At 36.0% G+C, this 72,089-nt stretch overlaps 5 protein-coding genes across 6 annotated transcripts; 3 read left to right on the forward strand and 2 right to left on the reverse strand.

Moving 5' to 3' along the window:
• Window positions 1–6,703: 6,703 nt before the first annotated feature.
• LOC117909056 (probable UDP-arabinose 4-epimerase 2) lies at window positions 6,704–14,383 on the forward strand. 2 transcript variants are annotated; one of them, XM_034822963.1, is made up of 11 exons: window positions 6,704–6,809; window positions 8,122–8,246; window positions 8,508–8,632; window positions 9,487–9,600; window positions 9,708–9,815; window positions 9,918–10,009; window positions 10,873–11,014; window positions 11,718–11,812; window positions 12,297–12,426; window positions 12,510–12,654; window positions 13,789–14,383. In XM_034822963.1, the coding sequence occupies exons 2-11, from the start codon at window positions 8,186–8,188 to the stop codon at window positions 14,028–14,030; spliced, it is 1,254 nt and encodes a 417-aa protein (XP_034678854.1). In that variant the 5' UTR covers window positions 6,704–6,809; window positions 8,122–8,185; the 3' UTR covers window positions 14,031–14,383. The 2 variants fall into 2 exon arrangements, with proteins under 2 accessions (XP_034678854.1, XP_034678859.1); XM_034822968.1 differs by lacking the exon at window positions 6,704–6,809 and adding an exon at window positions 6,826–6,886.
• A 334-nt stretch (window positions 14,384–14,717) lies between these two features.
• LOC117909047 (protein PAT1 homolog 2-like) lies at window positions 14,718–31,289 on the reverse strand. The gene is made up of 5 exons (XM_034822954.1): window positions 31,083–31,289; window positions 29,465–29,610; window positions 27,399–27,455; window positions 26,716–26,791; window positions 14,718–17,454 (listed from the first exon to the last, which is right to left on the reverse strand). The coding sequence occupies exons 1-5, from the start codon at window positions 31,135–31,137 to the stop codon at window positions 15,350–15,352; spliced, it is 2,439 nt and encodes an 812-aa protein (XP_034678845.1). The 5' UTR covers window positions 31,138–31,289; the 3' UTR covers window positions 14,718–15,349.
• Window positions 31,290–45,974: 14,685 nt separating this feature from the next.
• LOC117911812 (lysine-specific histone demethylase 1 homolog 1) lies at window positions 45,975–48,369 on the forward strand. The gene has a single exon (XM_034826234.1). The coding sequence runs from the start codon at window positions 46,030–46,032 to the stop codon at window positions 48,061–48,063; it is 2,034 nt and encodes a 677-aa protein (XP_034682125.1). The 5' UTR covers window positions 45,975–46,029; the 3' UTR covers window positions 48,064–48,369.
• Window positions 48,370–58,753: 10,384 nt separating this feature from the next.
• LOC117911007 lies at window positions 58,754–60,768 on the forward strand. The gene is made up of 4 exons (XM_034825175.1): window positions 58,754–59,098; window positions 59,159–59,469; window positions 59,683–60,250; window positions 60,613–60,768. The coding sequence occupies exons 1-4, from the start codon at window positions 58,754–58,756 to the stop codon at window positions 60,766–60,768; spliced, it is 1,380 nt and encodes a 459-aa protein (XP_034681066.1).
• Window positions 60,769–65,745: 4,977 nt separating this feature from the next.
• On the reverse strand, window positions 65,746–71,544 carry LOC117911484 (metacaspase-3-like). The gene is made up of 5 exons (XM_034825882.1): window positions 71,137–71,544; window positions 69,891–70,221; window positions 69,513–69,627; window positions 67,549–67,761; window positions 65,746–65,972 (listed from the first exon to the last, which is right to left on the reverse strand). The coding sequence occupies exons 1-5, from the start codon at window positions 71,504–71,506 to the stop codon at window positions 65,916–65,918; spliced, it is 1,086 nt and encodes a 361-aa protein (XP_034681773.1). The 5' UTR covers window positions 71,507–71,544; the 3' UTR covers window positions 65,746–65,915.
• Between the last annotated feature and the right edge of the window lie 545 nt (window positions 71,545–72,089).

Here is a 72,089-nt window from a genome sequence, read left to right on the forward strand (position 1 = left end):
ACAATTTTTTATATACATCATTTGGAAATATTTTGAATTAAAATTCTTTTATGCATGGATCAAATATGTTTTGTATGAAAAGTATTTAGAACTTTATATTTTGTTTACAACAGAGAAATATGGAGATATTATGTTTTGCAAATTCGAATAATTGAAATAAGTGTTTGACTCTGGTTTATTTAACCCTTGTCAACGGGATATAATAGTTGACATTTACATTTCTTGGTGGGGAATGTAATTGATTTGGACCCCAGCCTCTAGGGGTTTGGTTAGAGGTTACTAGTACTAGAAGTGTTTGGTTTCGTCCACCTTAAAGGAACAATTTGAGGCTAGCCACCTATTTGAAAAGTCCTACCTAATTGGGCACCATTTGATATTTGATGACCAGAGTAAATAAATAATTTGAATGTTTAATCGAATTTGATATGAAAATGTTTGAATCAGAAATGAAAGTGTACAATTAAAAGTTTTGAATGTATTGGAAAAACTAACTCAAAGGTTTATGAAAATAATTAGTTATAATATCTCCTATTTTGCAAGTGAACTTGAAATATTTGATCCATGGACTGCATTAATGTTCCTTATTGGGCTTTGAGCTCATTCCTATTTATTGATTACTTTTCAGGCACCCTTAGTTCGGGCGAGGAGTGATGGCTAGGTCGGGGAATGGTCATCATTAGGATTTTGCTTATGATGTTATTTGGACATTGTTAGCTTATAAGTTTATGTTCATTTGGATTATTTGGTTTTTGGAAGCTATTTAGATAATGAGCTTTTAAATATTTTTTTTGATAAGTTGAAGTTGAGATTTGGAGATTATGAAAATTTGTTACCACTTGATTTATTTGAGTTTGCAATCTATTTGGATAATGGATTTTGGTTTATGGACGCTTAGTTTTAAAGTTAAGTTTGAAGATTTTAGAATTTTGTTCCGCTACTCGGAACAGGTTTTTGGTAATTGGTTACTTCTAGTTACAATGTGAGTGTTTGGGTCAGGTTACACTTTAAGCCTTCAGGTTTGAGGTGTGAAATGACTATCACACCCTTGGAGTGGGTCTTAGGGCGTGACAATCCCATAACTTGGATCTTTTGTGCCACTCCTAATGCACTCAAGTCATTTACAATACAAGAGATGCTAGGCAAGAATGCTAATAAAGTGAAACTAGAATGTCATTAAATTATAAATAATGAATTCCAAATTTGCTACGTCATGTCATTCTTTTAAGGGTTCTATCCTAACATTGATTAAATAATAGGAGGATTTGTAACTCAATGATTGGAGAGTTAATCTTAAGAGGTTGATAGCATTACATCATTATATTATAGACACTAGCTCATGAGGGGTCAACATGCAATGGATGGTAGCTTATGGAACCAAGCTTTGTTCATTGTAATATCATAAAATACTAGAGTGTAGTTGACTCTCTTTAATGAAGAGTTAAGTCAACTTCAAAATTAGACTTTGAATGGGCCGATATTTTCATATAGATCCTAGTGGCCCCTACTCAAGCTCATGATGGCATATTTATTTAAGGGATTTTAGGTTTGTAGTTCATAAGTGTGTATAAGGGTGTTTTGGTAAAAATACAAGGTTGCACTAGAACTTGTGAATGGACTTTCTAGATTAGGTTGATTAATTAATTGGAGCTCAGTATGACTAATTAATTAATTAAGACCTAAGCAGGTTAGATTAGGTGACCTAAGGCCAAGTTGGGCTCAAGTCACTTAAACCCATAGGGAAACCTATAAACACCCCCTTGGGATTAGAGCTTCAAATTTTTGCTATCGTCTTCTAGAGAGAAATAGAAATCCTAGCCACTTTCACAAGAGAGAGAGAAGCCCACCCTTCTCTTGTGCCAAATTTCGTGAAGTAAGAGATCAGGTGGAAGATTGTTGGGTAAATGAGATCTACGACAACTACTGCATATTCAACATCTTCTTTAGATTGGATTTTGATCTAAGAACGTCCAAATCGGAAGTATTATTTTATTGTTCTCTAGATATATATTCTAAAATGGTTTTAAATGTCATGTTTTCATTGTGCTTAAATCTATATAGCTTAGAAATAGTATGCATGTACCCTACATGATCCAAGGCCAAGGAATGGAGTAATCTTGGATTCCCAGCAAAGTTAGCCTTTTTACTTTAATTTTAAATGTTAGTGTGTTTCATATGATAAACCTTATAGAAGAGTGAAACAACATGCTAATAACCTAGGAGTGTATTAACACAAAATAAATCCTCATACTCTCTATAACATTAGTTAAAAAATTTAAGCTCAAATTCCCTAAAATTTATCAATTGATCTATAACAAAAAATTTCCAATGTTAACAAAAGTAACCTAGGAAGTGGTCAAAATTCATTTTAGCTAAAGAAAGTCAAACATCCAACTTTCCAAATAAAAGGCATGTTGGGAACCTTGGATTAATCCATTCCCATGTCTTGGATCTCGTAGGATGCATGCATCCATCCCTAGACATCTCTAAATCTATCCCAATGGAATAAAATGACTGCAATCTAGTACCCTATGTACTAAAGAGAATCAATTGTAGTCTAGTACCCTACGTAAATAACAACGAGATGAAGCTCGGTTATGACATACTATCCATTGCATGCAGACTCCTTATGAATTGGTGTCTATAATTTAATAAGGTAGTGTTATCACTTATCAAGATAACTTATCAAATCCTTGAGTTACAGATCCTACTTATTATGTGATCAACTAACATACTTTAGTTCCAAGGAGCATATGTCAAATTCCACTAAAGGAATTGTTGTGGCCACAAATTTCATGATCACATATTCTTTGGATCACCCAATGGGACACACTGTCTCAATCCCATGAGATATCATAGTGCCTCGATTGAGAATACATGTTGCCATTGACTTCCATCAATAGTGATCTAATCCATAGGGTATATGGCCATTTTAAGGTCTCACCTATAGGTCAAAGTCTCCTATTGTTTTTGGCATAGACTCAATATTCTCGCAAGGTTGAGAGTCCATATAGTATAGTAGCTTGGTGAATCATAACAATTGATAGTTTTACGTTATGATTCACTGTAAGTTCTGTCCAATGTGTCTCACATTTTACTAGTGCACTCACCATGAGAAACTCATCCTAATGACTAAGACAATATATCCCTCCGATTAATAGGTAGTGCACTACAATCTCTACTAAATTTCACAAATTCATGAATCGATTGTGGATAACATATCTACTAACAAAGTGTTGGCATATCGGAGGGTCAGTCGTGTCCATCAACTTCTCTTGTGTTCACAGTGGGCGCTTGGGTGAATGCACTATAAGGCTAGGGTATGTGTCTTTCCTAATAGCAATCACTTTTAGGAGAGTTAGTAGTGTCTAAGGTCTTACAAGTGGTATCAGAGCCAAGGTCATAGGTTCGAACCCCAAGGGTGTCGCTAGGGGGGAGATTGTTAGCAGATCGAAGGGTTGGTCGCGTCCATCAACTCCCCTTATGTTCTTCATGGGTGTTTGGGTGAATGCACTATAAGGCTCGGGTATGCACATTTCCTAATATCAATTGCTTTTAAGAGAGTTGGTAGCGCCTGAGGTCCTACACAAAGAACCTATGACTTGTATTTTTTGTGCAACTCCTAATGCACTCAAGTCATGTACAATGTAAGAGGCATGGGTTGAATGTCCAAATCAATGTCAATACACCAAAAGGATAGCAAATGGATAGTTAAGTCTAACTTTGTTGCACCATGTCTTACTTTTAGGGGCTCAATCCCAACAAGGTATTGTAAAACTTTGATTTTGACCTAAGCTTCAAAGGATTTTGCCCAGAGTTCTTTTAGACACACTTGTGTTGTAGGGTTTTGTAGCAAAACATAGAGTAGAAGTACTCAAGCTACAACAATTTCCTCAATGAAGACACCAAAAATGTTTGTAACTTGGTGTTATATTAGTGTTATTGTTAAGTTCCAAGTGCAAAGACTTTCAAATTGTAGTACCCAATAAGTATTTTAGTGTTGATTCCAAGGAAGTGACTGAAAATGAGTTCAAGAAAGAGATAGAAACGATTCTTTTTGTGTATTTTCAATGTTAATTTCAAGGGGATAAAGCTAAAAAATTGATAATTTAGAAAATAACAAAAGCTTTGGATTAGCTCAAGTTGTCTTCCACTCAAGCTATCCTTGGAATATCATTGTAATCATGGATTGAAATTTCAATTTTTATTAGCGATATTTCGTCGATATATTGGATATCGGATGGCCTCGAAACGATTTTGAGCACCGATTATTGAATGGGAGGAATATCGAAAAAAATACCAGGAAAATCACTGAAATATTGATGATATATCGATCTGGAATCGATAAATCGGTGATAAAATCGTGAATGGAGCAACGCGTAGAGCAGCTGAGGAGAACCGAAAAAAAAAGTCAAAAAATCAGCAATTTTTTAGGTTTTTTTTTAATTTTTAAAATTTCCAACTTTGAATTTTTGACGATCCGATGGCCCAAATTTCACCCGTGTTTTTATATTGTCATTTTATTTAATATTATCCTTTTATTTTTAACACTTTTCATATTTATCTCATTAATTCTATTTTTAAAAATTATTATCATTTCACTCTTAATTTTTTTTATATTTATCCTCTCAATTTTATTTAAATTTTAAATGTTTTTATTTTAAAATATTAAAAATATAATTTTACCCAAAAAATTTGCTATAATATAAAAAATTAAGAAAGTTCTAATATTTTATAAATTAAAATTAATTTGATAAGATAAATTATTATAATTTTAATTATTTAAATAAATTAATGTTAATAGAAAAAGTTGTTACATTTTTAATAAAATTTTAGAAATTAAATCTCAAATAAAATATTTTATATAAATTAATTTAATTTTTCATTTAAAATGTAATAAAACATGTTTTAATAAAAATATTTTAAAAAATTTAAAATAAATATTGTCTTCAACAACATGAGCTCCCTTCATCTAACAATAAGATGGAACCACATCGATCTTCATTTTAATATTAAAGACTATTGCAATGTCATATGTATTATATTTATGTATAGATTGTTTTTATTTAATAAAATCAAATATTTCTTAACTCAATTCTAACTTTATACACTTCCAAAATTCATATTTATTATTCTTAAAATCTAAGTATCGAATCTACCAATATATCTTTGCCTACCGATGTCTTTCTTCTTGATCATATCTACGTCAATTACACCTATAAAATAACTTTAAAATGTGTATTCTTGCTTATTTTACTATTTTTTGGAGTTTTTCCAAGCATTCTTATGAATTTTGAATAATTTTCGCTCCATCGATATTTCTGATATATCTATAAAATTAAAATACTAATATATCCGTAATTACCGATATTTTTATCATTGATTGTAATACATAGTCAATTTACGATATTTTCATCATTGATTGTAATACATAGTCAATCATCTCGGCAATGTAGCATCATCTAATGCATTCTTTTATAAAATAAAAAATAAAAAATAAAAAACAAAAAGAAAGAAAAATAAGAATCCAAAAATAAAAATTACTTTAATAAATCACAAAATAAGAGACTTGTTGTGGATTTTTATTAATTGGATTGGATGTGTCAATCTTTATTTAAGGATTTGGTAACATTGAAGTTTTTTTTTACCAAATTAAAAACTTTTAAAAGTATTTGAGGAAAGATAATAAGGGAGCTCTTCCAATAAAATCCTTTTATGTGGTCTGTTTTTATTGAAATGCTCTATATTAGATAGAGTTATAGGATTCATTTAATTATGCATCAAGGAAAAAAAATCAAATAAGATTTCTTGTGATTTAATAAAATTTTTATTTGAAAAAAAAATGAAAAAGTTAGCAAATTTAGGAAGATTTCAAGTGATTTAATTTTTTTTTTCTAGGTAAACATTAAAAAAGAAAAAAATCACCTCCCTTCCCAAAATTTTTACTCATTTAATATTATTTAAAATAATAAAACTTACAGTAAAAAAGGCAAATTATAAAACCTGTGTAAAAATATTGCTCAAAATGCTATAAAAAATTTATCACTCTGTTACAAAATATATGTACTTATTAAAAAGAAACTTATTTTACAAGAACATAATTTTAGAATTATTTTATATTTTTTCATTAAAAAATTAAAAGTTTCAAAATATTTAAAAATATCATAATAAAAAAAAGAATAAATAAAATAAAATTAATATATAATTTAAATTTTATATAAATTTACAATCAAAATTGGGTTAAGCTCAAGTTGCCTCAACCCCAAACCCAAATGCAATGAAAATTTAATTCAAATTGGCATTAATTTAATTTAACATGGGATTATATTCTAATTGGGTTGATTCAAGGTAGAAATTACAACCTTACAAAAATTGTGACTTTATCATACAATTATAACTTATAAGAATTTAAAATTATAACTTTTTTGTTGTTGTTAAAACATTTTATTTTTGTACGATTACATAAATTTTGAAATTAATTTACATTTTATCATTAAAAATATAAAAGTTAAATTCTGAAATTAAACAAATTTAAAAAAAAAAAAAAAAAAAACAGAACAGATAGTTTTTTAGGAAAAAGCCTGACCTTTCCCTCTCAATACAAAAGCTCCCAGAAGACTTGGACTTGGTCCATCTCTCTCCCATTGGTTGTTTATCTCAGATGTTTCTGCCTTGTAAATGCCTCATATTCAATTCTTATATTTAAAACTTTCTGTCTTCTCAGTCTTTTAACATTCAAGTTTCTTCTGTGGACTTTTCTTCGTTCGTTTACTCATTCAATTATCTCTCTCTCTCCACCTCTCTCTGTCATGGTTCGTTTCTCTCTTCCCTTAATTCCTATATTTCTCTTCACTTTTGATCATATCCTTTCTGGGTTTTGCTTTTGCATGTGAGTCTCTCCGGAAAATTTCATGAAGGTTTCTTTTTGTATCTGTTGATATGAGACTTGGCCTCTTTTTGTTATCGAGGTGTTTCTTAGTTTGTGGCAATATGAACTTGGGGACTTTGGATTATTGGGTTTTTTTTGTATGTTGATTGTTAATTTTATATTTGTTGTGAGAATTATGATTTGTTCTCTCTTAATTTGTGGATTTCATCATTGTTTTCATACTCATGTGGGCCAATATTCTCTGATTGCAATGCAGAAAACTTTAAATTTTAGCATTCATTTCTTCTTTAAATTGGGTTATAAATTGGGTTCTCTTTGTTTCTCTGTTCCTTCTATTAATGGTGCCTTAGAACTTTGAACGCTGATGTTGCTTCAGGTCCCCTCCATCAATTCAAGCCTGCAAATTTAATTCTCTGTTTCGGGTTCTTTAAATCCCGAAAAAAGTCTGTTTTCTTCCCTGTTCATAACCCTTTCTAACTCTTGTGAAGTTTCAAGTTTGTGATTTTTGTTGGTGGTTCCTCTATTTCTCGTTAGGTACTTAAAATTTGTTTTTTTTATCTGATCAAGGTTCTGCTCCTGTTTACCAATTCAAGCCAGCAAAATTAAGCCTGCTTGGGTTCTTTAAATATTGAAAAGCCTGTTGACTTTTTGGTTTCTAACTCTCTCCAACTCTTATGAAGTGTTAAGGTTGAAATTTTTGTTGGTTGTTCCTCTAAATTTCTAATTAAGTATATTTATCATCGGGCACAATCTTATAATAAAATTTGTGATTTTGTAGAATGAGGCTTTTCTCCAATGTTGAAATTTGAATTTTCTTAAGCTGTCATCTGGATTCTGAAAAACTTGAAAATTTCCGGATTATTGTTGCCTTTCTTGTTTAATATCAGTCTTGTATAATGGGTCTCTTCCTCTAATGGAAATTGAAATTTCTGGCCTGTGAGCTGTGTAATGCCAAAAATTCTATATTCCATAGAGACCAATTATGAACTTTTTTTATTACGTTCATCTTTTTCACCCATTTTGATCTTCTCCTTGATATGTGTTTGAATTGAGAGAAATGGGAAACATGTGAGGAGGGAAACTTTTGAGTTGAAAAAGGAAAATTGTCTAAATATTTCTGTACCAATCACTTCTTTACTTCCTCTCTGGACTAAAGAATAGAACAGGGGGATTCGACTTTAATGGCTTTTAGATATTTATCTGCAGCTGATCTTTGGTTTGTTTTGTCAATGCAGGTTTTACCTATTGCACAAAGGATAGGGGGGTTTTATTTATTTTATGGTGTAGGAGACATTTCACATGCTAAATTACAGTAGGAACCGAGCTCATTCAAAACCAAACCGATCTTTCTCACTTGAAGGTGGGCCTTCTTTTCATGGAGCTTATGATTTAACACAGAAATTTTGTAGTTTCAAGGTGGATTCATAGGAAGAAACACATTCACTTTGATGTAGGAAGAATGGAACTCTTCTCTCTTTTCTTATGCTTTCCTTTGAACCAAAACAAGTATGGTTTAATTACCATTAATTAATAGATTATATATTGTCTTGTACACAAAAAACTTAGATTTTTTAACATCTCTTTATGAAGTTTGTTATGGTATTTGTCTCTAAACTCGCAGCCATGGATCTTGCTGACTCAAGACGTAAGAGCAATGTTACGGGAAAAGTTCTTATGGCTATTTCCCTCATTACTCTCTGTATTATCATTCTCAAGCGGTCACCAAACTTTAGCAGCCCCAGCCCGGTATTTTTCTGATTCATTATGTAAACTAGTTTGACATCATCAATGCCTAGTTATTCAGCATGATCTGTACTAATTAAACATGTCATGTGTTACTATAGTGCTATATTCGGTTATAAATTCATCTACTAGCATATATTCTTTTTTATAATTCAAGAAGAGGTTCATAAAAATGTTTTAAGCTCTTGAATTCTTGAGGATCCTGCACTCTTAAGCCAAAAGAATAATCTAGATCTTTATCTTTTTCTTCCAATCAGGTTACAACTTTGTTAAATTTTCTTAATTTTGGAAAACCATGTATAACATATTGCAAAGAAAAATTACATTCTTTTTGGTGAAACATTTCGGGAAGGACTAGATTTCAACACATAACTTGATAGCATATATGTTCTCTCAGCTTTCCATTATTTCTTATTCAAGTTTTCTGTTCCCCTTGCAGCATAATTAGGACTTTGCATTAAAAATGGAATAATTCCATTTTCTTTTCCAATAAATTTTCAATGATCCCGAATCTTTTCGTAGAATTTGAAATGAGTCTGTTCACCATGCTGAAATAGTTTCTTTCAAATTTTTATAATGTTTTCTGCCAATACAGCCTCCTTTACTCTGCAACAATTATTTTCATTCTTTTTCATCAATCAATTCTAAATGCCCTGTTTCTGCATTCTACATTCATTTTTATCGGTTGTCAACAATCAAAATTCCATCTAAATTAATCAGGAAACTACAACATATTCTTGTTTCGGCCAGATCCGTCTCATTCTAGTGCTGCCTGCAAATCACAACATTGATATTTTTGCAGTATAGGTTTAATGGCATCATTTTTAAGCTAATATTTCACTTTCTTTTATTCCCAGTTCTCCCACCGTCAGCCCGGCGTAACACACGTCTTAGTAACTGGAGGTGCTGGCTACATAGGTTCTCATGCTGCCCTTCGGCTTTTGAAGGATTCACACCGTGTAACTATAGTGGTATATATCTCCCATTTTAGAAAATTTTGGAAGTTTTTCTTCTGTTCTTTAGTCCAATCTCAAAATTGATCATTAGTCTCAAATAATTTTCTCAACATTCGTGGCAGGACAATCTTTCTCGAGGAAACCTAGGTGCTGTAAAGGTTCTCCAACAGCTATTTCCGGACCCTGCACAACTACAGTTCATTTATGCTGACCTTGGGGATGCAAAAGCTGTATCCTAATCACATCAACCATAACATACACACATACACATACACATACACATATAATAAGACTCGTACATGTTAAAATTATTTCCTTAATTTGTACTTCAGGTTAACAAAATATTTTCTGAAAACGAGTTTGATGCTGTGATGCATTTTGCAGCTGTTGCTTATGTTGGTGAGAGTACAATGGATCCTCTTAGGTATTCTTTCTTCATAAACTAGCTTCAAGTTGTTAATTTATAGCCATATGGAAATGGGAAGGTCTTGTTTTCTTTGTTTATCAAACTCGATGTCATAACCTTAAAAGGGAAAATTATTAAGGAAAGCAAAACAAAATCACATAATTTTGGAAGATTGGTAGCTAGATTTGAAAACAATTTGTGTTTTCCATCCGAGCTGCATCTTCCAACTGAAATTTATATTTTCATGAACTTATTGTTGTAATGCTTAGTATATTATTTTGTGGTACCACCTAAGAAAATGTAATTTTAACATATGTTTCATTAGTTTAATGTCAGTCTTAAACTCTGTTTGGAGAGGGACTCGTCTAAGCCATGCTGTATTAATAAATTCCTGGCATCCACTGCACTATGTATGCAGTTATAGCATAGGTTTAAAGGCACAAGGCACATGCTTCAATGAAATGAAAGTCAACTCAGGGTGCATATCACTTTATAATATACGATCTAAAATTTAATCAAGAAAAAAAAAATTCAATATTGCAAGCATTTAAAAGAATCATCTGACAAAAATATCAAGAATAGAAGTTTTAAAGAAGAAAAAGAGAAAAGAAGAGGCATGCCTCCTGAACAAGGCATGGGCATTAGCAACTGAGGTGCTATAGTTAAGGAGTAGTTGCACCTTGGGCTTTGGTGCACCATAAGCATGCCTTTAATAACTATGGGTTACAGGCTATGGATTCAACATTATCTGCGCATATCAAATCATGTAAATTTTTCCCAAAGTTTTCTTTTTAGATTTATGAATTTTAGAGTATATCCTCAATTATATCTTTTGTAGTGTTGTGGTTTTGCATTAATATTAAATATTTTTCATGTTGAAGGTACTATCATAACATTACTTCCAATACATTGATGGTATTAAAGGCAATGGCAGAACATGGTGTAAAGACATTGATCTATTCCAGTACTTGTGCAACATACGGTGAGCCCAAAAGGATGCCGATTACTGAAGCAACCCCTCAAGTGAGAGTTGAAAATACTATATTTTGTTGTTTATTCACAAATAGATAACTGAAGGAAAATCAAGGAATTCTCGTACCATTGGTTTGAACTTAACATCTTTGATACATGTTGATATTACATAAACATGAGTTCCATAATGTGCAAAATAATGTTTTAGGAATGATTTTTATTTTTATTTTTTATTTTTTGGGTGGGGGTCGGGGGGCAGGGGGCAGGGGGGAATTACATGAACAGTTCAAAGACATAAACACATGCTTTATTCTCAAAGGAAGGAGACACATTAGCTAACAGTTCTCCTGGTGCGACATCATAGACACATTGGGAGTGTAGTGCCGATCCTTGGGCTTTATTCATAAAGTCTCTCTTCCTTGATGATTGAAGCCCAAAGATCTATAAACTAGACCATGCTTGACTAGCCAAGCTGATAAAAAACCCTGCATCTTTTTAATCGCTCTCAATTTTTTATTTGATAAGTATTTCACATTTATGATAAAATTTATGTTCTGCTTGCTATTGTATACTAATGGATCTTTGCCTAATTCACAAATTAAGGGACAATACTCAACTTCTGTACTTGAAACATGTTTTAAGAATGATCTCTGAAGTATCTGGCTTATGATAGAGCAAGTTTTTATCATAATTCCCGAGCTCAATAACATACATTTTAATTTATCTTTTTCTTTTCTACTATGTATAAATGTAGGTCCCAATCAACCCGTATGGAAAAGCTAAGAAGATGGCAGAAGATATGATCATCGACTTCTCAAAGAATTCCGACATGGCTGTTATGGTCTTGAGGTTGGTGCTTAGAAAATGTGTTTGACGAACTTTTAATAAAAAATAGTTTATTGATTTTTATTTTTTTTTGGTTGAAAAATAGATTTTTTTTTTTGAACAAATTTGAAATGTTTGCTATTATCTTTTATTGAGCGATCTGAGCAACAATTAAAACACGGAGAATGCTTTGAAAACAATTTGACATTTTGTGAAAAAGAGACCAATGTTCTTTAGCACCACACTTTTGTGAAAGAAAAGCCCTTCATGACAATTTGACATTTCTATTTGATTTCTTTCTCAAAACTGGATCCTCATAACCCCTCATCGATCATTAGGTAGTGAGTCTTGTTAGGTATCTTCAATTTCATTTATCCCAGTTGAGATTTTTGATGGAAAGAGTGGTTTTTTCGTCAAAAACTGAGGAACTTCATTCCCAAATTCCAGCTTCCCTGAAACATGAGGCTTATAAATGTTACAGAGTTGTGTTGTGGATCTAAAATTTCAGATATTTCAATGTGATTGGATCGGATCCAGAGGGCAGACTAGGAGAAGCTCCACGGCCTGAACTGCGTGAGCATGGCCGTATATCTGGTGCTTGTTTTGATGCAGCTCTTGGGATTATTCCTGGGCTAAAGGTACTCTTTTGATTTGTTTCTTTCCATTTGTTTTCCCTGGTGATGAAGCTTAGCTTTCCTATTTGTGTGTTGTTGTTTTGTAGGTTAAAGGAACAGACTACAAAACAGCAGATGGCACTTGTGTCCGGGACTATATCGATGTCACTGACTTGGTTGATGCTCATGTAAAAGCTCTTGCCCATGCAAAACCTAAGAAAGTTGGCATCTACAATGTTGGAACAGGAAAAGGTGATGAATACTGCTGTTTTCTTAATTTGAAAGTTACTAATCTGTTCAAGAAAACTATTCAAACTTTTGATGGAAACAAATTATTTTTCAGAACAAATGTAGGTTATACTAAGTTCCCAAAGAATACTAAGAAAAGAAGAAAAAAATGTTATGGATATGTTTGATTCCTATAAAATGTTAGGAAAAGAAAAAAAATGTTAAAAAAAATTAAGGTATATTTGGTAACTATTTTCGAAATAGTTCTGAAAAACAATTTTTGAGAGCAGTTTTTTAAAACTGTTTTCTAATGTTTTATAAAACAAAAGTTTATTTGGAAACCTAAAATAATTTTAACCTGTTTTTAATAGTTTTAAATATGTTTTAAAAATAATTCTTATGTCTAATGTTTTATTTTTTAATCATTTTATATGATTATATAATTGTTTTTTAAAACAACCATGAAGATAAAGTGAAAAAAAGTAGAAAACAACTAAAAGATATTTAAAAACATCATATTTTCTATTCTTAAGAATAAAAAACATAAAACAGTTTTTGGTTATCAAACATGTTTTTGTGGTTTTTTTTTTTTTTTTTGTTATGAACAATAGAAAACTATTCTCGAAAACAATTGTCAAATCGATTCTTTCTCTTGTTTGACTTCACTATGAAAAAAATAAAGAAAATCAAATATAATTAAAATTAGTTACAAATTTATGTATTTTAAAATTATTTAATTTTTACATAGAAGATAAAAAACAAATTAAAAGAGTTTGAAATAATATTTAAAAATAATTTATGAAATTTAAATATATTTTTTTTTCTCATGTTCTTATGCTTTTCCTCTTTCCTATGCACTTTCCCTCAATTGTTTTGAAAACCAAACATAATCTTAATGTATTTTCAATTGTTTTTTCTTTAACATCTCGAGCAATAATTGAAAATATAGAGATTTCTTTAGAAATTTTTGTATTATAATGAAGTTTACTGTACCACCATGGAGAAGAAGTGATGAAACTATGTTTCGTATTTAAGTTTTCAAACATAATTTTGTTCCCGAAACCGATTAAGAACTATTGTCAAAGACTGCATTTTGAAAACATGACCGTGCAAGTCCTTTTGGTTTTTTCCTCAAAATTGTTTGGTTCTTAATGACAGGTAGATCAGTGAAGGAGTTCGTCGAAGCATGCAAGAAGGCAACAGGGGTGGACATAAAGGTCGAATACCTTGACCGGCGACCCGGTGACTATGCAGAAGTGTACAGTGATCCTTCCAAGATTCTCCGGGAGCTCAACTGGACAGCCCAATACACTGATCTCCAAAGGAGCTTGCAGACTGCGTGGAGGTGGCAAAAATCTCACAGAAATGGCTATGGTACCCGAATGTCTCTGCATTCTTGATGATATAGAGCCTGATGTAGCAGACACCGGGCCGGGCGTGCATACTTTTCCGGCTTGGAAGAGGGTTCTGAAAGTCTGCTAGTTCTTGTAGGGAATGAATCCAGTTGCAACATTTTGTTAGGTATGCAAAAACAGAGAAAAGTTCCATGTCTGTTTGGGTGTAACATTTCAGTTCTACCCCTTTGTTGTATCTTCAACGTTTAGCTTCCTTAAGATTGACTTACTTTGAGCTGTGGCTTGTTTGGCTTCTGGGAAAGTTGACCTGCCATCCCGGACTTGGACTTTTTCTAAGCATTTGTGCTTGCATGAGATGAAGCTATTCCAAACATATATGCCATGGTTACTTCATTCAACAGGGTACAAATATCTAAATTTAAACATTCTAATCGGATTAATATCAACAATGGATCGTTTTTCAGTCATTCATCGAATGATAAATCACTACAAGTGACGGAGATACATGATTTAAATATCGACTCAAATATGAAAAACAGTTTTCTCCGCCTAGTCTCCATAAATGTGTTGTTATGGACTAATTCACAATCCGAAAATTCTAGACCTTGACCTATTCACTCTGTCTCCAATTATTTCTTAAAGCACCAGACCAAAAAACACCTGAAAACACCTCATACTTCATGCAAATTTAGATCAAAACTAGAATAAAAATACTTAACCTTACAAGCAACATTGGTATCGAAAAACCTAAGAAAGTTGAATCATGCATAACATCAAATCCAGAACTTTGTCAAATATAACTACAACAACTTCAATTATTACAAGATTTTCTCATCAAAGTAATACAAGAAGGGAAATTAAAAACCCTAGACTACTACTATATCATGCTAACAAAATACATAATTGATACTTCCCCCATCTTGAGACGACCACAAACTTCTTTCTAGGTCCATAAGGAGGAAGAACGGGGTTCGAAGGTTTTGGTAGGACCACCCTCTGTACATTCTCTTTCCCTATACTTCCCAGTTTTGGCCGGAGTTTCAACACAGAGCACCAAAATTAAGCTCCCCAGAAGAAAAAACACTTCCAGTCACAAACTCCCCTTGACGATAGTACACATTAATGCATATATGACTAAGTTTAACAAGATGAACATCACATAACGTAACCAACACTTTTAAAAAAGGAAAAAAAAAGACAGGAAAACAAATGAGGCTGAAGCCAGTGTGGCCACATTTCATTCCTAAGCATATATATGTGTGTATATATTGCCTTTGTGAAGGGATGGCACACAACTAATCCACTACAGCATATGGATGTTTCTGAGATGCCTTTCACATCATATTTCTTTATTTCCTCTTCTATTAACCCCTCACTGATTCAGAAGTTACCTGGCCACTGCTCCCTCGGGTATTGAATCCTGTGATGGGCATGGATCGCTGAGCAAAATCTAGTAAAAGCTTCCGCTGGTGCTCATCAGTGTGAGGAAGACTTGCGCGTAGAAGCTCCACAGGCATTTCCCGGCTTATTGCTCTTGTGGACTCTGAACTAATTATTTCTGTGCCAGGCTGGGTTTGTGAAAATATTGACTGTATGATAGTCTCATATTTACTCAGGCAATACTTGGTAAGAAGACTAAAGAATTCATCAAAAGAAGCCTGCCAAAGAGCACGGTTGGGCATGCTACATTTGCCAGCAACATGAGGATCAGTTAGGAGTTCGGTTGCCCTTTCAAGAACAGATTTTAAGATAATAGAGGCCCCATCTCCAGCAGGGCTTCCAAGAGGGCGGAGGGGTGGCTGCTCTGAAGAACAAACAACTGCAACCAGACAAGCACTCAAAGCACGAAGATCCATGCCATTAACACAAGTGGAAACTGTCTTTGCAAGATCTATTGTTGTCTCTGCCGCCCCCTTATCAGAGGGAAGGCCGCCAAATAAAAACCTCAAATGACGGAAAATAGCCATGCAGACAATTCTGGCAAGCTCGCCACCTGGGAAAAGTAGCTGAATGTACCTGAAAAGGAGCTTTCGGCCCTTGGGAAGAGAGACCAAACGCAGGAAAACAAGGTCATCATTGGGAGCCAACCCAACTGCATGGCCACTTTTCCCAAGCGGGTCAACAAGCTGAAGTGAAGCTGCTAACCCTTCCAACAGCATCTGCCGCTTCCGCCTCAGCTGAATCCCTCCATCTTGGGGGGGACTAAATTGTAAAACCCGATCAATATCATCTACGTCAAGGAGAAGACAAAGGCCATCCTCAATAGCTATCCTAGCTGCAAGCATTGGTTCCTGTTCCAGTGGCTTTACAGTGACATTCTGTTCAGTGCTGCCATCATTAGAGCCAGAGGAAGGAGAGTCTACTTCAAGGAGGGGGCGAGGCCTACGGATGGAAGAGAAGGCAATCCTCCCAAGAGCATCTACAGGGAGATGAGAATGCTGTTCTGTATTATTGCGTCCTCGAGTAGGAAGATCCTTAAGGTGAGACGGGTAGAAATGGTGTTTCAACCTTGATTCAGCAGATTTTTTAGCAAGACGTGCTTGGTGGTAATAATCATCTATGTAGGGGTCATTGCTATGTGTGGCAGCATGCTGCATTCTAAGAATACTCTCTATCTCATCAGCTGTCATATACTTGGACCTGAATTGCACCAGACCATTATCACTTTTCTGGCTGCTAGAATCAGAGGCTTGGTGAGAAAAGCGCATGTTTTGTTTACTCCTTTGTGTTGACTTGGGTCTTTGATCTCTCATATCAGACAATCCAGGCATTCCTTTATGTTGAGGTGAAGGATGGGTATTATACAGTTGGGATCGCAGTGCTGAAAAATGGGCCATGGATGGTTGAACTGAATGATGCAACCTCTGCTGTTGAAGCTGCTGTTGTGACATTAACTGTTGGGGCATTATCCCATTTTGATGAGGTAATTGTTGTTGCAGAATATTGTTCAAGAGGCTAGGGTGATCTCCATGAATTAAGCCAGCATGATTGACCCAGTGGTTCAGTGGCCTATTATTAACAGATAGACCAGGAGGGTTGAACTGAGGTATATTTCCACCGTAATGCAACCCATGTGGTAAGCCAGACAAATGGATATTAGAGTTAGATAAAGGAGATAGATTTGGCGCAGATAAGTGCAACTGAGGTCCGACAGTAAGAGATGAAATATTCAGGTGATGTGAATGGTGGTGGCGTGGTGAAGCCTGTTGAGAACTGCCACCCGGAGGGAAAGATGTGAAAGATGATTTGGGCACTAAAATTGGTTCACTCAAGAAGTGATGTGGCTGCTGTGGCTGCTCAGGATATGACGATGTTCTGTACAAAGGCCTTGATTCACCTAGATGAGCAGAAGAAGCATGTGGCTGTGATGACCACCTCTTGCCTTCCTGAGAACATTCTGCATCAAACATATGCTGATCCAACCAGTTCGGAAAATCTGTGTCTTGTGCCCAATCAGCTGCAGACGAACCTAAAAAGAACTTGGCATCAATTGAGGCACAGAAATTAAGAAACTAGAACCCATTAATAAGCACTTGCAGATGATGAAGTTCCACTAATTTTATAACACCTCACACAAGTTGGGGAAACAATGATCAAAATTAGCACAACATGGAAGGGGCAAAAAAGCACTGGAGTGCACAGACATTTTATAGACCGAAAATGGAAATCTCTGCATGACTTTTTTATTCAATGTTATTGTACTTCCTTGACTATCAAAGAATGAAAGGAAAGTGTACTCTACTAGAATAATTACAATCACTAGTCGAGTCAATCTGCTTCTTCCTAAATGATAAAACAACAAAATGGGATGTGCAAAATCTCTAACACTGCATAACTATGAAATTAAACCATTCTTCATTTTCCATTGTCAAGTTCTGCCTAAAAAGTACTCAGAATTATATCATAGGTATAAAAATAAATGGGGTAACAGTACTAGTTCAGTTATCCAAAAAGTTTTTATTTGAGTGAGAAACCAGAAAACTGTAGTTAAAGAACATATGCCAGAAGTACAAAACAATTGCTAAATATAGTTGATGACCACATAATATGTTCCGCCGTTTTTGTCATCCATTTTTGCAAGAACAAGAGAAAGAGAGAGAGAGAGATTACTAGGTTTAGCACATTGTCTTGCTACCCAAGAGGCGTAATTGCAAATTACGCACCACAAAGTGGGGGGAAAAAGAATGAGAGAGTAAGATCTTGGTCATACAACCCCATTATAAAGCCAACCCAAAAAATAAAAAGTGTTGGAGAGCATGACATACATTATGAACCTAAATCCAACAAGCTTAAAACTTTTAGGGAAAGTGGTAGTTCAACATGGTATCAAAATCTCATTTGGATGGACGTCATGCGTTCAAACCTCACCACCATAAATTTATTTTCCCAATTTATTAAGTCCACGTGTAAGCCCAAAAAATAGGCTACACGTGAGGGAGGATGCTAGAGAGCATGATATACATTATGAACCCAAACCCTGCAAGCTCAAGTTTTGAGGATAATTGGTAGTTCAATAGAAAGACTTGGGAGGAGAAGTTTTTAATTACAAAGCATATAGGATGAAAGGCAAAATATAGAAATATTAAGAAACACCAACATATAATTTTGGGAAAAAAATAATAATAATCTATCTTTGATAAATAGGTTAATGATTGCATATAAATGCTAAGAATCTAAGTTCTCATATTAGGAAATATATATTGCCATATTTAAAAAATAAACTTCCAAAAAAAAAAAAAAACCAACCAATTGTTCTAGTGAAACCAACAAAACCGCAATCCCAAACAATCTCCTAACTTCAGTTAAACCTGAAATTCGACTTCATTTGTGCAAATGTAGAATATTTGAACTTACTTCATGCAAATATATATAGATCTATGACTATTTTGCATATAGGGATTGGTTGCTTTTGCCTATGATTCTATTGAATAATTTTTCATAAAGCACCACATAAGAATTGCTGCTTTTAACTGACAACTATTTTAGAGATGAAATAAAATGGGAAAGAACCTTAACAAACAAGTACTTCATGATTTTTAGATTTTCAACTGAACATGTAGGTTTCTTCGTCATCCTCAATAGATATGGGACATTCAAATCAACACTCAACTTTTCGTAAGTGGCATCACCATCATCATCACAATATTAACAGGTTCAGTATGGCATGCTTCCTTAATTTTCTTCTTTTCTATTTTTTCCAAAATAAGGAACAGGGGTTTATTTGACAAAAAGAGAAATAATGATGAGATATCTTTCATAAAAAGGAAGAAAAATACAACAAAAAGATAAAAACAAAATTCAAAACAGCCACTGTCACAAAGCAGTCAAGGACAGATGTTCCTAACAAAAATTTCTTGATATGTAGCACTCTCTTGGGCCAAATTATCAGCCACCTAGCCTGCAGATCTAGGTTTCAAAGCAAAAAGGGAAACCATCTCTCTTTTTTTCCAATAAGTAATATTTACTATTGTTACTTTTATTGATCATGATATTTTATTAAAAGGAAAAATGAAGTAAAGCAGCATGGCCTATCCTTCAAGACAAACAAAAAGGAAGAAACAATCAAAAAATTTACTCAAAAAAGGCAACCCAAAAACTCCAGCTAACAGACTAGCACGGAGGTGCCAAACCCTATGAAGAAAAAAATTCCCTTTAGAAGGATATGCTGATAAACCTCCCCATTTTGTCAGACAATCTACTGCCTTCTTATTTGAGTTAGACCTCCAGAAAAAGGAGCATCCTATAAGCCTCAAGAAATTAATAATCCTATGGACTTGAGCAATGAAGCAACTGGTTTCCAGAGCCCCCTCTTCCCTTAAAATATTGAAAGGAGAGAACCGACTGAATCCCCTTTCACTGCAATTTTCTGCAGCTCCAAGCAAATACCTCAATCAAGCTTCCATAAAAGGTAGTTCAGCCTAAATAACTGATCCAAAACCAGCTGAATAGAAGAATGCGCCAACCACATGGCCATAACACATTCTTATGGCACTCTGAATGCCCATAGAACCAGGGTCCATCAAAATTAAGTTTCAAAGAACCTACAGGAATGGAATCCACAACTCTCAACCTAGAGTCTCTCCTAATTCACACAGCTCCCCAACTTAGTAGAATCATGCCCAACAGAACACTCAGGAACACCCCAGTAACGGCCCCCCCCATAAGGAAGCATAGAAACAAACAATATTCCACAGTGCTCAACAGGCCTGCATTTACCCTAACATCTTAGCGTTTCTCTCAAACCAAATAACGCAGATATACAAGCAAAGCCCGCTGCCAAAGCACTCTCCGCCTACAGATGCTCAAAAAAACCCCCAAAAGGCAATAATCGGCATCCACCCTATTTTTAAAAAGGCACAAGGTGCAAGGCATGGCCCAAGACTTGTGTTTGTTCAAGTCAGGAGCACTGTAAGGGGCATATGCAATTTTATAAAATATTGCAAATTTAGACATGCATTTAAAAAATTTACTCACTGATCACCAAGGATACTCATAAATCAATTCTCAATTCTCATTAAATTCAGAAATCAGTCTAAAAATCATCTTTAACATAGATCAGTTAAAAAAAAAAAAAAAATTAGATTCAAAAATCGGCTACCTTCACTTTTAAAAATCAGGTTTAAATTAGTTCTAGAAATCAGCTGTTCTCTTCTTTGAAATTAGTTTTCTCTATCTTTTTAAAATAAAATAAAATAAAATATGAAAAGAAAAGGTTATGCTCTTCTTCCTCTTTAAAACAGTTAAAAAAACATCTGTTTGAAAGAAAAGGTTTCCCTAAAAAAAATGAAATTATTTTTAAAAAACAAAAATCAATACCTTAAAAACCACTGAAGACTGGATGAATGGCAGTGTGGAACAATGAAAGCTGTGTAGCCATGGAGTCAGGTATCCGACATTTGCCCTATATGGTTTTTGAGTTTTGCCCTCACCTGTTGGGTTGAAAGAAAAAACTACTTTTGAAGTTGGGTTACTTTTTATGAAGCATGTGCAAAACGATGTCTATTTCTCATGATTTTGGAAAAAAAAAAAGAGCATGGCTCAAAATTACATTGTTTTTCCCAGGGCAAAGACAAAAAAAGAACAAGGCAAGCCTTAGCACCTTGGCTGGTGGCACTGCACCTGCTCCGGGTGAGGTGAGCTGGCAACACCTCCACATCACTTTGCACCTAGGCACACCATTGATAACATAGTGCCCAACACTTCATAGAGGCCCAAGAAACATTGCCCAATTGGAATAATCTCTACCATAATCCTGAAGCTACAGAACAATTAACAAGTGGTTTGTGGTTTCTCTGTTATCTAGACAAAGAGTGTAATGTCTTTATAAGATCTCATCTGTAGCACATTGGGCATCAATCTTCCAATTAGCCAACGCTCAAGTGAAAACCTTGATTTTAAGCAAAACTTCAGACTTCCAAAGAAAATTGGCCTGCAGAGGACTACTCGAAGACAAGGTGCAAAGGAACAATTTTGCACAAAATCGGTCTGAAAAAGTCAAAAGTCCAAGACCTGTCATCCGTGCAAGGAGAGTAAATACACATGTTGCAAAGAGAGCAAGAGGTGAAGCTATCCATGATTTCTCACATCACAGAGACATGGAAATTCCAAAGATGAAGTGAATAAGATTGACTAAAACAAGTGCACAAGGAAGATTTTACCCCTCAAGATGAGATAGAAACTAAACTAAAAACAAATGCGTAAATGGTTGATTGCCCACCAGACATCCTCCCAAAAAAGGATTAATGGACAGCCTCCAACTGAGCACAATGTTAAGAGTTTTTTCTGTTTCAGAGCAAACTACATATACTTTTAACAATATTGCGTGACAATGGATCAAACCCCCGAGAAAACAGAAAATACACTTACCATTGGAGCTCTATTCTTCAAATAGGCCGCCCAATGCCCAAACCCCATTCACATTTGGGCTTGCAGACTTGACTCCAACCTAAAGATGCTCTTTGTTACCCTTATAACACCTTCCCAATGGAACTTACATTAGGATTTTTTCAATCACAGCAATACCAACTAGTTTTCTGCAATAAAAAGGTTCTACATGAGAATATGGGCAAGAAAGCCTTCTTCCACCTATCACACTTCCTACAGATTCATTCTCAAATTAAATACCTAAAACTAGTAGCCCTAGGATTCACACCCAAAAGGAAGACCCAGACAAGATATGGGCCAACAGCTAGTGCTATAACCCACAAGGGAACCAAGCCTACACAGCATCACCTGATTAATGTTAATACAACATAAAATTGTCAAATTTCAACTTAAGCTAGTCCCTATATTTTGAGGATAGGGAAACTTGTGTTTTAGTGCAGTGATTTGAAAACAATCAAAAAATAGAAACTCACTTGTATAAAATTAAAGTTATCTTCACAAATTCTGAAATATTTAGAAATTTATGTACTCTCTCACTTTACTTTCCAATATATTTCCCGAAATATACTTCTTCTATTGGTGACGATAACTTCCAAAGAAACTCCACCCTCCTTTTACTCTACCCAGGATTATTTCCTATGTATAAAACAATATCATCTTATATCTTCTTACAAGGTGATGACGCGTTACAAATTCCCATTGACCGTTTTTCTAAAACACGACACATCAAATTTTTTCCTAGATTAACTATATTGCATTTAATTATTTCTTATTTAGAAAAAAATTTTGAATTTTGAAAAATAAAACCATTATGAATTTTATTTACTTACATTTTTTATTTTCATAATATATACTTATTCAATTGATAAAATAATATTTATAACAAAATACTAATGGAATTCTAAATAATAAAAAATTAATGCTATATATACAAATTGAATGACATTTTTCCCAATTCTAAATTTAAGAATTTGTCATGTTTCATGACCTAACAAAAAAAAATAATAGAAAATCTTCAATCCCCAAAGAAGATCCCAACTCCTCTCACTCGCCTTCGTTCTCTATCTCATAGTTGGACCCATTGTTTTAAGAAGGCCTCCTTCCTTTCCTAATTTTATTCTGTAAAACCGGTGTTGAATTCTCTCATTTCAAAACAATAAATTGGTAAGTGAGAGATTTTCTAGACAAGGCTTTTTTATGTTGAGAGAATGGGATAGAGAGGGAGAGTCCCCTGAACAGTTGCTGCCACCCAACTGAAAAGAGCATTTTGGGAAACATATTGCAAATCAATATTAGAGTGCATAAATTTCTACATATTTTCAAATATACAAAAATAACTGATTTTAAATAAGTTACTATTTTCTATTTATTTTCAAATCATGGTACCAAAACAAACTTTCCCCCTGAGGATAAGTTTGACATTCCTCTCCAACAACTCTAGATAAGAAAATAATAGCATCAGCAAACTAGAAACGATATAGCTTAATACAAAACCTTCAGTGCCATTATTAGAAGTACCCTACTAAATCTGGAAATATCGTAAAACTAGAGAAAGTTAAAATAACCATATGTCATCAATCTACTATGTGTAAAAAAATCTATAGAAGTAACAATGACACCAACAACCATACAAAAATCATTTGCACTAGCCTTTATATAATACTACAATATAATGACTTCGCATTTGATCATCAGTAATAAAAAATGAAATGGTGTAGATAGCCTAGTGATGGAGATAAAGATGTTCAATTAAGTACTTATGTTAGGCATAAATATAGGAAGTGATAATATTTCATTTTGTTACATCTCTATTGTCATACAACACCTAACTGAAAGTTTAATGAACAACAGAGGCATACAGAATGTTTAAGACCAGGTGACAAAGCAAACTCAAAAGCTCACTAGAAATACTTAGTTGATAATAATAAATAAATACAATTTTCAAATTCTACATGTTCTATGACATTGGCACAAAAATCCAACTGTTATGAAGTAAAAGTACATACAAGCACATGGCAGAAGCTAAGAAACTAGTCATTTTAAGAGCTTAACCCTTTTAAGTAATTGATTAATGTTGCTCTTTTAGTCTCCATAACAGAAGCCTTTTTTCCCTTTTTGACATCTGTTGGGATGCACCTTGTAAACATCCTGCACATGTGTGTGTGTGCGCACGCGCAGATAGAACAAACTAAATGAGAAACAGTAAATTTTGGATGAAGATTTGTTGAATCTGCCCCTTGAAACGTTTAGCATAAAGCAGCCATTATTTGTTATTTCAAAAATCTAATAATTTCATCTTCAAAATTACTGGAGACAGCTAGCTCAAGGGGGATGGGGTTGGGGTGGGGATGTGGGAGATCTCAGGTTTGAGCCTCAATAAAGACAATAAAAAAATATGCTATCTGCCACAAAACAAAAACAAAACCAATAACCAAAAAAATGCTGAAGAAAAAACATTCTTTTGTTCATCTCCTAAGATACAAGATCCATTCACTATCCCGATTTTAAAGAAGTGAACTATGGAAATGGTAGGTGAAGCAGAGTAAAGGACTAGAACTTCTTCATAACTGAGTAAAAAAAGTAATTAATAAGCTTAAGTAATATGAAGGTGTTCCAACAATGTGAGGTAACCATAAATGCATTTATGTAATGCTATGAATTACATTTTCACAGTAACCAAGTAGGAAAATATAGCTCAATGACACAATAAATACCCAATAAGGTAGTTTAAGTTACTAATAAAATCAAATTCACATGGTAGACATGTTGGACATATGGGTTTGACAACAAATTTACAAAATATACAATTAACTAAAGAAAGGCAAACACATATTTCAAACTACATGCAAAGGAGGCATTCTATTTGCAAACATGAATTATTGCACATTAATACAGATTGGGTGAAAGCACAACAACCGACCACTATAAGCATCCTAGGGCCAGAAGATTTCAATCAAGCGATCTTTCCAAACACTTCTTGGAGAAACTTTTCATAAACCTAAGGCCCTATTGAATCATACTTTGATACACTTTCATCCCTTCTCTGCACAGCAAGGATGGGAAAGTGCCCTAACTTAGAGAGCTCGAAGGGCTAATAACAGATAAACCTTTTGAACAAGCACAAAGAAGATTCAGAGGGGATTGAACCTATGAGAAAATAAAAAAGATTCAGAGCAGATTAATAGGCTAGCTTGATCCTCAACCTCCATGAGAGGCTAGCTTTCAGAGATTTCATGAGAGATCTTGGCTTGTTCTTCATTTGGAATCCCCACATATTATTCACACCTAACAGGTGTGCATTTTATAAATAAAAAGTCCCACAGAGAAACAAAATGGAATTGTAAAATCATACTTCGATAAACTTTTGGGGGACTTTCATCCCTGCTCTATCAAGGCAAGGCATGAGCCTTAAAACATAAGGCATTAGTAATGTAATCTGTTAAACTCATAAAACATAGGAAAATGTTCATAAGAGAATAAATTTTTTAAACTTGACATAATTAAATCATTAACATGAAGAATTTCAAGTTCATGAGGTAACCAAAAACAAAACAAAACCAAAAAAAAAAAAAAAAAAGAAAAGAAAAAGAAAAGGAGAGAACAAAAAGAACCAAAAAAGGGGGGGAACAAGCCATGTTCCACAAGACAGTAAACAAACTCCCATAAACAACAGAATACTCAATGTGACAACAGAAGGCAACCTTAAACCATGCCTCATCACAAATGAGAAGTCCAAAGTCAACTAGAGAGGAGGCAACCTTTCAGCCAACTTATTAGCTTTTTGGTCAATAGTCTGGCCCTGCCCACTGGTCCCTCCGCCAATACCATCACCTCATAGAGACCCACAAAATGACAAAAGACAACAGTATAATCCCTACACTACTATTAACTCCAAACAACCATCTAGGACATCTTTTTCAAGCCCTCCACCAAGGAAAGAACCTTTGCCTCAATGGCCAGAATCAAACATGTAGGCTTGCACAAATCTCAACTGTCCCCCAATTGCTACTGGATCAACCATCAATACCTGTTGGCACCAGGCCTTATTACAAGAACCCCACCCTCTAATTTCTGGCCAATAATCCACAGAGGAACTATAAAGCCAAGAACACCAGAAAAAAGGTATGTTAAAATATTATTAATTTTCATATTTTCAGATCAACAACCAACTGTTTTTGGCCTCGAGTACGACAAAGTTATGCTTCTATGCAGGAAATAGAGAAACTAAATGCTTCATTAGTAAGTGAAATTTGTTAGGCTTTTTCTTTTTTTTTATATAGGTAATATCAAAAAGTATATATATAAAGAGGAGATGCCAAAACAGCGCCCCCAAGTATACAGGAAGTATACAGCGGAGGCCTAAAGGCTCACCCAAGAGGGAAAGGGAAAGAAACAAAAAACATTACCTGCCCTCATTTAGAATCTAACCAATCAATGAAGCTAAAAAGAGAATTAGGTCTCATATCTATAGACACCCCAATAAGGCTTTTTCTTAACACTAATAATCTATTCTAAATAGCATCATTACCATCACAAATGTTCAATCAGCAAGAACCTATGATAAACTAGTGCATGCAACAAAGGATGTAAATCTGCCAGCAGAAAATCAAATACAATCTAGATACATGCAAATGCATGGATACATACAGCTCGCCAGTTGGTAGATATTTTCAGCCATAGCAATAAGATGAATTTATTATTTGACATACAAAAGATGGCCAATGGCCAAGGCTGTGAGCAATACAGAAAGATTTTAGAAAGAAAACTGGTCTGTCTATAGATCAAAATGTCAAGGAAACCATCCAATGTCTACCATAGTATGATGGCAGAGAAATAGATTACTCACTTTCTCTTGAAAAAGATCCAGAACCCCTATCACCAATAACTCCTGGATTTCTTGGTCCAGTAACAACTCTGTTCAACTGTATCACAGAACAATGAATTAAGAATGCCTCCAAGAAATTTACAACTTAAAATTACATTTAGAAGGACATGAAACTAAAAGGAGAGAATAGTAATAAGAAATAACAAATTCTGACAGAAATGAAAATAATATCCCATCTATTAACGTAAAGGATATTTGATTAAAAAAACACAGAAATCATTAATGCAAGGCTATATTGTCTGAAGCAATTTCACAATAGTCTTATCAACATTCTATGGAAGTAAGTAACATTCTTGTCAATCACATTTCATTGGAATAATTTTTATAGGCAAACATTTGTTGTCAGAGCTTTAGTAAACATGAGGAAAACAAATACTTATGGATTGCATACCCCAGTCAAGTACCCATAGGGAGAGGATGAGAGAGAGTAATTTATGGATTGCAATTCCAATGCAATGACTAATACAAACATTTAGCACGGTATAAAATAAATGAATAAATAAATAAAAATAATAGTTTTTACATTAAGAAACTAAGAATCATTTGATCTTAGGGAAGTATAAAATATGAGAACTATAAAAATTGACACAATAACAATATTTATTCTTCATTGCCTGCAAGATGATAAATGTGAGAAAGCCTACCTTTGAAAATGTACTTGCCAGATCATCGATGTCAGACAAAGAACTTAAACCTACACTCTGGTGATAAAAAATAAAATGAGGTTAGAGTCAATATGGCAGTGTATCATGTTCTTGAGGATGGAAATGAAGAAAAAATGTATATCATCAACCATTAAGATAACACTAATCCAGCAGTTTGAGAAGACGGGAAGTTGGGAGCAATGACATTAAAGGAAAAGTTACAGAAAAATCAGAAAAATAAATTAGATCTCTCATATGCAACCAGCAATACACGCACGTCTGCAAGACCTTATTCTCATGCAAAAAGACATATGTGCTAGCATGTGTGGGTGTGTTTTGACAAGCCCAGGTGATTAGAACTATTTTTCGTTTTTGTGTAATCTGTAACTGAGTCTAAAGATTTAGAAATCACAGAAGAGTCAGTCAAACAATTGTAGCAACGAAATTGACACATTCAGCAGATACCACAGCAGGTCTTGTTAAGTTAATGAAGGAGCCAATGTATGATGGTTTTCAAGGCAGATTTACAGAGGATATCACTCTGTTGAAGACTATGGTAATGGATCATCTATAGCATAGGCATCCAGAAATCATGCTTTGATGATGTCATAACATCAAATTTTTTTCCAGTTAATTTTCTCTCTGCTATTCCCTTTGTTTCAAAGTTTCTGTTAAGTGGATCATCTCTGCTCTTTGTCCTGCTTTTATCCATGTCTTCCTTTAAAAAGACAAAAGGGGTAAAAACATTTTGACAATTGAATCTGCATTAATTTGGGGAAGCAACCTCTTGGGAAGCAATTTTAGAGAAGCTCTTCAGGAGAAAGCTCCACAACGGAAATTTGTTGAAAGATTAAAATACTTCTATGCAAGTGAAGCTCTCTTGTCAAAGCGCACCACTTGACAAAGGAATTTTGGTGTAAAGACATCTCCATATACTACAACTAAAGATTGGGTTTGACTAAGCGATCTTGAAGTTCCCATTTGTCAGTAAGACATGTACTGCCACATTTTTATAAAGACCATCAAAAACAAAAATTATTGTATAGACTATTAGCACAGTATACACATCAACAATGCCAAAAGAGGGGCACAACCCCATTACATGCATAGCATACAAGTTATACCATTACAACAAGAAAATTATAGACATACAACGACTGGAAAGAAAAAAAAAAAAAAAAAAAACCCTCCCAGTCCAAGCCACTCATAAGCTTGCAATGGACTCCAAAGGGGTCTTCTATCCAACTATACCAGCCAACAAATGAGAATCAAAGCATAATTTCTGTACCAAAAATGTTTCTTCCAGACATAGTTTCATGTTTGTCAAGCCCTATGTGATGCACCTTTTGGAAGACTTCAAAGAGCTTTTTGAGAGTAAAAGCCCCTTTGCAGAGTGTTTGGTTACATTTAAGTAGTCCTTCGATGTAAAAACATTGGGACTTAGAATCTCTGTGTAAATGTTGCAACAAGTAGCTTTTGTGAAAACACCTTAAAAAATAAAAAGGAAAATGATAAAATAATAAATAAATAAAACATTCTAAAATTTTAAAGACATGGGGACTTGGAGTTTGTTTAAAAGAATTGTTTTACATGTACATATATAACATTAGAAATTTTATAAAATGACACTTATAACCTTATAAATCTTATAAATGAAAAATTTATCCACTTGTTTATTCAAAAAATTATTTCTAAAAATGTAGCAACCAAACACTAACAAATCTGTTTCTAGTAAAGGTCTTTTACATATAGATATTTTTAAAAAGAGTTTTAGTAGAAGTTACAGCTACACAAATACATCTTAAAACAAATAGATAATAATATGATTTTATTCTCAAGGGTTATATGAAATGACTTCTCATCTACATACGTTTATATTATATATTAAAATAAAGCATTATCTTCAGCTCTTAACAGCACCATGGCAATGCCCCTTTTTCTCTTTTTCTCCATTAATTTTTTATAAAAAGTTCAAGTACCAATCTAGGAAATGATGCTACTTAGAATTGAATGGACACCAAAACTAATATTAATTCATTACATGTCCGAAGGGGAAAAATATTTACCTCTTCTCTCTCAAACAACTGATACTCATCGTCAACGGATCCAAATACAGGAATATTATTTTCATTCTCCAAACCCCCCAACTCCACTTCCTCCACAGCATGTTGACCAAAAAATTCATATTGTGATGCATCAAAGAGTGCACCATCTGCAAAAGAATTGAAAGGGAAAAAAGAGACACCAAAAAAAGAAGTTAAGTCAACACATCCAATTGTTCCATCCTTCAAACATCCAAAACACATATAGATGTTAGAAAAAGCTGAGCCTCGTGAGCCACTAAACAGAAGATGAATACAAATATGGTTATTTACATTCTATAATCAAGATGCTGAATGTAACCCAGTAAACTACATATAGAAACAACAGCTCCAACACAAATTAAGCACGTGTCAGGTAACCAACCGAAAATCAATTCTGGTTAGAAAACCCCAATTATGACAGCCCCAAATCCCAACACTTGTGATAAATCTTTTAATAAGACTCCTATGTTGGGTTGTTGAGAAAACCGACAAAGGAAAAGGGAATTATCTTTCTTAATTGATAAAAAGAATATACTGAACGAGCACTGAGCACCCTACCTATGTACACTGGGAGTATACATAAACTAAGCTAAGTGCAACAACACAAAAAAGGAGAAAGAAAGCAAAGCTCCTCCATCCCGATTGCTTCCCAAACAGCTAACAAGATCCACAGGAGATCTCCCAACCCTACAGACACCTTAAGTCTAGGAGTGTAACAAGAGAAGCATAAACTCTTTTATTGGAAACTTGGACTTCCGGTTGCCTTGCAGAGCTTTCATTTCTAATCAATTCCTACATTTTTTTTCAGCGTCTCAACCGAAACTTTGGATTATCAAACCTACCTACTTATAAAATGGGCATCTGAAGATCTTCAAAAACCCAAAATTCAATCACAGAATCAATCACGACACCAATGAAGATCAGGAAGATAAACACTTGAAAGCTCAATCAAACAGTTATCCTCTGCTCGATTGCAGGGAGAACCAAAGAAAAGAAGAGTAACACAAAAGGAAAAGAAACAATAGTCAATCGTTATGCCCTATAATCCCCATTCGTTTGGTGGTGGATTTCACTATCCCATAACTCAAAATTCCAGCTTCTTTTTTCTTTTTTTCTACCTTTTCTCAGAACCAAACGGACCCAGATTAACAAATCCCAGAAAAAAAAAAAAAAAAAAAAAAAAATCCATCAAAGTCAAAACCCAAATCAAGGACAGAAATCACGAACACAACAGAAATACAAAACCAAAAAGCCTCAGTTTGTTTCCCCAAAAACAGCTCACGAACACTCCATTCCAATTTGCTTCATCAGTCCGTTAGGGGGTAGATTTCACTTCCTACGACTCAAAATTCAAATTTCTATTTTCTTTTCCTATTTTCTCTCAGCCACCGACCAGACCCAGATCAAGTAAAACCAGAAAAAACGCATCTCAGTCAAAACCCAAATCGAAGACACAAACCCAAAAGCCTCGGGTCCCTTCCACCGAAAAATCTACTCCAATTAGCTTCACTCCAGAACTTCCTAAACCTTCCCTAGAAAATCAAAGCAAAAAAAACCCCAGAAAAGCCATAATTACAAAGATGAAGGTGAGGAGTTTGACCTGAGGAAGAAGCCTCGGGGAGGTCCTTGAAATCCAAACCCTGAGATCTCTCCATTTCCACAGAATCAGAAGAGCTAAAACCCCAGAAATCCAAACAGCAGCATAATCAAAAGCTTAAATTTGAGGGATTTTTTTGGGTTGTTTCCCAGTGTCCTTATGCACATGCATATATTATATGTATATATATAGAGGAAGAATCGAAAGATGGTGTGAAGGAATATCTTAGTGAGGGTTGGCTCCTCCCTTTATTTATTTGGGATGTGAATGTGAAAAGAAAAAAAAAAAAAAAACTCAAAACCCTGGGCCACTTGTAAATTTTAGACAAAGTTATTATACGGACAAGAGCCTTGTTTTTAGTTCTTCATATCAAAGTGCAAAGAAATTGGAATTTTCTTCTCTAAAATCCAATTTTCAAAATTAATTTTCTTGGAATATAAGAAATAGAAGTAGACACTAGGTTATGTTTGCAAAATTTTCTCAATATTACTTTTTTATTTTTTAAAAAAAGAAAAACAGAAAATTTGTTTTCTAAGTACATCTATATGTTTTTAGTTATTTTAACTTATTTTTTACTAAATGGATGTTTAATAAACTAACTTAATAACTTAAAGTGATTTAATAACTTAATTTAAGTCATTAAATAAATTAAGTATATTTGATAAAATAACGTAATAATATAATTTAAAATAAAAAACAACTTAAAATAATAAGTAGAAATAATTAACTTATTAAGTTCATATATTTATTTTACTTTTTTATACGTATTTGCCTTAATTACCTTCATTGTTACTACTTTATGACAATGTATAAGAATAACTATGTCAATTTGATTATTTATAATAAATTTTGAGTTAATTTTATTAAACAACCTTAATAATTAAAGTAAGAATTAAGTAATAAGTTTTAAATCGACAACTTAAATATAATTTAACTTAATGTTAACTTAAGTTATTAAATAATAAGTATTAAATTTTATCAAATACCTCCTAATTGTTGTAATAAAAAAAAAATAGATGTGCAAAATAGAGAGAATAAGTAAAAATAAAGCATTATGGATAAAAAAAAAAAATTGAAAACATATTAAATTTGTAGGTGAAGAATATTTTAAATGAATATTTGTTATAAAAAATATTAAAAACCATTTTTAAAAGCACTTCCAAACAAACCTTCATCTTCCTTATTCATTATTTAGTTATTTTTAGTAATTCAAAATTATTATTTATATCCAATATTTTGTTCTTTATTATTGATATTCATTATTAATTAGATGGTTTGATTATCTAATTCATTGTTTGAATATTGTTAGTCATTTGAGGTTTTCATAGATGTTCACTATTATTCTAGTTGTTCATACTATGAAATTAAATTGGAATTAATGCATATTTATATATTTCTTTAAATGATAATAAAAGGAATTATTTTTTTTTTTATAAAAAAAGTCTATTCTAGAATCCAACCTTTTTTTCAATTATTTGCCCATAATTTAAGAATTTTTCCTACAAATCATAATGTGTAATCTTTTTTATTTAAAAAAAAATAAGTTTTTTCTTAGATAATTTTTTTATTTGGAATGATTTAATAAGAAATTATTTTTGAAATTACTATAATTAATGGGCATGCTCATTATAATCATCTTCCCTAACCAACCAAATACAAAAATAATAAACATACTTATTATTGGTGTTGTGCTAATTGGATGCAGGCCTGTTTAATTTCACCAGAGTCAAACGGATTACTTCTCTGCACAAAAGGATGTCTGAGCAGGTGGTCTTAGCACGCCCCTCTAAAGCTGAAGTCAAAATCTAGCGAGAATGAATCCAACTTTTTTGAATGATTATGTATGCGTGCCTTTTTCATGCTTCTGAAGGGGTTTTATAGAACATATGGCGCCATCATCAGAACATTGATTGTGCATTCATGCCTTTATTGCGCTGATAATTGTGGTCGTGGCAAATACTATGCCTTAATAAGGTAGTCAACACCATTATCTTAGCCCAGATTGGACAATCATACCAAACAAGCGCTATTGACTGGTGCAATTTGTTGGCTGTCGTGCAAGAATCTCAGACCATATTGTTAATTGTACATTTACGTTTGACAATGTCGCTGATTGCGTGTAACGATTGATTGACATTGATTTTTGGGTCTAAATGTTGACTTGATTATCGCTTAGGTATTGGTGGTGATTAATCATCCGACCAATGTCTGGAATTTTCGATTGGTTTGGTTTGTTTGTCTAGAAGTCCTAGTCGACTTGGTCTGTCCATTTCGTCTAGCATCGGGGAATAAGAAAATTTATTTTTCCTTCCATGTCAGACGGAGTTTATCTTGGTGCAAACGGATTGCTCTAAATGGACTATCTATTAATTAAAGTTGATCATTAATTAAAGTGAAGTGTGTTGCTTGTATGCGGAGTTTGTGTACTTGCTTCTCGTCTTCTAGTACATCAACTATCGTGAGGTATTTTATGATGTTGAGCATCCATCCTGAGTTTGATTAACTGATATTGCATATGGCTTGAGAGTGATAGAAGGCGCGACTTTAAGGTAGATGGACAACATTACTGTCCAATATATGGAGAGAGTGGTAGCTATCCTAGCTAGTGTGTCAGCCTCTCTGTTCGCCTCCCACGACACCCATTTGGTGATCCATTCGTCTAACGTTTTTAGGCATTCTTCCACCATGGCAAGGTATCACATCATACGTTCATCATTTGCTTCATACTCTCGATGAATCTGCTCGACAATTAGTTGAGAGCCGCTCTTGATTTCCTACTTGGTTGTGGCTAATATTAGGGCAAGATCTAGCCCGACTAGCACAACTTCATATTCTATCTTGTTGTTGGAAGCCGAGTAGCTGAGGCAAATAGGTTGTTCTACTATTTTCCTAGTGGGTGACTGCAGGAGCAGACCTACTCCGGATCCAGACACCCTGGACGCTCCGTTTACATGAAGTATCCACCATTGCTCTCCAGGGTAGTCGACCAGATATGTTTCTTTTTTAGAGAGTTCAGCTATAAAGTATGCCTTAACTTGCCATTTTAAGGATAACTATAACTGATACTTGATCCCATATTCACTCAACTCGATTGCCCATTTCAACATCTACCCTGATAGGTCCGGCTTGTACAAGGTGACTTGGAGCGTCTGGTTTGTAAGTATGGTCACTTGATGAGCCTCGAAGTACAAGCAGAGCTTTTGAGTGACACTCTTTAATGCCAGAGCAGTCTGCTCTACTTGGGAATAACGTGTCTCAGCATCCACCCTTGCTTTGCTCATATAATAGATTACCTCTATTCCCTATCTCATATATGTTGAAACATGACGACACTAACAGTGTAGTCAGATATGACTAGATGCATGTAGAGTTCTTTGCCGGATTTGAGGTTGTTTAGAATAGGTGGTTCAATGAGGTAGCGTTTGACTGCCTCAAATGTCTGCTTTCATTCGTCTATCCAGTAAAACGTGTTTGACCCCTTAAGTGTGAGGAAGAAATGTTGCAACTTATCTGTGAAATGAACTATGAAATGACCCAACGTCGCGAGACGGCTTGTGAGACACTGTAATTCCTTTATGTTGCTTGGAACAGGTGTTTCAAGGACAACATTCACATGACGTCGAAAACACATTTAGCTAGATTGAGTTTCATGTTATATGCTTGTATAAGGCAGAATGCTTCTTCCAAGTGTTGGACATGCTTAGTTCGAGTCTCGCTCTTTACCACAATGTCATTAATGTAGACTTCCACAGTTAGGTCGATCAGGAGTTTGAAGATTTTTGTCATTAGTCTCTGGTAGGTAGTGTCAGCATTCTTAAGTCCAAACGACATGACTCTGTAACAATACAATCCTTGTGGCGTGACAAAAGGTTGTTTTCTCCTAGTATGACTGGAACATAAAGATCTGGTGGTATCCCTAAAAGGCATCTAGAAATGAGAACATCCCATGCCCGACGATGACGTCGACTATTTGATCTTTCAGGAGTAAGAGAAAACTATCATTTAGGTAGACATCATTAAGGTTGGTGTAGTCAACGTAGAATCGCCACCTCCCTTCTTTCTTTGGAACTACCACCATGTTCGCCAACCAATCCGGATATTTGACTTCTTTGATAAATCTAGCTGCCAATAGCCTGCCAAGTTCTATTTGGATGATTTTTTAATTATTCGGATGAAAGTGCCGAACTTTCTGCCTGATAGGTCGCAAGATGGGTGAGACGTTGAGCCTGTGGGAGGCCACGACCAGATGGATTCCCAGCATGTCCGAGTGAATCCAGATAAAGATGTCTTTATTGCACTGAAGCATATTCCCTAACAGTTTCAGTTCATCTTACGCAAGTAAGAAACTAGTGTAGGTGATTTGATTCATGTCATGTGAAAGAAGAAGTGGTTGGAGCGGATTAACGTCGGATGGATCTTTCTTTGTTGGACTTAGTAACTGTTATTGTTCCCTTGCGTTTGATGGCTCTGGGTGCGCCTCCTCATCGATTGGATGTTTGGACTCTAACGCCACCTAATAGCATTTTCGTGCGACCAGCTGGTTGTCAAAAAGATCGGCTTGTCCCATTTTCGTGAAGTAGCTCATAAAAGGAATGACTCTCATTTTGTGAAGTTATGCACGTCTCATAATGGCATTGTATGGAGACCGATCGTCAACCACTGAGAATTGTACGCTCAATGTGATCGGGCCGACTTAGACAGGGAACACAACATCGCCTAGGGAGGTTGTTGTAGCTTTATTGAATTCGGATAGCAAACGTCCAAGATACTCTAGGGCAGATGGCGAGTAACCCATTTGCTTATAGTCCGAAATTTGCAAGAGATCAGATGAACTACCCAAATCAACTAGGATTCTTCGCACGTCGAATCACCCACTTCCAATGTAAGGATCAGGACCTCTTCATGCGGTTGCAACACCCGATTGACATCTATAGGAGGGAAAGTGATTGTGTCGTCGATTGGATGCACACTTCCTTTTGCGAAGGTGCACTGACGGAGCTAATTTGTTCTCTTAAAAAAGCAGCACGAAGCAACCTTCGCCTTTGCCGCTTAGAACTGTGTTTGTCATCTATTGGACCTCCGTGTATATAGTTAATGATAGCCTTGGGGCTTGTCAGAGATGTAGGGGCTTGGGCAGCTATCTCTTTTTGCCCGCCCGCTTATTGTGCAGATTTACTGCTTAAGGTGCCCAACCCTGATGAGTTTCTCCACCAAGTAATGTAGACACTTACATTGTTCAGTGGTGTGGTCATGATTCTTATAGTAAGAGCACATTTTGTTCCAGTCTCGCCTATCCGGATTTGTCTTGATTGGCTCCGGCCATTTGAAGTCCGTCAGGTCACGGATCTGCAAAAGGAGTTTCTCGTATGAGATACTTAGGGGAGTGAGTCTTTCCTAGTGTTGTTTCTAGTTGTCTTACCTTCTACTACTTTGCCTCGTTCGGTTAAATGACTTAGAACTCTTTATCTTATCATTCTTGGTTGGCTGATTGGTGACCAAGACTTGTTGAGAGGTTGCTCGGACATCATCTTCGAGCATAAAATACTTGTCCGCCCGCTTGAATAGGTTATCCATTATTATGGGTGGATTTTTTGTAAGAGACTTGAAAAATGAAGTGTTCGGATTGATGCTTCGCTTTAAGATCTGCAAGATGGCGTCCATATTGCAGGATTAAAATTGAAGCACTACTTGCCTGAACCGCTTTATTAAATCCCTCAGCGTTTCATTCTCCTGTAACTTGATGTTTTGTGGGGTGTTTATTTTTTGCTTTTGGCAAGCGGAACATTATTAGTGGCTTACAAAGGCTTCTAAGACGTCCTGAAATGTGTTCACGAAACTCTATGGAAGGTGGTGGAACCAGGAGAGAGCTTGGTCATGTAAGCTGGTTGGAAAGACCTTGCACATCAGCGTATCATTCCCTATGTCAAGGGTCATGAGCTGTCTGAAGTACATGATGTAGTCAAACAGGTCGCTTGTTCCATCGTACATTGTGAACTTGGGCACTACGAACCCTCTAGGCGGCTCATAGCTAATGATATGGGGGTCGAACGGTGTGGAGAGCATGTCATCCAACCGTCGACTGATAGAGTCAAGTGGGGCTTGTGCCACTAGCACTCTCCCCTACTACTGCCTTAGTGGTTGAGAGGGCCATTTGTTTGTGGCTACTCATAAATTGAATATTCTTTTCAACATGCGTCCGATGAGATAAAAAGTCTGAAGCTTCCACCCAGATTACCAGAACGTAATCTAGATAGAAATCAATAAGTTATTGGTCGGTGGCTTTATCTAAAAGTTGCCTATCTAAATTGGTTGGCCAACGTTGTGGTGGTACCAAAGAAGAGAGGAACTTGGCAAGTGTACGTGGACTATACAAACTTAAACGACATTTGCCCGAAAGATAGCTTCTCCTTGCCCCAAATTGATCAGATTATTGATTCTACGTCTAGGAACAGAATGCTTTCTTTCCTATATGCTTTCTCCGGTTACCACCAAATCCCTATGTTCCATCCTGATCAAGAAAAAACGACCTATATCATATGTCATGGATTATACTGCTATAACGCTATGCCTTTTGGGCTCAAAAATGTCGGTGCAACATATTAGAGGTTTATGACAAAAATCTTCAAACCATTGATAGGACGGATAGTGGAGGTCTATATTGCTGACCTAGTTATCAAAAGTAAAATTCGCGTAGAACATATTCAGCACTTGGAAGAAGCATTTAGCATAATGCGGAGGTATAATATGAAACTTAACCCGCTTAAATGTGCGTTTGGCGTTAGCGCGAACAAGTTTCTGGGCTACTTGGTGACTCAACGAGGAATCCAAATAAACTTGGACCAAGCAAAAGCCCTGCTTGAGACACCCATTCTGTCCACTAAGAAGGAAATGCAATGACTAACGAGCCATCTCGTAGCCTTGGGTTGATTTATAGCTTGGTTCACTGATAAGTTGTGTCCGTTCTTCACTACTCTGTGCAGAGCCCAAGCGTTTGGCTGGATGGAGGATTGCAAAAGCGTCTTTGATGCTATTAAGCACTACCTCATAGAACCTTTTATCTTAAGCAGTCCAGAGGAGGTGGATGAATTATACATGTATCTTGCTATATCAGACCATGCAGTCAGCGTTTTCTTATTCCAACAAGCCCAAGAAGACGGGTAAAAACTCATCTACTACTTGAGTAAAGCTCTGGCGGACGTTGAGACACGTTACTCTCAAGTAGAGCAGATGGCGCTAACATTGCACATTGCTACTAAAAAACTCCGCCCATACTTTTAGGCACATAAGTGACAGTCTTGACAAATCAACCATTAAGGGTCACTTTGCACAAGCTGAATCTATATAGACGAATGATGAAATGGGCTTTTGAGTTAAGTGACTATGGTATACAATATAAGCCTCATCTGTCATTGAAAAACTAGGTCATCGTAGATTTTATAGCCGAGTTACCCCAAAAACGAGTGCAAACTGACACAACCAACCACTAGTGGATCTTACACATAGACGGAGCCTTAAGAACATCAGGGGCTGGAGTAGGGCTCGTACTAATCTCTCATACTAGGAAGCAAATTAAGCAATCTGTTTACCTCGATTTTTCCACACTTAACAATGAGATTGAATACGAGGCAATGATGGTTGGCCTCAAACTTGCCTTGGCACTTGCAGCTTTGAAAATAGAAGTACGAAGTGACTCCTAATTAGTGGTTAGACAAATTCAGCGTGAGTACGAGGCTAGGGACGAACATATGGCTCACCACCTCAATAGTGTGGAATCCCATTTAGACAAGCTGGTTGATTGGCGAGTCAAGCGTATTCCCCATGAGAAAAACAGAAAAGCAGATGCATTGGCCAAAGTTGTCACCGCCCTGCTCATCACTGAATCTATCATGCTTCCAATTTACGTCCAACTCATGTCTTCTATTGCATTAGAACATGTCCATGATGTAGCTTATGCAGATGTAGGATGGATGCAACCCATTGCCAATTACCTCCGCACTGGTGAAGTCCCATAAGACGAAAAACAAGCACATAAGCTTCGTATTCAAGCTACTCGGTTTACTTTGATCAATGATCAATTGTACAAATGGTCTTTGGGGGGCCTTATTTGAAATGTTTGACCGATTCAGAGGCTTAGTATGTTTTGGCTAAATTGCATGAAGGTGTATGCGGCAACCACCCAGGAGAATGAACCTTAGCGCATCGAGCTTATTCTCAAGGCTATTACTGGCCTATAATGAAACGGGATGCTAAGAATTATGTCTGCAAATGTGATCAATGTCAAAGGCATGCACCTATCCCCTGATTGCCATCTGACTGCCTTAACCTAGTGGCCAGTCCTTGACCGTTTGCTCAATGGGGGATGGATATTGTCGACCTATTACCAACCGACACAACTTAAAAAAAAACTCTTGCTTGTAGCCATAGACTACTTTAGAGAGTGGGTAGAAGTTGAGGCCTATGCTAGCATCAAAGATAAAAACGTGACAAAGTTTGTTTGGAAAAACATTGTATGTCAATTCGGAATTCCTCACGCCATTGTCACAAACAATGGACTGCAGTTTGATAGTAGTACATTCGAAGAGTTTTGCTTGAAATTGAAGATCAAAAACATCTATTCAACACCTCAATATCCACAAAGCAACGAGCAGATAGAAGCGATGAATAAAACATTGTTAAATTCTTTGAAGAAATGGTTGGAAGGGGCATGGGGTAAATAGGTAGACAAATTGCCTAGCGTACTGTTGCTTTACAAAACCACCAACGGACAACCTACTAAAGTCACCCCATTTACCCTTGCATACAAAATAGAAGTTGTCATACCCACCGAAATAGGGTTACCCACCGTTAGAACAACAATGTAAGAATCGGAAACCAACAAAGAAAATCTTGAACTGCACTTAGACCAGGCAGATGAGAAGTGTGAGATCGAAAATGTTTGATTAGCCTCTTATTAGCAAAGAACAATGACTCATTACAATAAGAGAGCACACCCACAATTGTTCCATTCATGTGACATGGTTCTAAGATGACTCTTTGAGAACACAACTGAAATAGGAGCCAACAAGCTCCAACACAATTGGGAAGAACTTTATGTTGTACTTAGAGTGGAAGGAGTAAGGGAGTACCATCTGCAAACACTAGATGAAACACCATTGCCCCGTCCATAGAATGTAATAAATTTGAAGAAATACTATCAATAAACAAGTTATGCATAAACCATGTTTGTACTTCATTTTCAAACAGTTAAACAAGCCAGATTGTAAATAGCTAATAAGCCAGATTGTAAATGGGATGACCAATATGATACAAATCATAAGTCTAAAGAACATCAAGGCATAGCCTAAGCGACACAAGCCTTAAAGCTCCTATGGGAGAAAGGCCAAAAGGCCTAAGATAGTTAATGCCGCTCAAGGTCAAAAGAATAACCTGTGCCAAGTAGTGAGTATGATGCTACAAATCAAATACACAAGCATATGTCACAACACATGCAAATTCATTGAAAACTATGTAGCATCCAAAAAAGGGCCAAAAGGCCAATGTTTATACAATCAAAAGTTTATACAATCAAAAGGCCTAAACGGCCAAATGAAAGGAAAGTGAAAACAACTGCGTCTTAATCTTCATGATCGGTTGTTGCAAATACATCTCCTGCTCCTGAGCTGTCTCCTTGCCCGACACCATCATCCACCTTAGCTTCATCCTCCTCATACGATGGAATGCTAGGTATATCGTTAATAATGTCATGTTTCTTCATATAACATCGATAGCCATAAAAGAACATGTCATCCACCTATTATTGATAAGTTGCCTCCAATTCCTTCTTCTCCTTGGTGAAGCTGAACACAGTCCACTCGAGCTCCCACTTCAACCAAGCACATTCTTCCTCAGCTTTGGTCTTAGATGACTCAGTGGTGACCATATCCAATTTCAGCTGACAAATCTCGGCTTGGAGCATATCATTCTTCATCTTTGTCTTCCTTAGAAAACCTGTGCTCTCAATTGTCACCTTTCGTGCAATGGCTTCAATTATTTTGGTCATTTTCGACTTGACCAACAACTCCTTCTAGATGTCCATGCCATGAGTTGTATATGTCCTGATTTTTTCGACTGCCTTTAGCCATTCAAAAAGATGAGAGCGTTATCTCATCAGGTTTTGAACCTCGGCTACAATCTGTCACAAAGAGCCAATGAGAAAAAGTAAGGAAAAATGACATGTAGACCATAAGCATTATGTGTAAAGGGTATCATACCACTTCTGTTGTCTACATGGTTGAGTAGTCCTTCAAGCGCATGATCACCTCAATGGTCTTGTTTGAGGTCCCATGTAGGACACGAGCCATGAATTTCTATTGAGGGTCTAGAGTCATGTCATTGAAACCCTCTCCAATATAGGAAAAAGCTCATTTATATGGGATGTTGGAGGCTCCATATTGGTAAATATGGGGAAGTGCTCCAAAAGAACGTCCATCTCTTCTCGGTTAGGCACATCGATGAGAGCAGTTGGTGGAATATGTGCACTAGGTGTAGAGTCATCACTAGATATGGTGACCGTCTCCCTGAACCCATGAAAATGAATGCTTTCCACAACCTGTGCCTTGGGAGCAGGAGGAGACAGAGGAATCGACCTCAGTGGAGAAGTGGGAGCAAACCTAGAGGACGAGCCATTTTCGCCCGTCCTTTGTTTCTTTGACAAGAGCCTGACTTCAATGGCCTCGTTCAACCTTTTTCTATTGCCGCTTGCGGAATTCTACTCACAAGTTGACAACCATATTTTTCTCTTCAGCTTCTTCAATTTTAGGTGTCACGACCAGCTTGACGGTCTCACACCACTCAATTTGATCTACTCTGAACGTCTTGTCCGACTCGGTCACGGTTTCCTGTACCTGAGGCCAGACACCATTCTTTTTCTTTGCTGGCCAGGGATCAAGGCTTGAAATTACTTGAGAAATTGAACTAGGGGCTTGGCGTAAAGTCCTTTCTTGACATTTTTTCTACCGAGCGTCTAGACAAACATGTCTTGCTTTAACGTCAACGAGATAGGCAACCTTGTAGAAGGACAAGTCCTTTAACACAAAGTGCTTGCCCGACACAAGAGTTGGTGGTGCTAGCCTTAGAAGAAGAGGAATTACAAATGGCTTGACTCGAGCAAGAACGACCCTTAGATTCTTCTCAGTAAGCAGCACATTATAACTTTGCTTGAACTGGTTAATCACAAATAATTTGTTGAGACGGGCAAATGAAGACTTCTCTACCCACTCAACCAAGTGGCCTCATTTATTTTTTCTTGCACGGATAAAACACATATTAGTGGAAGTCACAAAAATATTAAAGTAAGAAATATGCAAGTCATGAAAGCATTCAAAACTTGGTATCTTCAGAGATTGTGTGGACTTAAAAAACTTGTCCAGATCTTTAGTTGATCCATTCCACAGACAGGACACTAATACATGTCCTTTAGCCCAACCCTTACTGAAGTCTTGTAGTCTGGTTATGAACTGCAAGGAAGGGATGTGAGTTGATAGACTGAAGCATTTCTTAACGCTCATCTTTGTGGTGTAAACGAACAACACCTCTAACAAAGATAAATCCAATTGGTAGAGGGTGTCTAGCACACTGCATCCCATCAAAATTCGGATGATGTTGGGATGAATAAAGGCAAGAGGGATCCGGGAAAAATGCAAGAATTGTTTCACTAAAGAGACAATGGGCAGACGAAGTCCCGCTGCAAACTGTTCTTTGGTGAAGTAGATTATGTTGTTAGGAAGCTCGTCTATAGATGAAGCCTCCTTGTTTGATAGCTACATGGAGATAGAGTACGGGAGATAGAAGCGAGCAAGGAACTCCTTCTCGGACAACTCGCTAATTAGATGCCTCGTTAGGGAACAATCGGATCAGGATGACTTAGCCTTGTGCTTAGTTCTGCCGTGCAAACGAAAAAATGGCCAAATGAACACCTGCGTGACAGAAGCGCTAACTAGTCAGCATGGGGACGTCCTACAAAAACACCTGACTGGAAGCTACACTTATTACACGAATCCTACCCTAAACGACTTGACATAAAACTTGCTGAGCAAGCCATGTCCAAATAGCATTAATGGCTTTAGACCATGGTTTCACCTGAGCCTAAAAACTCTACATAACTCTCCAAAATGCCAGTCAAAGGTAAACACAAACTCCAAATCCATACCCAAATTGATGCAAGAACATATTTAGGTCAAGACATATGGAAAACACAAGCAGAAATAGTGGAGAAAGTGCATTCATCAGTGAAGAAAAAACCATAAAAATAGAGATTGAATAGGAACTCGATACTCGATGAACTGCGTTGTGGTGGAACTAGGGTCCCCTCGCCGAGAATGGACTATCGACGATGGAGATTTAGAAGGATAGAAGCATCGCCAATAGAGAGAAGAAAAACTACCAAAAATAATAGCAAAGGAGAAATGAACCATCTACCTAAGAGTAACCAAACTATATAGGGTATGGTTCTAGAAATCGAGGCGTTCGAAGGGATACGCTGCTTGACACAATGCCTTAATTGATGTGACCCCTCAACAAGTGAACATGCGACACATGGATTTTAGGCACCATGATTTCAAAATCTCCAAAAGTCACAACTCTTGCATTTTGCCGTTTGATGTCTACCCGGGCCTAACTGTAAGACTTGGGGGGTATTGTGGGACCCTCTATGCAAGGTTGTCCTGAAGTCCACCACTCTCTCATGATCGTTTGGTTAAAGGAGCCATTTGGAAAATCGCCCTCAGTCAAATGGCCTAGTGGCCCTCAGGGCGAGTGACTGATCTGTCTCAAAGTATATTAGATGGATGAATCCTACACTGATACAACATGACTAAGGCTTAACCGTTCATCATGCATTTACGCACCTATTAATGCGCAGATTGTCTGCCAGACACGCTCCATATTAACTATAATTGTTATGGAAACATTCCATTTTTAGTGGCTCATCATGGCAAAACAGCCATTATGCATCCGCGATCAATGCCATAATATCGCACAATCAAGGGCAATTAAGATACTGTTAAGACACCTAGAAAGACGTTACACCACAAAAAGGTATAAATAACCACGCTCTACAAATGGTAACAAAGCTTTCTTTTTGCAAAATTCCCCTACTTGATTAAGCCAATCATTGACTTTAGCATCGAAAGGGGGTACCTGGACAGACCAACTAGGCAGCCTTTTGTGCAGGGATTATAACCGTCTACATCTTGAGAGACTTGGCAGCTAGATGAGACTACCCACTTGAATCGTGTAACAACACCTAAGTTATTCAAGTCTGAATTTGATTTACAACCCAAATCCTCTCTTACACTTGTTGTAATTTATTGTATTGAATTGAAATTTGGCATTGAATTTAGTATACTAAAATTGATAGTCTATTGAAATTTTAATGAAACCCCTCACTTGATGTAAACAACTTTTTAGGTCAATTTTAATCTAAAAAGTGTTTTTAAAAATAAAATAAGGTGTTTGACAAAATTTAGAAAATACTTCTAAAAATATGAAAAATCACTTATATTGTTAGAAAATCACTTTTTTAGAAAAACGTTTCAAACTTTCAGATAAAACACTTTTACTAAAAACTTTCGAATGGGAACATTGCTAAACACACTATTAGAGTGGGGCTTCCATCTTGGATTTTTTTTTTTTTTGGTTTTTTCTATAATTACAAGAATTACTTAATTTGATTTTTTTAATTTAATACATCTTTTCTTTATGGTTGAGTATTTTTGTTACATATTTTTTAAGTGCTTGGTTGGATAATGGAAATGATTACCCAAATCTTAGAATTATCTTTCATAAATGTCTTTTTTCTAGAATTTTTTATTTGATAACCAATTTTTATAAAATAATTTACAATTTTAAAGTCATATAACCATTTTTTTTTTTATAAAAAAACTTAGATAATCAACTTTTATAAAAGAATTTATAATTTTAAAAAAGATTATTATGAAAGAAAAAAGAAGGTTACATTATGCTAAAAGCCTTATTTTTGTATTTGCTGAAAATTTTATGATATAAACATTCTCCTTTAAAGATGGTATGATTTTGATTTTAATTTTTAGCTAAATCAAAAAAATTCATAGTGAGGAGGCATTTGGTAAACCAACTTAATAACTTAAAATGACTTAATAATTTAATTCAAGTCATGAAGTAAATTAAGTATGTTTGATAAAATAACTTAATAGTATGACATAAAGTCAAAAAGTTGGTAATAAATATAAACAATTAACTTATTCTTAAGTCCATATATTTGTTTTACCTTTTTATCCTCATTTGCTTTAATTACTTCCGTAATCTCTTTTGCTATTTCACGACTTCCATTATTACTCGATCCCTTCGACTTTAATTATATATAATTGTGAGAATAAATATGTCAATTTGATGATTTATAATAAATTTTAAGTTAATTTTATCAAACAACTTTATTACTTAAAGTAAAAATTAAGTAATAAGTTTTAAGTCAGCAATTTAAGAATAATTTAACTTAAAATCAACTTAATTCATTAAGTAATAAGTATAAAGTTTTACCAAATATCATTGAACTATAAAACAAAAAATTGATTTTAGAAGCAAATCCAAAAAGTTAATTTGAAGTTAAGTATATCAATTAACAAGGAGATATAGAAATCTGATCTAAGAGAGGTTCTTTAGTGTCAAAAACATCTTTTAAAAGTAAAACAAAATTTTAAAACATACCTTTTAAGAGCGTGTATATAGAATTCATTTTAGAGGACTATGAAATATATTTTTATTTATTTAAAATTTAAAAAATATTAAAAAGATTTTAAAATAAAATTCTTAGATATAGAATTTAATTCAATAACAATAATAATTAAAACCCTAATTTACTTTATTTCTCTCTTTTCCCCATCAAAATTGTGCTGGGAAGCCAACTGACTGACACTGCCCCCACGCCTCCACCGCTATGGAACCACAAGACCTCTCCGATAACCCCACCGCCGCCGTCTCCGGCGAGTCCACCCCCGAAAACCAATCTTCTCCGCCCGAGACCACCCTCGAAGTCCGCGTTTCGGACTCCCAGCTCGATGAAACCTCAGAGCCTCCGCCGAAGAAGCGCCGCCGGCGAAAGAAGCAGTTCCCAGAGATGATATCTTCCGCCGCGGCCGTCACCGGCCTCCGAATCCTCCGTCCCCATCCCAAGTCCAGCATTTACAGCGAGAAGATCATGGACGATATCATCGGAATGCAGATCAACGACTCCCCGGCGCTGTCCAAGACCCACCGCCGCCGCCGACGCATCGCCGATCTCGCCAAGGAGGTCGACGTTGAGGCCCTGGTCGCCATCTCTGTCGGGTTTCCGGTGGACTCTCTTACAGAAGAGGAAATCGAAGCAAATGTGGTGACGGCGATCGGCGGAGCCGAGCAGGCCAACTACATCGTCGTCCGAAACCACATCCTCGCGCGGTGGCGCTGGAGCGTTTCCACATGGCTCACCCGCGACCACGCAATGGAATCGATTCGATCGGAGCATCGAAATTCGGTAAATTCTGCATACTCCTTTTTGCTTGAGCATGGTTACATCAATTTTGGCCTCGCGCCTGCCATTAGAGAGGTGCAACTGAAGCCAAATGATTCGTTGAAAGCTAGTGTAATAATCGTCGGTGCGGGACTAGCTGGATTAGCTGCCGCCCGGCAATTGATCTTTCTAGGGTTTAAGGTTTTGATATTGGAAGGGAGGAGCAGGCCCGGAGGGCGCGTGAGAACAAGAAAGATGAAGAGAATGGATGGTTGCGGAGTGATTGCAGCTGCTGATCTCGGTGGGAGTGTCCTTACTGGGATCAATGGGAACCCGTTAGGGGTTTTGGCGAGGCAATTAGGGTTTCCTCTGCACAAGGTGAGGGATATATGCCCACTTTATTTGCCTGATGGGAGAATGGTGAATTCGGAGATTGATTCGCGGGTGGAGACTTCATTTAACAGGTTGTTGGATAGGGTTTGTAAGCTAAGGCAGGCAATGATGGAGGAGGTTAAGTCCGCGGATGTTTCACTTGGGACTGCGCTTGAGGCCTTTAGGCGTGTTTACAAGGTTGCAGAGGACCCCCAAGAGCGGATGCTGTTGAATTGGCATCTCGCGAATTTAGAGTATGCGAATGCATCGCTGATGTCTGATTTGTCTATGGCATATTGGGATCAGGATGATCCATATGAAATGGGGGGTGACCACTGTTTCATTCCTGGAGGAAATGAGAGGTTTGTGCGGGCACTTGCAGAGGACCTTCCGATTTTTTACAGTCAGACAGTGGAGAGTGTAAGATATGGTGCTGATGGGGTTGCTGTGCATGCTGGTGGGCAGGAGTTTCGGGGGGACATGGTGCTTTGTACAGTGCCATTGGGTGTGCTCAAGAAAGGAACGATAGATTTTCTGCCTCAACTTCCCCAAAGAAAGAGAGATGCAATTCAAAGAATTGGGTTTGGATTACTAAACAAGGTTGCTATGTTGTTTCCATATGATTTTTGGGGTGGAGAAATTGACACGTTTGGGCATTTGACAGAAGAGTCAACGATGAGGGGCGAGTTCTTTCTGTTCTACAGCTATTCTTCTGTATCAGGAGGCCCGCTTCTTGTGGCTCTTGTTGCAGGAGAGGCAGCAATCAATTTCGAAATGATGTCCCCTGTGGAAGCTGTGAGAAGGGTTTTGGACATACTGAAGGGTATTTTCAATCCAAAAGGGATAGCTGTTCCCGATCCAATTCAGGTGGTCTGCACCCGGTGGGGAAAAGATCGCTTCACATATGGTTCTTACTCTTATGTTGCAATTGGTTCATCAGGGGATGATTATGATATCCTGGCAGAGAGTGTAGGAGACGGAAGGGTTTTCTTTGCAGGAGAGGCAACTAATAAACAGTATCCAGCAACAATGCATGGAGCTTTTCTTAGTGGGATGCGAGAGGCTGCAAACATATTGAGAGTGGCTAATCGGCGATCTTTGCTTAGTTAGTTTCTAACAGAGAGAGGCTAACTCACTGGCTTATACCTATTTGGAGTTTCTTTCCATCCAATACCAGATTGGTGGGATGGGATGGCTCAAACTCACTCAAATGGATAATAAAAAACTGGTACCCTGAGGTAATGATTCTCGTTGAAAGCTGCTTTATGTTGTATAGTAGTTGCACATTCTAGTCATTAGATTCTTAGATGTAAATTTAGCACAAAATTTGTTCAATTACGTAATTCATGCAATTTTTATTGCTCGTTTCCTTGGATGACTGCAATATTTTCTAAGTTAGATTGATCACTTGTCTTATATTCTTGTACATTTTCATCTTTGCGTTTGCATCATTTTTAAAATGAATGCCCTTATTTGAACCCTCTTATTTGTTGAGTTACTTCAATTGTTTGGTATTGGATAACAAAATTATAGTTAAGACATTCGCTCATCAAGGGCCCACCTAAGATCTCACATTCAACTTGTTCAAACTATATGAAATTGTGGAATAATTTCATATTTGACCCTTATAAGTATCATCTTAGCCTAGCAAAGGCAATGTTCCAAAAATAAATTTATTTTGCTTGTTTTCTTAGTGCCAAAATAAATACTGTCTCATCTTGCTCACCATCTAAGCGCTAGGGTGATTACTCATGTGAGAGGTCAATCTAAGCCTAGTAAAAATCAAATAGTGAATGGTGATGGTATCAATCATATTAAAAGGGAATCCACATCCATGAGGAATTAATGTATGTAATTCCCATATATAAAATGTCAATACAGGAAGTGTCCAAAAATAAAATATATATGTATCAAAGTCTACAAAGTCCCAAACTTCTAACACAAGTTTCAAAAACATGTCTAACAATGACTTCAGTAAGTGGATCAACCATCTTTCTACTAGTTGAGATATGTTTCAAGACTACCTTCCTATGTGTAATAATGTCTTGAATATAGTGAAAATGAATATCTATGTGTTTGGACCTGCCATGGTATTTAGGATCCTTACCATATGCTAGAGCAACTATAGTATAACTAAAAATAGTGATAGACTCTTTAGTTAGAGCCATGCCTCTTAAGCGTTGGAAGAATCTCCTCAACTAGACAACCTCCTTTTGTTTTGCCATTGAACAAGTGACATACTTTAATTACATAGTGGATAGAGCGGTGCAAGACTATTTCCTACTACACTAAGTTATAACGACACCATTGAGTAAGAAAGCGTATCCTATAGTGGATTGGTGTTCATCTCTATCACTAGCCTAATCCACATTAAAGTGTCCTCTCAATGTCAAGTCATCATCTTGATAGCAAAGGACAAAATCTTTGGAACCTTAGAGGTAACAAAAAAATCCTCTTAATTACATGTCAATAAACACAGTTGAGGTTAATATGTTAACGACTGATAAATCCAATTGCAAAGCATATGTCCAAGTCTAGCACACAATGTAGCATACATCAAACTTCTAATTGCACTCACATAAGGAACTCTTGCTATTTGTTTCCTTTCCTCATCATTCCTAGGGCACTAATCATGACTCAAGGTGTAACTATTGGGAAAATTGGATTGCTCCATTCATTGGCCCTAGATCATGTAAGGTGCATGCATTCTATCATAGGCTCCTCTAGATTTATCGCAGTGCAAACATATGATAACAAAAACAAAAATGAATATATATATATAAAGAGAAAAGCTCAAACTTGTGATCTGGTTCTCAGATCGAATTTAATCTAAAGAAGATGTCGTAAAGCTAGCGTTGTAGACCTTGTCTATCCAATAATCTTCCACTCGATCTCTCCTTTCATGGATGCTAGACATGAGAGAATGGTGGAGTTCTCTTTCTCCTTGAGGATGGTGTGGACCTTTCATTTTGTCCTTATAGCAAGTGCCTTTCATCATTCTTGTTACCCTCGCCTTGTATTTTCATATAGTATGCACATAGGATCCTCTTCTGCTTAGCCTTTCATTGCACTCCTTGGTGGTTCGCCTGTTACTCAGTTTGACATTGACTCTTGGGCCACTTTTGGAGGGAGTTTTTTTTTGGATTCGTAACTTGATTTTAGTGGCACCCTAGGTTCTCCCAAAGTTTTGGTGTGTTTAGAGCTCGATCGGGTTCTTTTTGGTGACCTAGGACCTCTTTTGGGTCAAATTGAACGTGGGTTACTGATTCAACCAGTTGAACCAATTGGTTGAGTCGATTACAACTAGTTGAACCGATTCATCATGTTTTTGATGTTTTATACTCGTTTTTAACTCCGATTCGATTATGTTTTTTTGTTGGTTTCCTAACATTTCCAAGAGTGTTTTGGGAGTGTTTTTGGTGACCTTTAACCTTGGTTAATCAATTCAAATACTCCTATCTATTGTAGTATGTCTCATTTATGATATATAACCATCAAACATTTTCATAGCAAAGGGCCTTGTGTGTACAGGAAGACATAGGGAAGCATGATGATGCTCTAAGATCTTGTAGGTAGATGAAAATTTACTTATTGGATATGATGTATGGATATTGTCATCAACCAATATCTAGTTGTTTACTCAATTCTAAATAAAAATCTAGAGTAAGACACAATATATTCTTGGTGTTAAGGTCCTCTAGGACTGCAAGAATAGGAAAATTGTGCCACATCACTTGCATTGATGAGCATATGGTTAAGTACATGCAAAAATCCAAGAAGGGTTTGTTACTCTTTGGGTTTGGATTTGTCTTTCTCATGATCAATGTCCTTGGACATCTATAGAGAGAGAGATTGCATTAATGCAGTATCCTATGCCTCTACAATGGATAACCTTAAGTATGCGATGCTATATGCTAGACTAAATATTTGTTTTACTATAAGAATAATGAGTGGATATTAGTCCATTTTCTGATTAGAGTTTTGAGCAGATGTCATAAATATACTTAAGTATCTTTGAAGAATGAGAGCTTATATGTTTGTGAGTCTTTGTGATGAGTTGGTACTCCTTTCATATTGAGAAATTGGACTTTAGACTGAGGAGGACTCTCGCAGGTCTACTTTTGGGTATGTGTACACTCTAAGTGGTTTTCGTTGCTTCTATAGCAACAAAGGAAGCCTTTTGGCTTAGGGGTAATTCTTTTGATTATATCGTCTAAGATCCTGTTATGTGATAACAGTAGGACAGTGGTATGGTCTAAATAACAGAAATACCTTTAGAAGAGGAAACACATAAAAAGGAAGTGTTACCTTATTGTGAGATAGTATAATGAGGTGATGTGATTGTGGAGTAGAATCTTTTTGCGGTGCCTAGTCTATTTTTGGGCTTAGTGGGAGTTTTTTAGGAGTAAGCCCCTAAAAGCAAGACTTGATGTAACAAAGTTAGACTTAATTGTTCCCTTACTATCCTTTTGGTGTATTGACATTGATTTGAACATTCAATCCAATCTCTTATATTGTACATGACTTGTGTGCATTGGGAGTTGCACATAAGATATAAGTCATGACTTCCTTGTAAGTAGATAAGTTGTCCATAGTTGGTTCTTGGATTTACACAATCCAGTAGAGATTGTAGTGCACCACCTCTTAATTGGAGTATGACTTATTTTAGTCGTCAAGATGAGTTTCCCATGGTGAGTGCATTAATGCATGTGACGCACACTGAACAGTACCTATGGTGAATCATGACGCAAGACTATCAACTGTTATGATTCACTAAGTTAGTATACTGCATGGACTCTTAATCTTGAGAGGATATTGAGCCTATGCCAAAATCAATAAGAGACTTTAACCTATGGGTGCGACCCTGAAGTGGTCATATTTCTGATTCATGCCTAATTGGTGTCTCAGTTGATTCGTGTCCAGCTGGTGCTCCTTGATGGCGGGAGTAATCAACAAAATTTATAACCTACAACACCATGAACTAGGGTAGCAAAGAAAAAGCTACTATAGCATAGTGGCTCTAGGATCGTTCACTAGGAAGGGTACTCAAACTAAAAATGATACCAATTCAAAGTGAATTGGTGCTGTTTCATTTCAAGGTTAGCTTAAGAAATAAAACACAAACTTTGGTTGAAAAAGGTTTGGACTTAGATTAACAACACAGCAAGTGATGAAAATTACTTAAGAAGAAAAGCATTCCTTGGAGATTCAGGTATACAGGGGAGGTTCCTCATGCAATAGCATAACTCCGGTCAGTTGGTTCAATTCCTCACATTAGAGAATTAACATAAAGTCAATTCTCTAACAGGTGCTGCACAAATGCATCCCTTGATTGGAATTCAGCTTTAATTCTCTCACTGATGCAACTTGCAATGGTTTGAGCCTCTCACTAGCCTTTACCATTCAAGGAGATCTTTAACCTTGGACTTCCTTTCACAAGCTCGCAAGAGATAACTAATGGATGCCTCCTGAGAGTTCAAAAGCTTACCAAGTGTTGGCAATTCTAGAAAATCCTACCTTCAAGTCACCTACCAGAGGCTCGCAAGGGGTAAACTAGTGCATCTCCATGGTTAGAGATCACTTGCCTTACCAAGTGTTGGCCCATGTGACTCCAAGGCGTTTTAAGTAAACTAAAAATGTAGAAACCATTCATGGGATACACTTTCTATTCATTCATAGCTGAAACCACAAAGCTTCTGATTCTTGCACTTCGGACCTTTCCCGGCAACCTTAACTCCAAGGAACTAAAAGGTTTAGTTACTCATTCTCTGGGGAAAACTCCTCAGAGAGTGCATAACTTAATAAATAAATAAAAAAAACACAATCAAAGTGAGAAGGTAAGGTAGAAAAGAGCTCAAGCTCTGTATATTACTTTCTTTCCAACTTACAAAAGGTTCAACACCCTCAGAACAAGCTCTTCGGGCTATATTTATACCAAAATTACATTGATGGCTATTACATGGATATTTTGCCAAATTCCTAACTTAAAAGCTAAGGAATCCTATAATTGGTGGCTTACAAGGAGAATTTGGGGATTTAGGCAACAAAAATCTAATGAAAAATATCTCCAAGTGTCGGTTACAAATATCGGGAAGCACTAAGGACCATTTCGCAGGTAAAAGATGAGGTCTGCGAAATTTCGCAGGTGCATAAGAAGGGCTGCGAAATTTCTTTGCAGCAAAAGGCTGATTCAACACCTCTGCGAAATTGACTTCCATCTTGTGGTGTTTGGCTTCCATCGCGGCGTGAAGCGTCAGGGGGAATCCATAGCACTGTACAAAAGTGTTGCGAAATCACTTCGCAACAAAAGGCTGATTCCGCAGCACTTTTCTGAATCCTTCCTTCAGTTTGGAGCAGTCAGCTTCTAAAGGCTGTAACTTTCTCTTTTCAGCTCCAAATTGCACACGGTTTGAAGCATTGGATTGTTGACTTCCTAAGCTTTCAAATGACATATTGTATGCATAAATTGGACTTCGGGAAGTGCTCCAAAAGTGGCTGCAGTGACTGTCATCAAGAATGCTTCATGGCTGGATTCTCTTTGCTTCCCCTCCTTGCATTTCCACTTTGCTATGGCAAAAGTGCTTCAAAGCTTTGATTCTTCATGCCTCTAAGCTTTCCATTGCTTGCCAAGGATTCCAAACAACTCTCCTCAATCTCATAATGCTTTGGTGATCAAAATACTAACAAAAACACCAAAACTTACACAATTTGATTAGAATTGATTGAAAGGGGCCTTAACATGCTAATTGGGTTAAAAGGCACTAACTACTACTCAAAAGTGTTTAAAAGGATTAATTACAAGCTATCAAATAACACTTTTTGAGTAGTAATCAATTTCCTTATGGATTGAGTCATTATTGATGGAGGTTAGTGACAATAAGTATTCTTAATAGAGGCACCATGATATCTCATGAGATTAGAACCATGTGTCCTCTTAGGTGATCCAAAGGACATGTGATCATGAAATCTGTGACCATAGTAATTTATTTAATGGAATTTGACATTCGCCTCTTGGAGTTAGAGTATGTCAGTTGATCACATAATAAGTGAGATCTATAACTCAAGGATTTGAGAGGTATTCTTAATAGGTGATAACACAACCTTGTTAGATTATGGACACCATTTCATGAGAGTTTGCATGCAGTGGATAATAGGTCACGGACTCGAGTTTCGCCTCGTTGTTATTTACATAGAGCATTGGAGTATAGTTGATTCTCTTTAGTGGAATGTTTAATCAACTTCAAAATTAGATTATGAGGGAGCCAGTACTCCTATGGGTCTTAGTAGTCCCCGCTCTGAGCTTATATACCATGATAACATGGTTTATGAGGGTTGGGTTGACTTTAGGTTCATTCTTGTGCATAAAAGCGTTTTCGTAATTACACAAGGTTGCATAGGAGATAATGAACTACGTTTTTTGGATTAGGCTAATTAATTAATTAGATGACCTTATGTAATTAATTAATCAATTATGATATGTTTTGGGCTAGATTAAGTGACCCAAGCTTTGATGGACTCATGTCACTTAAGCCTAGTGAGCAACCATATAAATACCCCTTTAAAGGGTTAGGGTTTCCCAATGACTTAGTGAGTAATTTTGCACCTTGAGAATGAGTGAGTGAGTGAGTGAGAGAGAGAGAGAGAGAGAGAGAGAGAGAGAGAGAGAGAGAGAGAGAGAGAGAGAGAAACAAAGTTTCCACCATTTCAAAGCCCACACTTTGGAGTGCCAAGATCATGGTTTGAGTCATCGGGGGAAAGATCTTGGGTGTACGAGACCTCCAAATTTTTTAGGCATGTTCTTTATCAGTTGAATTTGGATTTGGAAACATCCAAATCTAGGTATGGTGTTCATATCTCTAGATTTATAGGTAATAATGGTTTTTATTGCCATTTTATTCTGTTATGATAGATTTAAAGATACATAGGGATAAATGTATGCACCATACGAGATTCAGGGCATGATAATAGAGTAATCTAGGGTTCCCAACAATGATATCTATAACAAATTTAGCAACACAACAAGTATTGATTTACAAAAAATGTAGAGCTCTCATGACTACGTATCTACTTGCAAGGTATCTTAGTATTATAAGAATCAAGCTTATAGTGGGTAGGTCATGACCTTATTATTATTTAGAGACCCTCTCAGATTGATCTCCCTATCTTAACCATGAAAGTACTAAAGGTAAGATCAATATATCTTTTATTTGGCCCATGGACTATGCAAGTGGGACCATGGTGGGCAATTTGACCCTTTCATATCCAATGTTAAGTGTAGAACCATTGTCCTTGAAGTATCAATATCATCAAGTAAGGAACCCTACCGATAGGGTGGTTGCTCCCACTACAGACACGTCTAGTATCGTCCTAATGAAGAGTCCATTTCCCTTGATTTGTAAGGCCTAACCCACCGGTAGGGTGATGATGAACCCAAATCAAGATAGACTCGACAATGGAAGCTGTGAGCTTTGCTAAGACTCTCTCCCATTTAATCTTTTGAAAAAAAAGATTTTAGCAATTTTGGTTACCTTTCTTAAAAATAAAGTCTCTATCATGAGATTTTTCAAATCCGTTATTTATTTCTTAAATTGGGACTCCTATCCTAAAAGAATTGCTCTTTTACTCTTTTATCCTTGAACTATTTAAGAAATAATGATCACTAAAAAAAAAATCCCGATGGGAGAGAGAGAGCGAGAGAGAGAGAGAGAGAGAGTGGGAGCGAGGGAGCGTGAGAGCGCGTGCGTCGGCGACGACGATGAGAACGGCGAGGCGAGTTGGACGCGAAGCTTCACGGTGGAATCCAAGACCTTCGAGCTTGTCCTGGAGATTAAGAAAGGGAGAAACCAGATTCGCATCGTGGAGAAGAAGAGGGGGGTAGAGTCATGGGTTCGATTAGGGCTGGAAAGCCTAGGGCTCTTTAAGGAGGGCTTAAATCACTGTATACGAGACGAGAAAGAAGGGAGATGGGTAAAGGAGTGGAAGGATAGAGGCAAACTGGTTACATTGGTTCGGGGGTTCAACAGATCGGGTGGTTTCCTAAGGCTGGGGGTTACGGATCTGGAACGAAAATGGTACTGCATCTTCCTACCGAGAGGAAGAAGAGATAAAAGCGGGTGGAAGGCTATGGCGGAGATGGTACACCAAATGGAAGAGAGAGTGGGTAGAAGGACAGATTTGCAGGAGGTAAGGACTGTCGGAAAATTTTTTCTGGCGAAATCATATGTCGAAGCAGTTACGCGATCAAATCGGGATGGATTAAACGCAGTCAGGATGAAGGTCTCTAAGGGGGAGATTGCGGGCAATCTACAGAAGTTGGAGCATTGTCTTGTTGCGAGTTGGTCCAATAAAAGGGAAGAAGACGATCTGGAGAGGTTGGGAGGTCTCTGGGCAAAGTCTTGGGGCCTAAAAGGCAAGCTAGGGCTGGCCATGCTGGAACGAGGTAAGGCCCTACTGGAGTTTGAAGATCTAAGTGAGGCTCACCGAGTGGTTTCCTCGGGGAGCAGACTGATGGGAGGAGTCCATTTAGGGCTGGTTCCATGGAATCCAAAGATGGGATGTCGGGACGAGGAGGAGATGGAACAGGAAGCTTGGGTTAAAATCTTCGGTCTTCCAATTTCGCTTTGGAGCCCGGGGGTTTTGAAGAAAATAGGGGAGGAGTGTGGGGGATTTGTAGATATTGACGAGCGCACCAGGTCGATGGGGGAGATTCAATGGGCCAGAATATTGGTCAAAATCAGAGGAGATTTTAGACCAAGCATGTTAGAAATCGAGGTAGAGAAAGAGGTATACACTGTGGCATTGTGGTGGGAGGTTAGGCCGATGGTGAGAAGGCTATCCTCTGCGTCGGACAACAGAAGAAGAACTGAGGTCAGGGGTGAGTTGCTTTCACGCGCGGGGAAGCGCGTGGGGAAGGAATTGGTATTTGTGGGCAACGAGGATCTGCTTTTGCCAGCTGATGGGAGTGTTTTGCAGGAGAATGGGCCGGGTCTAGGGCCCAGGACCCTGATCCATGGTCCGGAAATGGGAGATGGGGTCTGCCCAGATGGAGTGGCTGGGCCGTTTGTGTGTGACCGAAGTATGGGCCTTAATGAATTGCAGAAAGAGGGTGGACAGTCCAAAACAGATGGGCCTTTGGGCCAAAAGTTAAAAAACAAATCAAAAGTGGCTGGTGATGCAGAGGCAGGCCCAAGTAATTGGGCTGCTGATTTGGGCTGCTATCAGGAAAGTGAGGTGGAAGGCCTGGTAAGGAAGAGCCCAGCTGTTCCGTCAAAGAAGGATGGTCTTCTGGGCTGCTTTAGTTCCAGAAAAGGACCCATTTCAGAGGACCCTTTGACGAGCTGGATGCCAGGGGAGCCTAGAAGGGGACAGAGGAATGAGGATTTATCAAAGACTGATCAAGAGTTGGAAGAGGAAGCTAAAAGGTATGCCCCGTTTTTTTCTAAAGATCAACGGGCTATGGGTGATTCTCTTCTTCTCTTTTCTAATTCTGATCGGGCTCCGGAGGGGGAGTCTTTCGATCGTCCAGGGGGAGTTGTGGAGGAATTAAGGGGGGACATGACAACTTGGTTAACAGTTTATGAGGGGAATGTGGAGACTGAAATTGAATCATGGAAGTTGGGAGAGGACAACAAAACCAGGGACAAGATTAAGGGTAAGGAGGGGAATTCTGGTGTCTCTGGTTCTCAAGGCACCGAAAGTGACAAAGAGGATTTATGGGAGGAATGTAGCCTAGCAAGATTTAGTCAATTTTTGGGATTCTCTACGGAGGGGTTGGAAAAGGAGATATTGAATTTTCTGATTAAAATCAGAAAGAGGCGAGAGAAGATTCACAGCAAAGAAATTTTGGAAAAGTCCAAGTTTGAAAGGGAGCTAAAGAGGCTGGAATGTTCTGTTAATTATGAGGGGGGGATTAAGCAGAAAGGACCTTCTCAGGGCAAAGAGAATCAGTTGATAGTTTCTCAATGAAGCTGAAGATTATAAGTTGGAATGTGAGGGGAGCTAATGACAGCTCTAAGAGGAAAATTATTAAGAATTATATAAGGAAACAGAGGGTGGATCTAATGTGTATTCAGGAAACCAAGATTCAGGTGATGACGGAGGGTATTGTGAGAAGCTTGGGTTCAGGGAGATTCTTAGACTGGAGAGCCCTAAATGCGGAGGGGGCTGCGGGTGGCATTCTGATATGTTGGGACAAGCGGGTTTTGGATATCTTGGATTGGGAGGAGGGTCAGTTCTCTTTGTCTTGTAGATTCAAGACCATAGAAAATGGAGCTATTTGGGTTTTTACGGGAGTGTATGGTCCCTTTACCAAAGTGGAAAGGGAGGGTATGTGGGAAGAACTTGGGGCAATACGAGGCCTTTGGGAGGACCCTTGGTGTCTCGGTGGGGACTTTAACATCACCCTGTTTCAGCAAGAAAGGAGCAGCCAGAGAAGAATCAGCTCAGCCATGCGGAGATTTGCAGAGACTGTGGATGATCTAGAGCTGGTGGACCTGCCCCTTCAGGGGGGAGAGTTCACATGGAGTGGGGGGCTCAATAATCAGGCTTGGGCGAGACTAGACAGATTTTTAGTTTCCCCAAGCTGGCTGGATCAGTTTAGTGGAGTCACTCAGGGCAGGTTGTCTCGGCCAACTTCTGATAATTTTCCGATTGTGTTGGAGGGGGGTGGAATAAGAAGAGGTCCAACCCCGTTTAGATTCGAAAATATGTGGCTGAAGGTTGAGGGGTTTAATGATATTGTCAGAAACTGGTGGCAGGGAATTGATATCAGGGCAGCGCTAGCTATAGGCTGGCTGTTAAAATGAAAGAAATTAAAAAGAAGTTGAAGGAATGGAACAAAGAGGTTTTTGGGAGGCTGGAAACTAATAAAGCCTCAGCCTTACAACAAGTAGATTTTTGGGATCGGGTGGAAAATGAGAGAATCTTGACTGTGGAGGAAGCTGAGTTAAAAAAGGAAGCTAAAGTTTCCTTTAAGAAATGGGTCCTGTTGGAGGAAGCACATTGGAGACAGCAGTCAAGGGAGATTTGGTTAAGGGAGGGGGATAGAAATACGGGGTTTTTCCATAGAATGGCTAGTGCTCATCGAAGAACCAACGCTATGGACAGAATTAAGGTTAATGGGGAGTGGCTAGAAGAGGAGCAAGAGGTGAGAGAAGGAGTGGTGAACTCGTTTCAGCAGTTGCTCACTGAAGATATGGGCTGACAGGCGGATATTGGTAGAGTTCAGGTGGGGTGCATCAGCCAGCAAGAAGCAGAGAGTCTAGAAATCCCAGTTGCAGAGAATGAGATTCACTCGGCGCTTATGGAGATGAATGGGGACAAAGCCCCAGGCCCGGATGGTTTCACTATAGCCTTTTGGCAAAATGCTTGGGATTTTGCCAAAGAGGAGATCATGGAGATGTTTAAGGAATTTCATGAGCATAATTCCTTTGTTAGGAGTCTTAATAACACTTTCCTGGTGTTAATACCCAAGAAAAGTGGGGCTGAGGATCTTGGAGACTTTAGGCCTATTAGCCTGTTGGGGGGGCTCTATAAACTTCTGGCTAAAGTCTTAGCTAATAGGCTCAAAAAAGTTATTGGCAAGGTGGTCTCTACTGCTCAGAATGCCTTTGTAATGGGAAGACAAATTTTGGATGCGTCCTTAATTGCTAATGAGGTGATAGATTCGTGGCAGAAGAGAAAAGAAAAGGGCCTTATTTGCAAATTGGATATTGAAAAAGCTTATGACAGTATCAATTGGAACTTCTTAATGAAAGTCCTCCAAAAAATGGGGTTTGGGACCAAGTGGGTGGGATGGATGCGGAGCTGCGTGTCCTCTGCCAAATTCTCTATTCTTGTCAATGGAGTGCCAGCTGGGTTCTTCCCTAGTACTAGAGGACTTCGTCAAGGGGATCCTTTATCTCCTTACCTCTTTGTTATGGGAATGGAAGTTCTGGACGTCCTTATCCGGAGAGCGGTGGAGGGGGGATATCTTTCAGGATGCATCATTCGGGGTGGTAGTAGGACCTCCTTGAATATTTCCCACATATTCTTTGCTGATGACACGATTGTGTTTTGTGAGGCAAACAAAGAGCAAGTTTCTCACCTAAGCTGGATACTTTTCTGGTTTGAAGCGGCTTCGGGTCTTCGAATCAATCTAGCCAAAAGCGAAATTATTCCAGTTGGAGAAGTGGAGGATATTCTTGAGTTGGCAGCTGAGTTAGGGTGCAGGGTGGGGTCTTTGCCCTCTCAGTATTTGGGCCTTCCCCTAGGGGTTCCAGCTAGGGCCTCTTCTATGTGGGATGGAGTGGAGGAGAGGGTCAGGAGGAGACTTGCGCTGTGGAAAAGACAGTACATCTCCAAAGGGGGGAGGATCACTCTCATAAAAAGTACCTTGGCTAGCATGCCAATTTACCAAATGTCTATTTTCCGAATGCCGAAGTCTGTTGCTAAGAGAGTGGAGAAAACCCAAAGAGATTTCCTATGGGGGGAGGAAACTTGGAGGGAAAAGTCCACTTGGTTAAATGGGATGCGGTCTGTACAGAAAAACACAAGGGAGGGCTAGGAATAAGGAGAATAGCCATCTTGAATAGAGCCCTGCTGGGAAAGTGGATTTGGCGGTTTGCTTGTGAAAAGGATAATCTTTGGAAACAAGTAATCATTTCGAAATATGGGCAAGAGGTTTATGGTTGGAGATCAAAGAGGGCTATTGGGGCGGTTGGAGTAGGGGTCTGGAAGGAGATTATGAAAGAAGCGGATTGGTGCTGGGAAAGCGGATTGGTGCTGGGAAAACTTGAAGGATTTGGTGGGTTTCTCTTTTTCTCAGGGGATTCTTGAACTATTTATATCTATAAAAGTCCTTCTTAGGGGGGGATAATAAGTGTCGTTTACATTCTCTTAGGATGGAAGAGCTTGGAGAACCACCCATCCAAAATTAAGTGGATTGTCTAAAAAGGAATAACAATATCACTTTTAACAACAACCAATTTAAGAAAAATAACAATGGAAAAAAATTTCTCATGAAAATTTATTTTTTTCTTAAGAAAAAAAAAAAAAATCCAAAATCACTTTTCAAAATTGTTTAAATAACTATCCTAGTAAGCTTTCTTAATCATGAATTTTCCCAAAATTAACTTATTTCCTTAAATTCGAATCTTGTGTAAAAAAAAAAAAAAAAAAAAGGAAATATCATATTTTACAAAGACTTGGAAAAAATAAAGCTTATTTTTTTTTAAAAGAATTTAAAAAATTCTCAAAGATCTTAAATTTAAGAAGATTTTATTTTGAGCATAAAATCTCTAAAATTTATTTTTGAAAAAGGAAGAAAGTTCTTTTTCTTTCTAATTTGTTGTTTCATAAAGTAAAAGATTTCCAAAAGTAAAATTTATCGTTGGCACATTCCAATTTAATAAGTTATCCAATTCAAGAAAAAACACAGGAAAATTCACTTTCATTTAAAAATACCAAAATATTCACATGCTAAAAATTATACATAGATAACATAAAAAGCATAAAAAATTTTAATGAAATAATTCCCATGGCCTTAGGGATCCCATCGCATATTGGGTAATTAAATTTGGATAAAATCCAAATGATCAAATTATCAAAATAACCCTACAACTAAAAATAAGATTAGATAGCGAAAAATCCCTAATCTATTACAAAATCCCAAAAAAAACCATTTCTATTGCATTGCCCCCTCCTTACTTTCACCTCCAACCTTCAACTACTTGAGCACCATAAGTGACCGCTCTGTGCCCAAGCCTCTCGAGCTCTTAGCTCTTGAGTGTTGCATTTTCTTCTTGTACACCCGAGGGTGAATTTTCTCTACATTCTGATTGTTTCCTCCACTAAAAAACCTACCTTGGCTGAAGTGGAAGTCACCATAGTCATGAATGATGTCTTATACTACTTTCTTGCCATCCATGAATTAAAAGATTGATAAAAACTAGATCTTTTACAACCAAAGTTCCTATACTCCTTTAAAGTGGAGTTTACAATCAATCTAATAAATAAAAATTAGGTTTTTGCAATGTAGAAAATATCCTATGTTCCTAAACATAAAACTTACAACCTAATCTAGAAGAAAATAAAAGTAAATTACAGATATGACCATCATATTAAGACAAAAGATCACAAACATTCATCTATGGGGCCATGGGATGAAATAATCAACCCTACAAAACAAAGTTAGCACACTCCAAAACAAGTCTAACATACAAAAACCCATCCTAGGGCTTTGATGCTAATTGTTGGGAACTTCAGATTTCTCCCTTCCCTTACCCCGGATCATATAGAAAGCATATAATCAACCTTAGGCTTCTCTAAAAACTATTTTAGTGAAAACAATGACAATAAAAACCAAATAGAATAATAATCTAGAGAAATAGGAACCATACCTAGATCTGGATGTTCCTAGATCAACTCTGTGCGGTGAAGAACAAGTCTGAAGTTGTTGAGGATCTCATCTACCCACTAGTCTTTCACTAAATCTCTCCTCACAAGGCTCTAGGCACAAGAAAAGAGTGGACTTTTCTCTCTTAGAGGAAAACTAGGGTCACACTTTGGAGGCTCTATGGAAGAAGACAATAAAAGTGTATAGGAAACCTTAACCTTAAGGGTTATATATAGGGTTCCTAGTGGACTTAAGTGACTTGAGTCCTAATCCAACCCACTTGAGTCCTAATTAATTAATTAACTTTATTGGGCTTCAATTAATTAATTACTTCATGCCAAAAAGCCAACTTGTAAGATCTAGTTCAATCTTGTGTTTTTACTAATATGCCCTTATGCACAATTATGAACCTGAAGCTCAATATCATCAAAACATGCCAAGAGAGTAGTAGTCTATAAATTAAACAAAATGAAGTTAGTAAAGATTTAATACAAAATTGTAAATATTGTACTATAATAAATTAACCTAATAACAATTTAGTGTTTTGGACACACTCCAATAATTCCTAAAATTTTAAAAACATCAACTAACAAACTTAATCCTACTCAAACACCATTGCATAACATCCCTAAAAAATTTCAAAAATCCCTAAAATTTCTTAAATTCCCTAAAACCTTATCCTTAATTGCATGTCATTGCATAAAATCATTATATGTTTTTTTTATTCACTCCAAATACATAGTTAACGAACAATAGAGAACAATATATATATACTCTGAATACCCTTTAATAATTCCCAAAATTTTAAAAAATAATAATTAAAAAACCTAACCTTACTCAAACACCATTGCATAATATCCTTAAAAATTCAAAAAATTCCAAAATATGATTATTTTAAGGTCTCACTCATAAGTCAAATCCTCTAATTGATTTTAGCATAGACTTGATATCCTCTCATTGTTGAGAGTCCATGCAATATAGTTGCTTGATGAATCATGACAATTGATAGTCTTACATCATGATTTACCATAAGTCATATCCAGTGTGCATCATATATATTAGTGCACTCATTATGGGAAACACATTCCGATGGTCAAGATAAGTCATCTCTCTAATTATGAGGTAATACACTATAATCTCTACAAGATTGTCTAAATGCATGAATTGACTGTGAACAACTTATTTACTCATAAGAAACCTATGACTTGTATCCTCTATGCAACTTCTAATGTAACAAAGTTATGTACAATGTAAGAGATATGAGTTGAATGATCAAATCAATGTCAATGCCTAAAAGGGATAGTAAGGGGATAATCACGTTTGACTTTCTTACATCATGTCTTACTTTTAGGGACTCAATCCCAACATGGATATATTTAATTCACTCTAAACACAAGACTGATAATAATACATAAAACTAAAAAAAAATAAAATGCGATCTATTATTTTCAACATATTTTAGTAGTTCCCAAATTTGTAAAAATATAAACTAACAAATTTAACCTTACTCAAACACCATTACATAATATCTTTAAAAACTCCAAAAATCCCTAAAATATTCTAAATTCTTTGAAAACTTATCCTTAATTACATGTCATTGCATGAAATCATTATATATTACATTACTAATAATAATAGAAAACTAAAAAAAATAAAATATAAGTATACAATTTAATATTTTGAATACATTTCAATAGTTTCCAAAGTTTTAAAAACATTAAGTAATAAGCCTAACCCTACTCAAATACTATTGTATAACATTCCTAAAAATTCCAAAAATTTATAAAACGTGAAGATTACACTCACAAGCTCTGTAGATTCACTTCCCTTTTCTGTTGGCAATTGAGATTTTCGATTTTTGGTCACCATTTTAAACCTCTTTTGCTTATCATTCTTCAATGAACTAAGTTTTTCTTTCATGCTTAGAGATAAAATATGAGATACCTTCACAAAAAGAGAATAAGAAGTTTTCTAGGGTTTGGGAATGAAAGAGGGGATGGGAGGTGAGAAGTTTTCTAGGGTTTGTGAAAGAAAGATGAGGAGTCCATTCTATTCTCCTAAAAGAAGAGAATGAAGTAGAAGAAGAAAAGTCAAGTGTTGGAGGGAAATAAAAGAAGGGGCATTTTTGTCTTAATTGGATCATTTTTATGTTTTTTGACAGGTGGGTTACTTTTTTTAATCTCTTTTACCAAATAACCTTAGAAATATTAAGAAGAATTCAATCATTTAATAGTTAAAAAAAAGTAGAGATAGGAATTAGAATTCACCACAAGGTATCACACTACTCTTCTCTTATTCTTCACTACAACAATACAATCTTACAGATCAAGGGAAGATTTAGTCTTCCATCATGAATAATTCAACTAAAAAATCCATGTTTAGATGCTAAGAAATGAAAGAAAATGACAAAGAAAATGTTTTAGATCTAAAAACTCTCTCTAACTAACTATTTATCCTTATCTCTAACTATATATATTGATATTGCGATGCTTGAACATGAATCCACAAAATTTGATACAACATCCTCCAATCTGATATATAACAATACACCAATCTCCTTCAATCTTTTACAGCATGAGTTTAATTGTATATTTTGATACCACATAATACCAAAACTCCTTTATGTTCAATAATCAAATTGTAGCTCCATAACCCATAGTGAGTTTTTTAGCCTTAATTATCAAATGGTTTCTCGAGTATCGAATTGGGATTCCACACCACCAAGGCTCTATCGGATCTTCGCACATCCTTCACTATTTTCTCATTTTGTTAACATCACTCCTTGGTATCAAATAGTTTTTTCAACCTTTTTCTTCTGCTAGTTTCGACATGTATCGAAATGTGTCAAATGGAGTATTGAAGTACTCCTTATTTCAATACTTCAATTATCTCTTTGAATTTCACTCCTTTATCCCTTCCTCTTCCTTTTAATCTTCCTTCCTTTTTTTTTTTCTTTGAAAAGACATAAGCCTTTAAATCCTTCTTAATTTTGCACAATTGCTTACTACTTCCCAATGTTGAATTCAAAATGGGTACTAGCTTAAATACACTAGAAGATAATTTGTATACTTTCTTTGTTTTTATGTATCATTTTAGCCTTAAGAAATCATATAACTTGCATACTAATAATTTGTTCTCTAACAATAAAAAACAAATTGATTAGAAAAATGAATATAAAATGATAAATTATTTCATTACAAAGAAAGTTCAAAAGTTGTTTCTCTAGTAACTAAAAGTTTCCCTTGATCATTTTTTTAATTTTTAAATTCAATTAACTCTCTTTTTTACTTACTTTTAAGCTTTGAGATGATAGAATATAAATGGATAGTTATATCACATCAACATGGTGTTGTGGTATCAATACTTTTCCTTTCTACAATATAACCACATAAGAATCCCTTAAAAATGACAAAAAGACGTCGAAAACCAATTATCTCCTTTATTTACCATTCAATGTCAATTTCATTATCCTTGAACCGAAGGAAGTACCTCATAACAATTAATTATGGTTGATTTTTATGATAACATGTCAATACTCTAATGCAAACTGAGCTAGACTTATTTGGAGAAAAAATTCTCAAAAATAGGATCACAATTCGAATTTCTCATCAACGTCAAAATCCTTGGAGGATGACAATTGAGGTTCCTACACAAGAAGCAATTTCATCATCATATTTAAGAAATAGAAGGACAATTAAAGATTTATGAATTAAAAAAAAAAAAAGAAATGATAATTTTATGGAAAAATTCATGAAAATAACTTGAATGAATACTTGAACCAATCAAAATAAGTATAATAAATCAAAGTTCATACCTCGAAATTGACCAATGGTTATCACGATATAATTAAAAATTATATTCATTCCAACTTACTTATGTGTTAGATGATAATTGATGGTAGAAAAAATTGATATGAATAAGATATATATTATTTTGATTTTGTCATTGTGATGATACGAGCAATGCTTGCTTTGAAAGGAATATTTCACACAATTAAATGAAAAAAATTCATGAATGCATAATCACAAGATTCAATAAGAGCAAGGGATCAAAAGATAATGTCCATCTTCTTATCTCTTAATCATGATGTACTTAAAATTTACTATTATGAGTAAGAAATAGTCCAAACATAATTCATGTCACACTCTAGAATGGATTAGTTATGCTAAAACCAAATCAAAACTATGCTTTCACAACCATGACCCTAAGCATGTTCAGCCTAGGGTCTACATTCAAACTCCACTTCATGGGATATGGAAAGATGTTATATTTCTTATATTTCCTACTCATTTTTAGCTATACCTATAACTCAACGGATTGGATCGGATTTGTGGTCAATCCAAGTCCAATTTGAATAAAGAAATATCTAATTTGATTTCTAATATGAGATACTCAACTCAAGTCTAAACAAATTTCATATTTTTGAACTTAAGTTAGAGTAGGTTGATAAAGTTAGACTGAAATGTCTTTTCAAAGCTTTATATAACTTTATATATATATATGTATGAAATTTTTAATAATAAATGGAATATTTTTAGATAATGATAAATGGGTAAAAATAATTTTGTTATCCTTCTAATAAAGAGAGATAACATATGATATAACAGTGGTTTGATTTTTAATTAAAAATAAATAAAATAAATATTATTACATGAAATAATAAAATTATAAATATTATGAGATATTAGATTTTGTTCTATTGAAGCTTAGATTGTCCAAACTCAACTCCAATTAAGTTTTTATTAAAAACCCATGATTGAAAACCCGAGTATAAAAAATAATTATTTAAACATCAAGTTAGATCATACTAATCTATGTATATTGCGCTCGCATGTTTAATTCAAATTTACTGTTATGGTCAATAAATAGTCTCTATATTAAACCATGTCACAAGATTGATTAATGCCGCTAAAACCAAGCCAAATTTATGCCCTTTTAACCATGATCCTATGCACGTTCAACCTTTAGTCCACATTTAAACTCCACATTGTCACATATATCATGTTAGAAAGGTCTATGCATATATATATATATATATATATATATATATATATATATAACCACTTGTGATTGGTGTATAGAATTAACCAATAATTCTAAAAAAAAAATTCTACTAATTGTGACTTTCACATCATCATCAATAATAATAATAATGGCGTAGTTGATGGTATAAATAATTATTTTTAATCTATAGATCCCGTGAATATAGAAGAAGAGATTACCTGTAGTAATCCTCTGTTGAACATTCTCCTTAAGCTTGGACGGTTGAAGCATCTCCCTCGTATATTCATGGCTTCACACTCTTCATTCATGAACTCTAGTATTCCAACATATGTTATATTGGAGTGACTCTCAACTGCTCGGATGAACAAGGTAGTCATGGCACCATACATATCCTTTCGAGCAAAAATATGCTTGCCCTTTTCCGAGAAAATCTACATAAGTTACATATAAAATTAGCAAAAAGGAAAGATGATCACCACTTTAGCATTCATGAAAGTCGATCCAACTTAGAAGAAACAAGTTTATTCAATATAGTAAAACCTTATCTAACTTTCCATCATGGTATAAATAAACAAAATGCATGGAATCAACAACCCATAATGGAAAGTCTACTCTTAAATTTATTTATTTATTTATACCAAAAAGGAAAAAGAGAAAAAAAAAAAAAAACAAGTTTAAGCACCAAATTGAGACATAAGCGAAAGTATAATGATGTTTGTTACCGTTTACTCCAATATAAAAATGAAAATGGTGGCATTTTGTCAACCTTGTACTAATAATTATTTATTCTTTCACTTCATTATGTTAGTAATTATTCCGATATAAACCTATTTTTCTAAATTTGGGTTAGACTCAACTTGTCGATCATGTTAAACTTACAAACAAATAATTGGATTTTAAATCCATTTAACTTAAAGTTTAAGACATTTTTCAAAACAATATATTACTTTACAACTTCGACTTGCTCAATCAATCTAATAACTACAATCCTAGACTACAATCGAAAAGAATGAATAAAAAATTCCACAATAAAAATATAAATAATATATATTATTAGTAAATAATATATTTACCCATATAATTTAAATTTCATATAAATTGGTCGTGTTTGGACTGCCTTAGCCCAAACCCATATTTTGTCTAGTACTCAAATCCAAATTTTAACTTAAATCACTCAAGCTAGTACAGAATATGATTGGGTCTGTATAGGCCTCAACTTTATAACCCTAGACTTCACCTCTCCATAAATTAAGCTCCTCTACTATCGTCCATTGCTCCACTTCTTTGTTTTCCAAATAAACCATACAAATGCTGTGATTGCATATATAAAACTTGGGCCATAGTCTCTTAACAAAAAGTGAGTCTACCTCAAATAAATTCACTCAAAAATACTGATGGTCATGGTAGATAGATGGATAAAAACTTTTTTTATCTTCAAATAGATGATCAAATGGAAACTCTATATAGCATATACCCTCTGATACACACACATCTTTTCTTTCATTTTAACTCCTCCCATCGTTACAAGACATATCTAAAATGCTTGAATAAGGAATGATGACGTGAAATCAATTCCATTTCATATTCATTATCCTAATTGTATATTATAACTAAAAGCTAAGAACAAAAAATTCATTGTCATGGAGACTAAAATCCATTCTTATAAGAATTTTGGTTCTTCTCTTTCACATAATATTTAGATTCACGTCCATTCTTATTCTTTTTCGATTCTATTTCCATATACCAAACACATTTCAATATAAATTAAAATTTGAAATTAAATGTCATTTTGAGTTTTTGTTTTAAATCCCACCTATTTTCGTTTCTGTTTTCATATACAAAACACTCTAGTATACTCTAGAAATTTTTTAAAAAGAATATTAATTATATCATTTTAAGATTTTCCCTCAACTATATATGTAAGGATATGTAAAAGACCCCTTATTAGCTTTTGGTTGATGTCAAGTTTATGTTAGAACATTTTTCTCTTATACTTAAATTCCGAAAGACCTTATTTTGAGTTTTTTCCCTAAGTCTTAACTTCATAAACTTTACATCCCTCTCAAACTCGTCCACTTCTTATCTATATCTCCATCTCTTTTTATTTTCATATAATTATAAGGTAGTGCAAATGGATACGTGTAGTGTATCATTCTTAAAAGAGAATCGTTTTCGTACTTACAGAAGTATCAACAGCTCTTTGACTATCAGCACAAGCACTGAAGCAGATAGCTAGTCCACCACTTGTACCTTTAGGAGGTCTACCTGATGGAGCAACATCCTCTTCCCATTTGTTCCTGATGGATAAGAATGCACTGTTATCATCAAATTATTACCAATAACACTGTGATCAACTCCTTTCAAATCCAATTCATGAAATGTACTTAATCTATCTCATGTTTAATAGAATTCGGGAAAAAGAAAATTAAACCAACATTGAAGCCTATAAATACTACCAACTTTGTGGATTCAACACTGGGAAATGATTCAGTTTTCATGTGACATGCAAGTTCATTATGCATAATCCGATATAAGCTAGAAGCATGGACACTTTGCTTACGATTTGATTTTGTAAATATAGTGCAGATCAAGAATGGTTCCACTGTGACAGGCATCAATGATGGCATGAAGTTTGACACCAGCGGGGAGGGGCTTAACAATGATGGAATTGATATCATTATCAAGAATCATACCCTCCTTGCTGAAATCAACTGGACATAAGGTTTCATCATATCCATCGTTCTCATCGCCGTTGAAATCTGGCTGTCGAAGGCCATGCCCTGAGAAGTAGAACACCAGTGAGTCGCCTGACTGGCAGCCTTCCACCAGCCATCTTAAGGCATTCTCAATGTTCTTTCTTGTTGGAGTATCTTCTTCTTTTGGCTGATCTTCTGCAGGTAAATTGATGCACCAACAGACAAATTAGTAAATTTTCATTTGCTCTAGACCTATTATCCAAATCAACACCAAAAAGGGGAACAAAAATCCATATATTTGTTGAGCTTTACTTTCATGAATTCAGTAGCTCAATTGGTTTAATTTATTCTTCAGGACTTAACTCATCAACTATTCAAGACATTAATGGGAGACTTGTACTTTAACTTTCCATCAATGCATAAATGTATTGGAGTGTATCTCAAATTTCTATGTAATACATAGTCATGTCATTGTATTTGCTTATCAAAATATGTTCTGTTGTATCATGAGGAAAGTTTTTTAAAATATCTTTATAAATATTATATGAAAGGAAAGATTTTTTTTTTTTAAAAAAAAGTTAATTAGATGGGCATATGTAAAAAAAAAAGGTAGGAGATACCAAACATGAAATTGTTTCAAGGCTCTAGAGTTCTAATTGTGTTCTCTTTCCTTCTGTTTTATTATTATTATTATTATTATTATTATTATTATTGGATGATAAAAAAAGTTATTTGTAGTATTTTTATAAATATTATAAGTCATGAGAGGAAAAAGTTACGATATCGATTTGTAAGGATTATGCAAGATCCATAAAGATGTGAGGAAAAAAAAAGAGATATCATGCAAGATCCATACAGATGTGAGGAAAAAAAAAGAGATATCGACTTAACATGACTACAAGATATATGGTAAATGGAAAACATGAAGTTATTTGCAGACTCCGACGTTATATCTTTGTCCTCTTTTCTCTATAATTTATCTGTGGAGTACCTGATTATTCTCTCTAATTCATGAATAAAACCATGATTGGCTAATCATGTTAAAACTTGGTCTACCCCTGTCTAATGTTTTTATCTAACTGAGCATAAGGCTAGTAACACTTAGAATACCTGTTAGAATACGAATGGACTGTTTCGGGAAATTGAAGCGCTTAGTGAGGAATTGCTGCATCCTGTTGACATCATTAATAGTTCCTCTAAGCCTGTATTTGAGGCCCCTATAGCTCACGCCGCAAAGAAGTGCCCGTTTATTTAACCTTGGTTGGGTGGCACCTGAATTAGTAACTTGCTTACTCATCACCAGAGGATTGCCACTGATCGACCGGGAAGCTATGGAAACCAAAATATAAGTGTTGCACTGCCTGCAGTGGATAGTTTGGGCTGTTGGTGGGACTTCAATGTTGCTGGAGCACTTGCTGCATTGAATAACTCTCTTTGTCGTTGTTCTTTTCTTGAGAAAATTCTCAGACATGGAGGCCATCTTCTCAGCAATGTGGAGATTTAAAGGTGAAAATGCCTGTAAAGAGGTTTAATGGAAATTTTTAATGAAAAAAATGGCATCGAGTCTCAAATATATTGTAGTAAGTTTTGGAACCTTCTTTTGTAACTTTGTGTCTTTATTCTCTATAAAGCGTGAAGAACCTGATACTCCCCGTTATCTTTATAATCAGTGGGTGGTGAGAACAAAGCGGCACGCAACCACTTTTTCTCTTTGAGTTTTCTCTTGTCCGATTCCCACTCGATGAGAAGTATGGGCTGCAGCCATTGTACATTAATTACATTTTTCAGATATGGGCTGCAGCCATTGTATGTTAATCACTTACATTGATTTCTCTTTGAGTTTTCTCTTGTCCGATTCCCACTTGATGAGAGATATGAGCTGCAGCCATTGTACATTAATCACATTTTTCAGATATGGGCTGCAGCCATTGTACGTTAATCACTTACATTAATTTCTCTTTGAGTTTTCTCTTGTTCGATTCCCACTTGATGAGAGATATGGGCTACAGCCATAGTACATTAATCACATTTTTCATGAAGTGGGATTCATGAAAGTTTTTATA

Source organism: Vitis riparia, chromosome 3 (assembly GCF_004353265.1).
Source record: "Vitis riparia cultivar Riparia Gloire de Montpellier isolate 1030 chromosome 3, EGFV_Vit.rip_1.0, whole genome shotgun sequence".
NCBI lineage: Eukaryota > Viridiplantae > Streptophyta > Magnoliopsida > Vitales > Vitaceae > Vitis > Vitis riparia.

Excerpts from the sequence above, each read along its gene's own strand:
- LOC117909047 (XM_034822954.1), bottom strand. The coding sequence starts at position 31,137 with ATGGAGAGATCTCAGGGTTTGGATTTCAAGGACCTCCCCGAGGCTTCT. Across the intron at positions 29,611-31,082 it reads CCCCGAGGCTTCTTCCTCAG|ATGGTGCACTCTTTGATGCA; the intron begins GTCAAACTCCTC and ends ATTCTTTTGCAG. Across the intron at positions 27,456-29,464 it reads AGTTGTTTGAGAGAGAAGAG|AGTGTAGGTTTAAGTTCTTT; the intron begins GTAAATATTTTT and ends TTTTATCACCAG.
- LOC117911812 (XM_034826234.1), top strand. The coding sequence starts at position 46,030 with ATGGAACCACAAGACCTCTCCGATAACCCCACCGCCGCCGTCTCCGGC.
- LOC117911484 (XM_034825882.1), bottom strand. The coding sequence starts at position 71,506 with ATGGCCTCCATGTCTGAGAATTTTCTCAAGAAAAGAACAACGACAAAG. Across the intron at positions 67,762-69,512 it reads AAAGAGCTGTTGATACTTCT|ATTTTCTCGGAAAAGGGCAA; the intron begins GTAAGTACGAAA and ends TAACTTATGTAG. Across the intron at positions 65,973-67,548 it reads TCAACAGAGGATTACTACAG|GAACCTCAATTGTCATCCTC; the intron begins GTAATCTCTTCT and ends CTTCTTGTGTAG.
- LOC117911007 (XM_034825175.1), top strand. The coding sequence starts at position 58,754 with ATGAAAGAAATTAAAAAGAAGTTGAAGGAATGGAACAAAGAGGTTTTT. Across the intron at positions 59,099-59,158 it reads GGCTAGAAGAGGAGCAAGAG|GCGGATATTGGTAGAGTTCA; the intron begins GTGAGAGAAGGA and ends ATGGGCTGACAG. Across the intron at positions 59,470-59,682 it reads GACTTTAGGCCTATTAGCCT|TATCAATTGGAACTTCTTAA; the intron begins GTTGGGGGGGCT and ends AGCTTATGACAG.
- LOC117909056 (XM_034822963.1), top strand. The coding sequence starts at position 8,186 with ATGCTAAATTACAGTAGGAACCGAGCTCATTCAAAACCAAACCGATCT. Across the intron at positions 9,816-9,917 it reads ACCTTGGGGATGCAAAAGCT|GTTAACAAAATATTTTCTGA; the intron begins GTATCCTAATCA and ends TTTGTACTTCAG. Across the intron at positions 12,655-13,788 it reads CAATGTTGGAACAGGAAAAG|GTAGATCAGTGAAGGAGTTC; the intron begins GTGATGAATACT and ends TCTTAATGACAG.